Genomic DNA, 72089 nt, shown 5'->3' with positions numbered 1-72089 from the left:
CTAATACTTGTATATCTAACACCTCAACAGAGGATGAGTGTTGCAATGCCATTTGGGATAACTCAATTTTTATCGCCTCCTTCAAGTCTTGTTTATTATCTCCAAACTACGTTTGTTTTCCTCTTCTACTTCTCTCCTCCAGGCTTCCTTCAGGTTTTTGTTTTCCTCTTCTACTTCTCTCCTCTAGTCTTTCTGTAGGTTTTCGATGATGTCAACCAATTGTTGTGGGCTGATTGATGCAGAGGAAGTGTCGGAGCCACGCGAGGCCTGTCCAAAGTACTGACTGATTGTAACACAAGTCCCTGCTACACAAACACAACCCGAATGCTCTGATCGGCCAAAAGCATTATTCAATATGTCATCATGACCATGGGGAACAAAGTTTCCCAACATCGTCTATTCTTGTAAAGATTCATGTAACAAACACAACATGGATTTAGATTTCAACTTAGGTACTTATCACACAAAATAAGGCTTCAAATTCAGCCTTAACATCAACTCACAATTTTGTCATATATTTCTTGTGCTGCTGTAGACGTCATCTGCCCATATCGCTATGTGTGGGCCATCTCCTACTTAACGTGTCTTGCAATCGGGGATGAAGGGTCGACAATCATTATTGAATCCTTAGTAAACTCAGCTTGCTGTTGTCGTGTCTTTCTTTTCTCATCCATGAGTTTTTTCCGAGATAGTAAGTGGGGGCAGTCATTGCATTTTTTAATTACCTAATCCTTTTTTCATATTCACTGTGATAAATTATAAATAATTTCCACAAATTAATTAAGTTAAGAAACATATTTGAAATCAAATTGAAAGAAAAAAGGTTGTTACATCAAACCTGCCAATTAGGGGTTTGGCGGCATTTTGCAAATTCCTTCCTAGTTTCTGCATCCAGACCATACTTAATAGAAGGATCATGTTTATGTTGACCCTCATTGTTAGCATATACATATTAAGTGGTGAGGGAAGATTTAAATTGCATCCATCTAGTGGCAACCGTTGATATCACCTTCTTGTTGGCATTTGAACCTTCAGGGATATCAAATTTTCCCTACAATCATAAATTTTTATATAACAGTTAGTCAATGACGAACTTTTCAACTTAATTAAACAAAATGAAATACAAATGGTTAGTTATATCATTTAGAGATTCTGGGACAACTTTCCAGTTGGAATGGATCATTGGAATTTTTTCTTGTGCTATGACCCCCAGATAACTATGGAACTTTCCTTTATGGAGGCTTGATCCTTTCCCAGTGATAGGATTGACGTTAACCGTTGGCTATGGCTGATCCAAGCTTCTAATAGTTAACCTTCTCAGTCAGGTGGATTGTCTACTCCTCCTAGACGTAACCTTAGTGGTGTTGCCATCAGTATGCGCAAATAAAACAAATTCAGTAAAGATAAAGCAATTAAAATAACATATAAGTATGGAATTGTAAATATCCACATTAAAAAAATGTATTACAATTAGTTTAATATGATATACATTACTTTGGTATACTACAGTTACATGGGAATATTCCCAAAAATGAACATGATTAGCACATTAATTTTTTTTCTAAACTAGTTGATGAAAGTTCTATTGTGCTCTTGCAACACCCTCATCATGTTCATTTTTGGGTGAGTAACTATGACATTTTGTTTGTGAGCATCTATGTGTGAAATAACCTTTGGTGTGTTGTTTAATAGATACAAATGCGCTTGTGAGATCTCCTAGCAATCCATTGTTACAACATTGAATCCTCGTGTACCCCTACCCTCCCGTGTGCAGTCATGACAACTATGAGGAAGGCCAACAAGTGTAGCGATTTCTATATACTCTGAACAAAACTCAATAGCTTCTTCAAAAACATACCTTTCAATAATGCTTGCTTTTGATTGGTATTAATTCTCTGTATAACCTTTCAACACTTTCATCTAGCACTCAACCGGATACATCCACTGTAAAAAAAAAGGTCCACACAACCTATTTTCCCGCACAAGATGAACAATTAAGTGAATCATTACATAAAAAATGAAGGCGGAAAATACATCTCCAATTGACAAAGGATAATGGAAATCTCAAACTCTAAATCATCCAACTGTAGAGGGTTAATGACTTTGCTACAGATAACATTAAAGAAAAAACACAAGCGAGTAATGACAACCCTCACTTTGTCAGGCAAGATACTATGAATGGCTATAGGCAAGAGTTGTTGCATTAACACATGTCAATCATGAGACTTCAACCCAACCAAATTTAAATTATTCACAGATACAAGGCTCTTGATACAAGGCTCTTGATATTTGAAAAGTATCTTTGTGGGACTTTTACATTTTTTAGACAATGACAAAAACTTTTTTCTCTTTTGTTGACATTGTGTGACATGTTGGGGGAACATACGTTCACATACCTTCAGATATTGGAGGCAACTACTCTCATATACCCATGCCAACCAAATCTTGATGACATTTCAAACCATCTTTTATCTTGCCTTTAATGTTAAGAAGGGTTCTAATTAAACTATCACAGACATTTTTCTCGACATGCATTACATCTATACAATATCGTACATGTAGATCACACCAGTAAAGAAAATCAAAGAATATTGACCTTTTCTTCCAAATGTTCTTCTCAGACGTATCCTTCTTTTGTGTCTTTCCAAAAATAGTTATGATGTCGTTGACCCGATTCACAACTTCGTGTCCAGCTAAGGGTTTCGGGGCACCTTCAATCTCTTGGCTTTCATTAAATGTTTTCTTCAATCACCGATACGGGTGATAAGGTTTCATAAATCTTTGATGCCTTGTATATATTGTCTTCTTTCCATGTTTTAATTGGATGTAACTTGTGTCTTTCTCACAGATAGGACATGTGTGGTGTCCTTTGACACTATATCCACTCAAATTCTCATGAGCTGGAAAGTCATTAATGGTGCAAAAAATCATTGCATGCAACCTGAAAGTTTGCTAAAGATTCCCATCATACACATATACCCTGTCAACCCATAATTTTCTCAAGTCTTCAATCAAGGGTGATGTAGTTCCATGTGGAGCTTGTAGGCCTTGGATCTTCTTCATCAATGGAGTTCTTTGCTTCTTGAAGTTTGATGGTAGCGGAATGGAGAAGGAGAAAGATTATTGGAGATGCCACTTCAAGGAGAAGATGAGTCTAGAAGAAGCTCACCACCATAGGAAGCCATGGATAAGAGCTTGAAGGTAAGAGAAGATGAATGGAGGGACAAGGAGAGGGAGAGAAGGAGCACAAATTTTTGTGCCTCAAAAGAGGTCTGAACTTTGAAGTTTAATTCTCAAATGATCAAAGTTGAAAAAATGCACACACATGACTTCTATTTATAGCCAAAGTGCCACACAAAATTGGAGGGAAATTTGAATTTCTATTCAAATTTCACTTGAATTTGAAATTGAATTTGTGGAACCAAACTTTGGAGCCAAAATTTCACTAATAATGATTAGTGAATTTTAGCTATGCTTTAGCCCACTTATCCAAGATCAAGTGCAAGATTTTCCACTAAGTGTGCTTAGGTGTCATGAGGCATGTAAAGCATGAAGGACATGTACAAAGTGCGAGTATATGATGTGGCAAAGGGGTGTAGCAAGCAAATTCTCAACTCCCCCTCTAAAATTTAATTGGATTGGGCTTCTCCCAATTCAATTAAATTTATTTACCAACACACACATCAAATATTCGCTCAATGCATGTGAAATTACAAAACTACCCCTAATACAAAAACTAGACTAGGTGCCTTAAAATACAAGGGCTAAAAAATCCTACATTTTAAGGGTACCCTACCTACATTATGGAGCCCTAAATACAAGGATAAAAAATAATGAAACCTTAATCTAATATGTACAAAGATAAGTGGGTTCATGCTTAGCCCATGGACTCGAAATCTACCCAAAGGCTCATGAGAACCCTAGGGCCTTCTCTTGCATCTCTGGCCTAATCTACTTGGAGTCTTCTATCCAATGCCCTTGCAGGGTAGGATTGCATCAAAGGGAGTAAGATCCACATCAATATCATTTCATGGCTGTCTTGGACACACTATCATCATAGACAACATTATGTATTTTTGCTTCATGCACAACCAAGGAGGAAGGTTGTAAATCATTAGCAAAATAAGCCATGAACTGTGTTTGGTGCTCAAGTTACCAAAAGGATTCATTCCATCTGAAGCAAGACCAAGCCTTAGGTTTCTTGGATCCTCTCCAAAATGTGTATACAAGTTATCAATTGTCTTCCATTGGGGAGAATCAGCGGAATGTTAGAGCAATCCTTTATTTTTTTTGCCATCTGCATGTCATGTAAGGTTTTTTGCATCTTCTCCGTTAGCAAACAATCACTTAAACCTTGGTATTATTGGAAGATGCTAGCACACCTTTGTTGGATGATTGTTATTTGTTGCTGCATCATCACTACATTCTTCATCCTTCAATTTGTAACGTGATACCCCATATGTTGGGCACTTGCGCATTTCGGCAAATTGATTTTTGTACAAAATACAATCATTACGGGGCATGCATGTATTTTTTGGTACTCCATACCAACAAGACATAATATCTTCTTCACCCCGTAGTGATTCTTGGGTAATATGTTATCTTCAAGAAGCATATTCTTCAATAAGACAAGCAATTCAGTGAAGCTTTTGTCACTCCAGCCAAATCCTGCCTTCAAGTTCACCAAAGCTAGCACCATTGATAACCATGTGAAGGTTGTGCATCTCGAATAGAATGGCTTCATAGAATCACTTTGTATTTTTTCATAATAAGGTGCATGAGCTTTCCAAAAACCCTCTTGCCCAAGACCGTGTATCATGTCTTCTATACGAACTCTGATTTGTACATCAACCGGCTTAGTGTGAGGGACTGTTTACATGTCTGGAAATTGACCATGCCATATCCATTTTGTATAATTCGGAATGATCCTGTTTCATATAAGATGAGATCTTATGTCATTCACTAATTGTTGCCTCCCATTCCCACATTTAACGCATGGACAAAAATATTTGCCACCTATTACAAGTGCATTTTGTTGTGCAAATTTAAAGAATTCTTTAACCCCGTTCTCATACTCCTCATTTATGTGTGATGCTTTCATCCAACTTTGATCTATGTTTCGTGTTTTGTAATACTAACTAGGTTACTCCATATGCATGAAAACCTCACTTTTTCATAAAATAGTGTAGCCCTATCCCTTTCAGGAAGACATTTTTAATACTTGATTCATACATACCAGTTAAGTACGTTATGTTAAATTTGATGAAATTTCGACAGCATTATGCATTGGTCTCCAAGTACATGACATGAAAGCGGGGAGATATACTCACCACCATCAAGTATGCACTCGGAGAGCAAAGCAATATGCACTAAACCGGAATTACATCAAATTTAACGCAATGTACGTAACTTATAAGTATGAATTTAGTATTAAAAACAAGTCTTCCCAAATTGTCCAAACAAACAATTCAAGATTCAATACAACGATTATTCCAAATTGTACATATTAATCATTGCATTGAATCTCAAATAGGAAACTATGGTTCACTCACTATGCACATAACTTTAAAATTAAAGAATACTCATATTTTGAAACAAACATGTGTTGCAGACATAAGTGTGACAATGACATACATACCTCGAAAGATGCTTACAAATGACAATAATGAGTGTAGTGTTGGCAATCGTATATACGAGTTTCTCTTGACTAAAGCAACAACAACATAAAAGCATGACTTAACTTCCTATGCCATTCAAATACTTGAACCTACAATCAAAACCAATTGTTAAACATTGAAAATTTAAAAAATATTGGCATAATAAGATTAAGTACAATAAAAAATGTAGTGAATTTGAGTTTTCATACAACATTACTATCAATGTATGATCTGAATTAATTGATTTCTATATAAAATGTAATCAACTTATTTATTTAATTACCCAATGAGGTTCTGTTTAAATTCTACCCTATTCAGCCATCTAAATTTCATAAAAAATAGACCAAATTAATTTTGAATATTATTTTCAAAGTAAATATTTTCTTATTGTCTTCTATTTAATAGTGCTAGCTTAAAAGTATAGATTAATATCTTACATTAGCGTTGTATGTGATCCTAAGACATTACAAAAATTTAATCATAATGTAAAAAATTATAATTCTTTTTGTCAAACGTGCATCTTTATTTTGATTCTTTTGTCCCTTGTAGTCCTTTCTCTCGATCCTTTTCTCCTTTCAATGTATGTCGTAAAAAGGGAGCCACTTCAATAGTGAAAGTGTTATTGGTGCGTGCCCTTTCTTAACTGACAACAATTAGTAAAGTAGATCTTATTACTAATTTGTCTTGTGACAGACCCACTGGTATTTTAATTGCTAACAAATTAAATCAACATTTTCATGGTTTCTTTGGATGGAGAAGGCATGACACATATAAAGGGATAACTTTAGCATTACTGCAAAGTGCAAATTAACTTCTCCTTCCATCACAGGTAAACACGGGCTGTTGTAAGATGTTGGCCATGGTAGTCGTTGTCCGTAGCACACAAACCAAAACTTGTGCAGTGACCATGTCCTTGAATTTGAGCCTATTTTGAGGTGGGAGAACCCAAGTATCTGTCATAACCGATTATGGTGACCAAATCCTTCAACATGTCACTTCATTGTTTGTTTCATAAATTCACTCAAGCCTGAACACTTACTTTAAAAAATGAGCCAACCAATGCCATTATGTTAGTAACATACTACAGAGTTTATCTGCCCTTATTTTTGTATATTAAATCTAATGATAGGAAGCTACTAATACACCAAAACCTCTTTTCTTGTGTGAAATAATGCACCATATTGCAAATATTTTAATTATGTCGATTCATTCTACATAATTAGTAACCCTTCACTCAAGGCTTTATCCCATGGATCTAATTCTTGTTGGATGCTAGACATGGTATTTGCATATGCAAGTATTTGATTCTCCTCTTTCAAATGTTTTCATGTCACTGAACAAGTACTATTTGTGTCAAGATAACCTAGATTGGGGAAAACCAACTCAATGTTTGACATGACTTGCTATGAAGATCATCACTCAATGTTTTCTCGTCACTCTGTCTAGCCTATGCATTTGCCTCATTGTCTACATTGATGATATTGTCATCACCAGCGATGATTAAGCTAAGATCCACAATCAGTTTTAGAAGAAAGACCTATGTTTGCTCAAATATCCCTTAGGCATTGAGGTTGTTTGATCGATATCTGGCATTGTTGTTTCCCAATGAAAGTATGCTTTGGACATCCTAATTGAGACAAGTTTTCTTGATTGTCACTCTAAGAACACTCCAATGGATTCTACTACCAAGCTTCTTCCAGGTTAAGGAGAGCCAGTAAAAGACACAAGTGTGGAAACATCAAAATTTGCTTTAAGTGTCCAAAGGAAGTCAAAGAAGAGCTTCTGAATCTTGCTTTAGAGAAATATAAGAGAGAAAATTTTGAGATTCCAAATGTGGCCTATGATCTCTCATCTGATGATGAAATTCAAATTCCTATAGCAGCTAGCAATGTTAAAGGCAAAAAGAATGTTGCTAAAAAAGGGCCCATTGATATGTTTTGTAGAAATCCACCATCTGCAATATCGAAGAGACAGAAGGACAAACTAAGGCAAGCTAACATTAAAGAGTTATGTGACAAAAATCTAAAGGCATATGTTCATCAGTACATTGCTCGTTTTTGGTATCAAGCTGACTTATTGTTTAACCTTGTTAAGCTGAATAGCTTTCAGGATATGATTAATGCCATTGCAGCCTACGACCTAAATTTACCAGCTCCTAGTTATCATGATATTATAGTTCCACTGCTCAACAGGGAGATGGAACTAACTGAAAATTTGTTGAAGGATCATAAGTCGCAGTAGGGCAAACAAGGTTATTCTATTATGTCAGATGCATGGAGTGATAAAAAAAACCAAAGCATTATTAATATTATAGTGAATTCTCCTACAAGGAAAATGTTTCCGAAGTCCATTGATGGCTCTAAATTTGTGAAGATAGGTGAAAAGTTGTCTGAGTTGCTTTATTCCCTTTTAGAGGAGATTGGAGAACACGATGTTGTTCAGGTTATCACTCCAAAATAAGGAATGGAGGCAAGGAAGCACCAACTCCACCAAGTCTTCCCTTGTCTCCAAAACACAATTTCAAGAAACCTCAAAGCTTAAGCTTCAAGATTATAAAGAACATGGCAAGATAGTCCTCTCTGAAACGTCATGAAAATGTTGAAGTCATACCTGAACTAGCTAGTAGTTATAATATCCTGTATGTCACAGAACCTGCCTCAGAAAATTCATCTGAGGACCCTATTGTGGCTCATGGTTAAAGTAAGTTGTCTTCACCCTCATCTTCATCATCAGGGGACAAAAGCTTCAAGCATACCAATGAGAAAATTGGCAAGTTTGAAGTGTCTGCATCTTCAAGAAAGGGCCTTGGATTTGTGGCTGGGAACAAAGGGAAGGTAAATACGCGTAGTATTTCATGACTCGCTATCATGATATGTTTCCAGTTCCAACTCTTCCCTTTGGAGAAAAAATAATGCTGCTTCTAAGTCCAAAAAAAGGGGGCATGATCATGAAGGTGAGAATGTGAAGATGCGGTACAAAATCAGGCCAAAAGTGAGCACCAAAGTTGGTGCAATAGATAAATCTGTTCTTGCAGCTCGGAAATTGAATTTCAGTAAAGGAAGGGGAAATGTGATTGAACTTCAGCCTCGTAGCAACATCATTTTTATAATAATGTCATTGAAGAGACTGCAAGTATGCTTGCTAAGCTAAGGAAGAGCAAGTTCAATGCTCTAATTGGTGCATTTCAAACAGTGATATCTAAAAAATACATTGGTGCATTCCACCTAAACCATTTTTGTCTTCTCCATCAACCACACCGGTCCATTTATGATGTGAGAAATTGTAGTTTGCAACTAGTGAGAATACTAAAAAATATATGATGTTGTGACTGAATGGTATTTAGCTTAAAATTCTAAAAACATCACTCACCTCTTAATTTGCTTGCTTCCAAAATAGTTGTTCAAAGTCTTCATAGTTTATTTTGAAGTCAACAAGATTGCAACTCTTTCAGATTCTTTGAAGTATATTAGAAAGGTAATTTATGTAAGGAATTAATATAATTCAGATTTTTAATTACGAATAATTAACAAAGAAAATGTCACCACTTACAATTTCCTTTGTTGCTAATATATATGCCAATTTTTAATTACGAAGACAAAAGGGGAATAACAGATATACAGAATTTCATTTATAACCATGTCATGCGCCTCAATAATACTTTCCTTTGTAATTTAATGCTTTTCTTATTTGGATGAAATTAATTACTCATTTCACTAAAGTGACTACTGTCGCAACCTACCTTAATACAGGACTGATCGAGGCCGTACCCGAATCAAATAAACATGAAAATGCAGTAACTAGGAAGTGATCCTAGGTCGTTTCCCAACGAGCAGTGACAAACCAAATGTTCATAATATACTTGCAGTAACAGTAACGATTGGGGGGGGGGGGTTTGTTTGTTTTGTGATTAAAGAGCAGAACAAGTAAACTGGAATACGAAACTACTAATATTAAAAATGGGTTGTTTCCTCTGATTCAGAAGCCATTCTCTTATCCTGGGTTATGGAGAATTCGTCCCTAACAGTCAACCACTTAATCCAACCCTATTTCAATTTACTAAGCGAAAATCAACTTAGGGTTTTCAATACGTGATTAAGCACCACATACACCAGTTAGCCCTTCGTCCATTAAGCATGAACGCAAGTTAGGCTCAGAGGCAATAAATCGAACACGAAGCATGCACTGATTAATATTCACGAATTTGGGATACTAATGAAGGGAGAACTATCAGGAAACCACATTACAAGCGAAACCTCAAAGAGAGTTGGGCTTCGTCCTCAAAAGGAAACAACACCAGAAAATCTAGCTTTCCATGGATTCAAACAGAAAACACAAATGAAACATGAAGCAGAAACGTAAATGAACAGAAATGTAAATGGAACAGAAACGTAAATGAGAGTAGAAGAAGAAGCAAGAACGAAATAGTAATTAGAAGTAGAAAACGTAAAATTGCATTACGTGAACAGTAGCATCAAAGCATAAAAACGAAAACCCTAAAACAAAAGCTTTGAATAATGAATAGCATAACAGAATAGCCTTGCACGAATCCCAAGGCTGCTATTTAAAAAGAGTCACTCAAAGTCATTGGGCCCTATTACAATACTCTGGCCCAAAACGAAATAAACATTGAACAACATAAAATAAAATTGCGAAATTTCCTAATTAACTAAGGTAAGCGCTGCTTAATTTGCCCTCTTCAAGTCCATAACCAAAATCCGGATTAAGCCCAATGTTTCATTAATTCCTGAAATTAGATTAAAAACATCAAATTAGCTAAATGAGCCCAAATAATAAAACTGCCTGATTAATTGACAATTAAGACCAATCAGTAATTAAAATGGTGCAAAAAGGGTTTAGAAAATAGAAGAAAATGATGGCACATCAAAACCCCCCATACTTAGCCTTTTGCACTCCTGGGCAAAATGAAACAAAGAACAAAATCCAAGGATATCAAAGGGAGACAAACAAAAACATTCACATATTTCTCAATGAACATCAAGGAATGAAAGGAATGGGTAACATCTAACATAAGGAGATCCAAAAAGTTAAGACATTCATGAAAATCATCCAAGCAACCCAATCATGGCAAAATAGTTAATCAGCTCAAGAATGAAAAGTGATAAAGCCTCACAAGATATACACTCTATCTCTCAAGTGTCTAGGCTACTATTTACCCTCAAAGCACCCATGAAAGCAAACACCACATAAACTTGGCAAGATTCTAAAATTGACAATCAACCCATAAACATAAGCACATGAGGATCAAAAGGTCTTTTAAGGTTGTAATGGGGCCAAGGACAAGGTATGGAAAAATATGGAATAAGTGGCTAAATCCCAAAGGGATAGAGGAGCAATGGGGAATAAGTGCATATTAAGAAAAAATAAGAAAATAAAAAGAAGTAAAGATAAAATTTAAACATAAAGAGTAGAACCAAGAGTTTTATCATTCTTGTGCCATTTAAGATCTTATTCACTCAAATTTATTACTTTTCTTTTTCTTTTCTTTTTTTTCTTTTTTTTTCAAATTTTTTTTTTGTTTTTTTTTAACTCTATAGCCTTTGAGAAACAACATTTCATTCAGCATGTCCAACATTTAACCAATATACAATGTACATCAAGTATGGCCCAAAATACATCATGAAGCATAGCCAACAAAACAAGTTATCCAATGAAACAAAAACCCCCCACACTTATTCCCAAAACAATTCCAAAGCTCCAAAATTCCTTAAGGATATGGTGATATCATGGTTTTTCATTTAAGGCTTGTAGTGAGATTCAAAACAAGGAAAGGGAAACAAGGCTCAAAAGGGCTATCAAAGGAATTAATTCAAGGTAAGTCCATTTGGCTAGAAGCTTATAAGAACAAAATTGCCTCAATCATTTCCAAATATGCATGTGAATTAGGAAGCATCAACAAGAATCAAGCCAAGGCTATTGTGCAAGCAATCAATGGGGCAAAACACACCAAATGATTATGATGATGGATGGCTCAAATTCTCACAAAGGTAAACTCATCACTTTCAAATTGAGCTTTCAAAACTATCATGACATGTAGAGGAGAATCAAGGATTTCAAGTCACAAAATGTCAAGAACTTTTATTTTCAAAACAATTACCCATTTCTTGAACATATCCTATAATTCAAAGAAAAACATGCAAAGTCGTACATGCACACAAAATTGACCCAAAATATTAAACTAAAAATCCGACGAAACTAACAACATTAACAAATAAACACAACTAACAAATTAACAAAACCAACAAAACTAGCAAAACCAAAGAACACTCCCCCCCCCCATACTTAAACAACACATGGTCCTCAATGTAGCACAATTAAAAGATTAAAAACAATTAAATCCTCAAAGAGAATCGGACAAGTGTAATAAAAGCAAAGAAGGAGATAGGAAAAGAAAAACTCCCTAAGTCATGGTGGAGGAAGAGTAGGGTGGAGTAAGGAAGTCTCTTCCACCACTACGTCCACTAAAGAAGGGTTCATGAGGAATGGCTTAAGTCGATGTCCATTGACCTTGAAGCTCTTGTTTGTGGAGTCGCTTTTGATCTCAACTGTACCATAAGGAAAAACATTAGTAACAACAAAAGGACCAATCCACTTAGACCTCAACTTACCACTCATGAGTCCAAGCTTAGAATTATACAATAACACTTTTTGCCCAACCATGAAGTCCTTTTTAACTATCATGCTATCATGGAACTTCTTGGTCTTTTCTTTGTAGAACTTGGCATTCTCGTAGGCTTCTAGGCGGATTTCATCTAACTCACTCAGTTGCAACTTTCTTTCCTCACCAGCTTGATCCATAGAGAAGTTGCAAGTCTTCACTGCCCAGTAAGCTTTGTGCTCAATTTCCACTGGAAGATGACATGCCTTTCCAAAGACAACCCGATAAGGAGACATTCCTATGGGTGCTTTGTAGGCAGTCCGATGTGCCCAGAGAGCATCATCAAGCCTGGCACTCCAATCTTTCCTGCTTGGCTGCACAATCTTCTCTAAAATTCGCTTGATTTCCCGGTTAGAAATTTCTGCCTGTCCATTGGTCTGGGGGTGGTATGGTGTAGATACCCTGTGTACCACCCCGTACTTTTTAAGCAGGGCATGCATTGTCCTGTTGCAAAAATGGGTTCCTTGATCACTAACAATTGCTTTAGGTACTCCAAACCTGCAAAACAGATTAGACCTGACAAAGTCTGCAACAACTTTAGCATCATTAGTTCTAGTGGGCTTGGCTTCCACCCATTTTGAAACATAGTCAACTGCAAGGAGAATGTAAACATAACCAAAAGAGACAGGAAAAGGACCCATGAAATCTATACCCCAGACATCAAACACCTCACAGAATAGCATAGGTTGCTGAGGCATTTGTTGTCGCCATGTAAGTGTATTTCCTGCTCTCTGACACTGCTCACAAGTGCTGCAGATCTTCCACGCATCTTTAAAGATGGTGGGCCAATAAAAATCACAATCAAGCACTTTGCGAGCTGTCCTTTGAACACCCAGATGACCTCCCGGTGCGGAAGAATGACAGAACTGCAAGACTGAGTCAGTCTCATGATCTGGAATGCACCGTCTAATGACCTGATCACTGCACAATTTCCACAAGTAGGGGTCATCCCAAATAAAATGTTTAGCATCACTTTTAATTTTATCTTTTTGGGCCTTAGATGCTAAGGGAGGAAAAATAGAAGCAACTAAATAATTGACAATATTAGCAAACCAGGGAGTAGAAAGAGAGTCAGAAATACTATACAGTATATACAAATGATCATCCGGGAAATCATCCCGAATAGGTGAATTTGCATCAGATACACGTTCGATCCGACTCAAATGATCAACAACTAGATTTTGTGCTCCGCTCCTATCACGGATCTCCAAGTCAAACTCTTGGAGCCAGAGCATCCATCGGATCAACCTAGGCTTAGAATCAGCCTTCTTCAACAAGTACTTTAGAGCTGCATGGTCAGTATAAACAATAATGCGGGTACCAAGCAAATAAGATCGAAATTTTTCAAGAGCAAAAACTATGGCTAGAAGCTCTTTCTCAGTAGTAGTATAATTCGCTTGGGCAGCATCTAAAGTCCTAGAAGCATAATATATCACCCTGGGCAATTTATCAATTTTCTGAGCAAGGACAGCCCCCAATGCATAATTTGATGCATCACACATAAGCTCAAAAGGGGCTGTCCAATCGGGTGCCTGGATGATGGGGGTGGTAGTCAGCGCTCTTTTGAGGCAATCAAAAGCCTCTTTGCATCTGTCATTAAAGTCAAACTCCATCTCCTTTTGCAACAAGTTGGACAGTGGAAGGGCTACTTTGCTAAAATCCCTTATAAAGCGCCTGTAGAATCCTGCATGACCAAGAAAAGATCGCACCTCTCGCACACAAGAGGGGTAAGGCAATTGTGAAATAACATAAATTTTTGCAGGATCTACTTCAATACCCTTATTGGAAATAATGTGGCCTAAAACTATACCTTGCTCAACCATAAAATGACATTTTTCAAAATTTAGAACAAGGTTAGTTTCAATGCATCTATTCAAAACTTTTTCCAAACTATTCAAACAACCATCAAAAGAGGATCCATATACAGTGAAATCATCCATAAACACCTCTATGCAAATTTCTAAAAAATCACTGAAAATACTAATCATGCACCACTGGAAGGTACCAGGGGCATTGCACAGGCCGAAAGGCATCCTTCTATAAGCAAAAGTGCCGAAGGGGCAGGTGAATGTGGTCTTTTCCTGATCCTCAAGAGCAATAGTAATTTGCATATAACAAGAAAAACCATCAAGGAAACAGTAGTGGGATTTACCTGCCAGGCGTTCAAGCATCTGGTCAATGAATGACAGGGGAAAATGGTCCTTTTTGGTAACCTGGTTCAACCTCCTATAGTCAATGCAGACTCTCCAACTATTCTGCACCCGAGTAGAAATTAGCTCCTCCTTCTCATTTTTGATCACTGTGAGGCCGGTTTTCTTCGGGACTACCTGGACGGGACTCACCCATTGGCTGTCGGAGATAGGATAAATGATCCCAGCTTGCAAAAGCTTGGTTATCTCCTTCTTCACTACATCAAGAATTACCGGGTTGAGTCTTCTCTGTGGCTGTCTTACTGGTTTAGCTCCATCCTCTAAATTTATTTGATGCATACATGTGGATGGGCTAATACCAGGAATGTCCGCCAAGGTCCAGCCTATAGCCTTCTTATGCTTCTTGAGAACTGACAACAACTTCTCCTCTTGCTCATCAGCAAGGGAGGAAGATATAATCACTGGAAAACTCTTGCTATCATCCAAGTAAGCATATTTTAAATTTGATGGCAGAGGCTTCAATTCTGGTGTGGTCGGCTGGACAATGGTAGAAGGAGATGGTTTCTCAGCCTTTACCTCATAAAGAAAGTCAGAGGTATGTGTACTTCTTGAAACATGGTTAGTCCTATCTGACTTTATAAAATCAATCTCAAGAGGTAAAACACCACCACCAGGCATGCAATCAATATCACTCTCAGATTCACTCTCAGCATCAAATTCAGACATATGATCAAGTACAATTTCAGACTCAATGCATGAACAGTGAGAGGCATGCAGATTAGAATAAAGATCAGTCATGTATTCATCAACAACATGATCAATTATTTCAGCACGAAATACAGAAAGATCTTCAGATGGGTATTTCATAGCATCCAGAATATTAAAATGAACAGTTATATCACCAAACTCCATGGACAGTGTGCCTGCATAAACATCTATCTTAGTTCTAGCAGTTTTCATAAAGGGTCTGTCTAGAATGATGGGAACTGATCCTTGAGAAAATCCATCTTCCATATTCAAAATATAAAAATCAACAGGAAAAATCAGTTCACCAACTCTAACTAAGACATCTTCTATGAAACCAACAGGGTAGGCAACACTTCTATTAGCTAAATGAATTACCACATCAGTTGACTGCAAGGGGCCTAGAGATAGAGAATTAAAAATAGACAGAGGCATAACACTAACAGAAGCTCCTAAATCTAGCATGGCATTGTCAAACTTACTATTCCCTATAATACAAGGTATGCTGAATGTACCTGGATCTTTGCATTTTTCAGGAATTTGAGGGACAGATTTACCAATCAATGCGGAGACATTTCTGCCCATGCTAATCTGTTCACTTCCTTTAAGCTTCCGCTTATTAGTGCACAACTCCTTCAAGAATTTGGCATATCTTGGAATTTGCTTTATTGCATCCAACAGAGGTATGTTTACCTCTACTTTTCTAAACGTTTCCAAGATCTCTTTCTCTGCCTCTTCCATTTTTTTGTTGGAAACTGCTCTTGGAGGGAATGGAAGAGGGGGAATGTGCTGCTTCTGCAAATCAGAATTACCTGTGGAAGAAGATTCACCTGCACAGAAATTGTTAGGTAAATTTTTGTCATCACCTTTTTCTGGAGTAGAGTGAAGTGTGGCAGGTTCATTTGCAGATGAGGAAGGTGCTACGGGTTGAGGTCCTTGACACTGCTTTCCCGACCTCAATGAAATGGCACTGACATTTTTGGGATTTTGGACAGCTTGAGAAGGTAGCTTGTCAGAATTCTGGGACTGTTGTTGATTCAATTGTGTAGCTAATTGTCCCATCTGATTAGTCAAGCTCTGGGGTTGTTGCTGTTGTTGGATTGGTGGAGGAATATATGGTCTGCTTGGGCCAGCAGCATTTTGGAAGGAAGGAGCAGGCTGCTGTTGTTGTTGCTGAGGGCTGGACCATCTGAGGTTAGGGTGATTCCTCCATCCAGGGTTGTATATGTTGTTGGAGAGGTCATAATTGTTCGGCTGTGGTTGATTTTGCTGCTGAGGAGCACAAACCACAAACCCTTGTGACAGGAACAAATTTCTGATTCAAGGCCAGCTGGGTTACCAAGTTAACCAATGCATCCAGTTTGCCTTCAAGCTTCTTAGTTTCAGATGATGCAGATGGGTTTGTAGCTACCTCATGCACTCCTCTAATGACTATGGCATCATTTCTAGCGCTAAACTGCTGGGAGTTGGAAGCCATCTTCTCAATTAAATTTCTGGCTTCAGCAGGAGTCATGTCTCCAAGGGCTCCACCACTGACAGCATCTATCATACTTCTCTCCATATTACTGAGTCCTTCATAAAAATATTGGAGAAGAAGCTGCTCTGAAATCTGATGGTGGGGGCAACTGGCACATAATTTCTTAAATCTCTCCCAGTACTCATACAGGCTCTCTCCACTAAGTTGTCTAATACCTGAGATATCCTTCCTGATGGCTGTGGTCCTGGAAGCAGGGAAAATTTTTTCTAAGAATACTCTCTTAAGGTCATCCCAGCTCGTGATGAACCTTGGAGCAAGGTAATACGGCCAGTCCTTTGCCACTCCCTCTAATGAATGAGGAAAAGCCTTCAGAAATATGTGATCCTCTTGGACATCTGGGGGTTTCATGGTGGAGCATACAATATGAAATTCCTTCAAATGTTTGTGCGGGTCTTCACCTGCAAGGCCATGAAACTTTGGAAGCAAATGAATCAGTCCAGTTTTAAGAACATATGGGACATCCTCATCAGGGTATTAGATGCACAAGCTTTCGTAGGTGAAATCAGGTGCAGCCATTTCCCTTAGAGTCCTCTCACGGGGTGGAGGTTGTGCCATGTTCTCAGAATGTGCAAAATCAGAATGCTCAGAATCAGAATGCTCAAAATTATAATGCTCCAAATCAGGATGTTCAAAATCACCAATAACAAAATGCACAGATTCACCAGTAATGGAATGCTCAGGATGATCAAAAGGTATAAGATGATGCCTAACTAATCTATGAAATGTACTATCTATCTCAGGGTCAAAGGGTTGTAAGTCAGATGGATTGCCTCTAGTCATACACTACATTCAGCATGCACACAACTAGTTGCCTTGTCATGTAAATAAAGGTGTAGGTTTGAACTACAGCTACCCTCAAATGATATCCAAATGACTTGAAATTTTGTGAGCAACCTTATAAAATGATGAGAAGATAGCACAAAAAATTTCAGACAAAAATTCAAAGTCTAACTATGAAAGCTAAAATTGGTAGGTTAAGAAAAATAAGTGAATAAAACTTGAAAAATAAAAAACTTTTGACAGAATCGCTTTTTTTGGACGATGGAGACCTCAGCCGGCCTATGGCAGGCAGCCACAGCATAGGAAATTTTTTTCTACCCCAAATGCATATATAATAATTGCGATTCTGATAACCGGACCAAAAGTTATGGCCGTTTGAAGTTTTGACAAACACAAAATTTGCTACTTTTTTGGAACTTTCAAATCTGACCAAACTAAAGGCTCTAGCTATTTTTCCCACAAAATATGGATTAAAAGAAGTTACCACAAAAAAAATTCAGCCAAAAATAACAACCCTAGCTACTAAAACAAAAAATCACAAATAATTCAGCATGGGTGGTCGCTAAAATCCGTCGCTAAGGGATTTCTACTACTACTTTGTTTTGCCGCAAGCAGAAATGGTCACTAAGTCCGTCGCAAAACACTATTCACAGCAAAACACCCAAAACTGAAACAGGGGAAGCGCTCAATAGGAAAACTGAAACAGAACACACACTAAACAAAATATCAAGATACTAAACGACACTAACACACATACTAACACAATACTAACAATTAAACATAAAACACGAAAGAATTAAACACACAACGCTAGCTATTATGAACCTTTGGACACTGCTTCCCGGCAACGGCGCCAAATTTGATCGAGGCCGTACCCGAATCAAATAAACATGAAAATGCAGTAACTAGGAAGTGATCCTAGGTTGTTTCCCAACGAGCAGTGACAAACCAAATGTTCATAATATACTTGCAGTAACAGTAACGATTGGGGGGGTTTGTTTGTTTTGTGATTAAAGAGCAGAACAAGTAAACTGGAATACGAAACTACTAATATTAAAAATGGGTTGTTTCCTCTGATTCAGAAGCCATTCTCTTATCCTGGGTTATGGAGAATTCGTCCCTAACAGTCAACCACTTAATCCAACCCTATTTCAATTTACTAAGTGAAAATCAACTTAGGGTTTTCAATACGTGATTAGGCACCGCATACACCAGTTAGCCCTTCGTCCATTAAGCATGAACGCAAGTTAGGCTCAGAGGCAATAAATCGAACACGAAGCGTGCACTGATTAATATTCACGAATTTGGGATACTGGTGAAGGGAGAACTGCCAGGAAACCACATTACAAGCGAAACCTCAAAGAAAGTTGGGCTTCGTCCTCAAAAGGAAACAACACCAGAAAATCTAGCTTTCCATGGATTCAAACAGAAAACGCAAATGAAACATGAAGCAAAAACGTAAATGAACAAAAACGTAAATGAACAGAAATGTAAATGGAACAGAAACGTAAATGAGAGTAGAAGAAGAAGCAAGAACGAAATTGTAATTAGAAGCAGAAAACGTAAAATTGCATTACGTGAACAGTAGCATCAAAGCAGAAAAACGAAAACCCTAAAACAAAAGCTCTGAATAATGAATAGCATAACAGAATAGCCTTGCACGAATCCCAAGGCTGCTATTTAAAAAGAGTCACTCAAAGTCACTGGCCCCTATTACAATACTCTGGCCCAAAACGAAATAAACACTGAACAACATAAAATAAAATTGCAAAATTTCCTAATTAACTAAGGTAAGCGCTTCTTAATTTGCCCTCTTCAAGTCCATAACCAAAATCCGGATTAAGCCCAATGCTTCATTAATTCCTGAAATTAGATTAAAAACATCAAATTAGCTAAATGAGCCCAAATAATAAAACTGCCTGATTAATTGACAATTAAGACCAATCAGTAATTAAAATGGTGCAAAAAGGGTTTAGAAAATAGAAGAAAATGATGGCACATCAAGGACGGTGGAAGAAAATAAAGAAAAAAAGCATGAAAGAAAGGCATCTTCTAAGTGGAAAACGTATCGGAGTCGCCACCAACGTTTATTCAAGGAAAATGTTAGAAAAACCAAAAGAGGTCTGCGAATTTTGAAAAGAAGGGTTCGGGAGTTATTTACACATAGGGAAGGTATTTTGAGCCCATGCGCCTGTCACAAGGGACGATAGCCTTTAATCGAGTGTAGGAAATGATCCATGGTTCGATTCGCCAGCGCCTCAACTTATCTTTTTTCTTCTTCTCTTTCTCCTTTCTGCATTTTTCCTTTCTTTTTTCAGTTTTTAGAACCCCTCAACCTTTCCCATGCATGGCTATTTATAGGTAAAGGCCATTTGGTACAAGGGAAGCTGGCTTGGGCAAGCTGGAGCTCACCCAAGCAAGTGGCTTGCTTAGGGCTGAAGAAATTTCATGGCCTAGGCGAGTCAGATGCTAGTCTAGGTGAGTTTAGGTCTTGAAAATTCTTGGAAATGACCATTTTCCCCCTTTCCTTATGGCTTTTTGTTTCTGAATTTGACAATCAACCATTAAACCCTAAGCGACCCCTTGTCCTTGCGCTGCAACTGGTGCCAAACACCGAAATTCGATTAGCAATGATCAAAACATCATATCTGAATGATAAAAGTATTATACCCGAATGAAATTAGGGTCTGACAGTTACCCCTCTTTACTCATCTTTTATTAAAAATAAAAGATAAGTAAAGATAATGTCACTAATTTCATTCAAACGATCTGGCTATTCAAAACCAGACTCCAGGGAAAACAAAATAAGTGAAATCGAAAAAACAAAAAGGACCTCCAAGTCCTGTAACACCAAACAGAGGACCTTGAAGTCCTATAAAACATAAAATGGAGGACACTGAAGTCCTATAGGGCATAAAAGCAGAGGACGTTGACAATAAAGTCTTGTAAAGCATAAAAACAAAAGACATTGAAGTCTTGTAAAGCATAAAAAATAGAAGACATTGAAGTCTTGCAAAGCATAAAAATAGAAGACATTGAAGTCTTGAAAGCATAAAAAAAAGATATTAAAGTCTTTGAAAGCATAAAAATAGAGACTAAGGACGTTGAGTCCTATGAAAACATAAAGATGATGACATTGAGTCCTATGAAAGATAAAGACAGAGGATGTTTGAGTCCTTGAAAGATAAAAGCAGAAGACATTGAAGTCTTTGAAAATTGTAAAAACATAAGACATTGAAGCCTTGTAAATCATAAAGCATAAGACATTGAAGTCTTTACAAAGCTTAAAGACAAAAGACATTGAGGCCTTTATTTCACCACTTGGAAGAAAAGAATATAAATGACAATCGTACGAGAACAAAGCAAATATGCTTCAATAGATATGAACATGCTTGGTAAAGAACCAAACCCCAAAACCGATCAGCACAACATTTTTCTAAAAAAACAACAATGAGGAATGAAAGCACAAGGATAGAATTCTCATAACCAAGAATGAGATTAAGATCATTTCACATTTTATTTCTAAAGAACATCAAAAGAAACACTGGATTCAATCAAATAGAGGAAAACCTCTCAAAGGTGTATAAAACTTCACACAAGCAAGTGTTTCATCTCAATTCCAAATATGTCATAAATTAATTTTGCAAGTCATTTCCCAGCAAATCAAGGATAATGCGCATAATCATTATGGATCATTAGGTCTTTTTTAAGGTCGAACCTGTAGGAAATTTTGGCTTTCTGTGCTTTGGGTTTTTTTTGGGGGTACTCAAACATATCTTGAGAATAGGAGAGTAGACATAAAGATCTAGCTAGTAACTTAAATGAGTGATCGCCTCCTATCCTTTCTTGTTTTGACCAAGTCATCATTTTTTTTTCTTTCTTTTCTGATAAATATTTAATTTCCTTCAATAACCACAACTAGCCACTAAATGATAGAAATCTCCAACAAAAACATCCATGCTCTCCTATCTTAAGGTAAGGTAGGAAACTTTCATCTTAGGTTAGTGTTTCAATAAAATATCAAGTGTCTACCTCAAAGGGGCTTGCAAATGACAAAAATAATGTACATTGAGATAACTATTTGGCCAATGGCTAAAAAATGTAAAGAAAGAAAGAATGCCCAGATCACCTCCATGAATCATATGTTATGACAATTAGAAATTCATGCAAAACCAATTATAGAACATATGCATGAGGACACTCATTATAAAATTTGTGGTCACACAAAGTCACTAAAGCTTAGGGCCTGTTTCCATATTCAGATTAAATCAGCATTTTGATGCAAGTCCATGCAAAAACATCTGAGTCCATTTGGTATTTGGGAAAGTCCTTCATTATTTTTATCCTTAATATTTTTTTCAAAAACCCTTTTTTCGTGTTTTGATCTACAAAATTTTCAAAGGGTACTGGTTGTTGATTCTTTCAAAAACATGTTAGGTTCAAGAAATGAAATGGTTTGAGTCCCAGAAACAGTTATAATCTATGATTACACCATCAGAACATCAAAGTTTGCAAATTAATCAAAAATAACCTTGCGTAAGCTTTTTTTTTCTAGAACAATCACCACAATAAATAATGTAACAAAGTACTAAAAGCAAATAAATAAGATAAAGACAAGTTCACAAATTTAAAAGATCATGGTCGGGGAGCTCAACCTCCTCCAATAAAGTAATCAAGCAAATCTACCATTTCTCCATCATCCTCAGCTCCACCTTCGTCTCCTTGGGTAGCTCCTTGAGCATCTACAGGTCCTACCTCATCCTGAAAATTAGGCCTGTCTCTAGGCCATGCAACAATGGCTCTAAAATGCCTGGGAGTAGGCCAAGGGTAAGGGTTAGGATCCTAGCAATGTTGGTGCAGTGTATAATGGTAGAAGATGTCATTTAGCTGCATCTGGCCTCTATGATTTGTTGCCCGCTGATCAGCCAAATGTCGCATGTATGTGTGCATTTGGAGTTCCATCCTTTGCATGTGGGCTGAGATGGACTCCAAGGATGGTGGTTGATGTGGAGGTGGCGGTGGTGTGTCTGCTGATCTTGCCATGATTGTTGTACCTACCTTGGCATGTAATATTTTTCAATAAATGACCTGTTAATGGGAGGTCAGATGAGCTTCGTCGGCATGACCGGTACTCCATAGAATTGGCACAGACCTATAATCAATGTAGGAAATCCTGGTGCTCTGTGGGACTTTTCTGAGTGCACTGAGTTTGTAGGAGGTGCAATGCCTACAAACTGATGGATGACATCTGAGATGAGTTATGTCACATGAACATTGATTTGCGTCATAATGTTGTAGACCAGTTGACATTTTCATAGTGTGAGATCAAAGTTGTGGTCACTCAGATGGATGTTACTGAGTAGAAAAGTCATCCAAATTTGAGTCAGAGTAGTCATGCTAGTGTGCATGATTCGCACCCGCTTCCCTGCTACGCTTCGTACAAAATTGTGTCCGGGGGAGCAAAGTAGCTGACCTATGGTCTCTTCATCAAAACCTACAAATTGGCTTCTTCTCTCAGTGTATTCGCATCACTGTTCCTCTTCTAAGATCAATGGATGCCCTAAGAATTGGTTGATAGCATCTGTGTCATAGGGAATCCATTGGCCCCACACTCTAGAACGCTTATCCATGACTCTTTCTTTAGTAGGCTAGGCATTTGCATAAAACTCCATGACTACTTTAGGATCATATTTAGTCATGGGCTCTTCCGGTTGTGTCCAATGCCTCTTAGCAATTTCTGCCTGAAATTCCTTATACTCACCCTCATCTAGCTGGACCCGTCTTTCTTTGAGAAAAGACCAATCTTTAATCACTTCAAAGCGGCACTGATGCTCCTCACTTTGAAAGCGGTGTCCATCAAAATCGATTTCTATAGGTGGACTGTACTAGATCCTTCTCCTGTAGTTGTTTTCCTAGCTCTTTTAGAAGAAAGTTTCTTCGAGGCCATCGACGACTGTGACAAAGACAAATTGAACTAGAATCTTAGCATAATTTTATTTTTCAAAGAATAGCTAGCCATTGAATTTTTTTCTTTCTCTTTTTAATTTATATATATATATATATATATATATATATATATATAATATTTAATTTATTTTTTAGAAATCAAGAAGCTAATATGTTAACAAGTTCACTCCATAACAACCTTAAAACACAAATCCAAAACAACATTAAGCACATATTTAATCCACCTAAGTGCTCCAATTTTAACAAGAAAAAGATGGTGATTCAAACCTATCAAGTTTACTTTCCCATTAACAACTCAAATAATTTTATCAATTCAATTCACAGCCCTATGTAAATTATCAATTTGAGTTGATATCATACCTAATTAAATGGCTAAATTCAAAACTTAAAAGAGAACATAGTCTAACCATTGTGGCATTTCATCAAACACTTGGTGTGCATGTGTTGCCACATGCAAAATGGGGGATAAAGAGCAAGCATGACATGCAAATTCGTAAAAAGATCATGGATAGGCCTAGAGCCATCTAGCACAACCACCAATTTGAGTGTTTTGATCATTCGTTCATATACAAATCATCTTACAAACCATTGGAAAGAAAGCAACAACCAAAACGCCAAATATTACAAGAAAAATGTAAAATTAGATGGAGGTGTGATACTTACTTGAATGGGATCGAGTGGTGTGTGCAAAATGAAGAATTTTGATGAAAATAAAGTAGCTTGGGCGAGCTTTGGGAGAAAGGGAAGAGGCTTTCTGAAGGAAGAAGAGGAAGTGTGATATGAAGGTGATGGTGAAATCTGATTTCATCCTCCTTTTTTTAATTTAATTAATTTTTTTAAAAAAGGGGTTATAATCCCGTAATAATTAAGTATAAATCCTAAAAAAAATCAACAAAGATAGCTTTAAAAAAAGGAAATTAAACATCACAAACTCGTAATAGGGAGTATAAGACATAAAATTTTAAAAAGCAAAGTTCAGAAATACTAGGTTGCCTCCCAAGAGCACTTCTTTAACGTCTTTAGTCGAACGCTATGGTTGTGGCTGAGGCTTCACCACCTCATCCTCCATAATTCCTTTTCTTTGATTACGAACAAATCCGATCATGGACTCAACATATGTTGGCATATGCTCTAATGCCTTGAAAAAAAGAATGTTAACATGCAAGTGTTTAAAATATCTATGAAATGCTCACACTGCTTTTCCTATCTGCCCCTAGGTTTACTCAAGGCTCATGCGTGGTGCCTATCATAACCCAAATGACTCTTCATTTTTTTGCAAAACTTTTAGAGATGATAAGATGCAATCACATGCATGTTTGTATTGAATATTCATTTAACACAACAATTAACCAAGTGTTTTGTTCATACCTAGCGAAAAATAAAATAAAAAAATGCAAAAGACACACATAAGAGGGAGAGATACAAAACATCAATCCATATTTAATAACGTTGCAATTATTGTTTGCAATGATAGCCTAAGACATGAAGATCCTAATGAGTCCTCGAAGAGACCCAAACAACGAGCCTTCAAAGTGCCCCAAGTATCATGCATAGTATCACTTGACAACATCAGAATTCACAAGCGAAGGTAGCTCTTCATCATCCATGTTCATGAGTAACACTGCTCCACCCAAGAAAGCCTTCTTTACCATAAAAGGTCCTTCATAGTTCGGGGCCCATTTCCCTTGATGATCTTTCTTAACATGTGATACTTTCTTTAAAACAAGATCCCCCTTGCTGAACTCACGCAGGCACACCCTTTTGTTGAATGCACTTTTCATTCTGCTCTAATATAGTCGCCCATGACTCATGGAAGCTAATCTCTTTCCCTCAATAAGATTTAACTGGTCTAAATGTGCATGAGCCCATTTTGCTTCTTCCAATCTTGACTCTGCTAGAATTCTCAAAGAAGGAATCTCCACCTCAAAAGGGAGCACAACTTCCATCCCATACACCAAAGAGAATGGGGTTGCCCCAGTAGAAGTGTGTATAGAAGTTCAATAACCATGCAATACGAATGGTAGCATTTCATGCCAATCTTTGTATGACAATATCATCTTCTAAATGATCTTCTTGATATTTTTATTGGCAGCCTCAACTACCCCATTCATCTTGGGCCGATAAGGTGTCGAATTATGGTGTTGGATCTTGAAATCCTCACACATCTCCTTCATCATTTTGTTGTTCAAATTGGTGGCATTATTGTTGAATATCTTTCTGGGTAACTTATATCTACAAATTATATCTTTCTTGATGAATCTAACCACTACATTCCTAGTCATGTTAGCATATGAGGCCGCTTCCACCCATTTGGTGAAGTAATCAATGGCGACTAAGATGAAACAATGCCCATTCAAAGCCTTAGGTTTGATAGCCCCAATCACGTTTATGCCCCACATCAAGAATGACCATGGTGCTGACAACATATTCAATGGTATGGGTGGAGCAATAACATTATCTGCAAAGGTTTGGCACTTATGGCATTTCCTCACGTGAACACAACAATCATTCTCCATGGTGATCCAGTAATACCCAGCCCTCAAAATCTTTCGAGATATGGCATGTCCATTGGCATAGGTGCCAAAGGATCCTTCATGCACCTCCATTAGTATATGTTCAGCCTCATTTGCATTCACACACCGGAGCAAAACCATATCATGGTTTCTTTTGTATAGGACATCCCCACTCAGAAGGAAACTGACCACCAACCTCCGTAATGTCCTTTTGTCATTGTCAGAGACCTCGGGTGGGTAATCCTTGTCCTTGATGTATCATTTGATATCGAAATACCAAGGTTTACCATCCTTCTCTTCTTCTATCAAGAAACAATGTGCAAGCTTAATGTGACATTTGATGTCTATGCACGACAAATCCTCGTGAAGGCTTATTTTGAACATGAACAATAGAGTGGCAAGAGCATCAACCATTTGGTTTTTCTCTCTGGGAATGTGATGAAATGATATATCATCAAAGATTTCCATCAATTCCTTTATGTAAGCCTGATAAGATATCAACTTATGGCTCTGGTTTCCCATTCGCCTCTCAACTGATGAATTACCAACACTGAATCCCCGTACACTTTGAGCAACTTAACCCTAAAGTCGATTGTTGCTCGAATTCCTAGGGCGCATGTTTCATATTCTTCCATATTGTTTGTATAATCGAAACATAATTTAGTCATGAAAGGCAGACATTATTTATCTAGGGAAACCAACACTGCCCCCAATTCCATGACCTAATGCATTAGACGCACCATCAAACCACACAATCCACTTCTATTTGTCTTCATCCTCAACCTCTTCCTCAAACATGGCCATGATGTGCTCGTCAAGGAATTCTAGATGCATTTGCAGATAATCATTTATGGGTTGTTGAGCTAGATAATCTGCCAAGGCGCTCCCTTTTACTGCTTTTTGAGTGACATAAACAAGATCGAATTTTGACAACAAAGCCTGCAATAAGGCCATTCTCCCAGTAAGACCGGGCTTCTCAAAAATGTACTTGACTGAATCCATTTTGGAAACCAACCAAGTAGTATAACTCAACATATACTGCCCCAAACGGTGAGCCGCACATGCCAAGGCACAACATGCCCTTTCTAGTAACATGTAGTTCATCTCGCATGCTGTGAATTTCTTGCTCAAGTAATAAATGGCTCATTCTTTTTTTTCCATATTCATCATGTTGCCCCAGCACACACCCCATCAACTCATCTAACACTGTCATGTACAAAATAATAGGTCTTCCAGGAACTAGTGGTACGAGCACAGGAGGACTCATCAAACACCGTTCAATTCTCTCAAATGCTACCTGACAATCATCGTCCCACTTAACAGACTGATTCTTCAACAGCAAACTGAAAAGAGGCTCACAAGTGGCAGTTAACTGTGATATGAATCTAGCGATGTAATTAACCTCCCAAGAACCCCCAGACTTGTTTCTCTATAGATGGCTTGGGCATCTTGAGGATTGCTTTTACCTTGTCCAGATCCACCTCTATTCCTCTCTGGCTCATAACAAAACGTAGCAATTTTCCAGATTTTACCCTAAACGTGCACTTCGCAGGATTCAATCTTAACTTGTATTTACGTAGTCACTCGAACAACTTTCACAAATTGACTAAATGCTTCTCCTCCATTCTTCATTTTGCAATCATGTCATCTATCTAGACTTTGATATCCTTATGCATCATGTCATGGAATAATGCCACCATGGCCCACTGGTATGTTGCCCCAACATTTTTTAGCCCAAAAGGCATCACCTTATAACAGAAGGTTCCCTATAAAGTAATGAAAGTCGTCTTCTCCATGTCCTCTGGCGCCATCTTTATCTGATTATACCCTGAAAACCCATCCATGAAAGAAAATAGGGAAAAACGGGCTATATTATCCATTAGAACATCAATGTGTGGCAAAGAAAAATTATCCTTTGGACTAGCTCCATTTAGATCTTGATAGTCCACGCACATTCACACTTTTCCATCCTTTTTGGGGACTGACACAATGTTGGCAACCCACTCTGGGTACCGGGTGACGACCAAAAAACCTGCATCAAACTATTTTTTCACCTATTCTTTTATCTTTAGGGACATCTCAGGCTTCATTCTCCTCAATTTTTGTTTCACCGACCAGCATTCAGGATTCAACGGTAGCCTGTGTTGCACAATTTCTGAGCTTAAACCAGGCATATCCTGATAAGACCAAGCGAAGATGTCTTGGTAGTCTCGCAACAGAGCCACTAACTCTTCTCGGATGTTAGTGGACACACAAGTGCCAATTTTGACCTTCTTTTTCTCTTTATTAGTGCCCAAGTTAACAACCTTTTTCTCCTCTTGATGCGGCTTTATCTCTCTTTCTTCCTGTTCCACTATTCTCCTCAAATTAGGAGGGAATCCCCAATCCTCATCTTCCTCCTCCTCGGTTTGATTGACAAGCTGCTCAAAATCAACATCTAGGGCCTCAACATCACTACCTTCACAGGACTCATTATCCGATCTACAACAAATATGCAGAGAGATGAAATGTACAAAGGTGAAAAAGGGAATATATCAATAAAATGTAGTATATTAATGATCACCAGAATATTAAAGAAAAGTGCGCCCAACAAAAAGGTAACTCCTAAAGCCCCAGGCACGATAATAGGATCGAAACTATTTGATTACATCAAATTCAAAACAGAAATCTTCAGTTGCTCAATGCTTTGCCAATTTCCCAAGTTAAAGTCTAGACGGCATGGCCACACCCAGTTTGGCAGATCATCACCAACCTTCTCTTTTAGCATGGCAACTTGGCCCACACACATCCATCCCGCACTCCGGAAGCTCTTGCTAATGTGGCAGATAGGGACTCTCTCTACCCGTGGCTCATGCCCTTAACGAAGAGCTAAGTTCTTTTCTTTTCTCTCCAGAGCCATTGTTCTCTTGTTAGTATTGGTGGGCTTGTAACCCAAACCGAACCTTCCTCAATTTTTGGCAACTTCCAGCAAAGTCACCATGCCGTCACCATTTCGGCCCAACCCCATCTCGGGCTTATATCCATCCCTCAACTTGATTCGAGCCACCATTATGGAGGCATTAGACACTCTCGATTGTATTGGGAAGGACTCCACATAGGTATTGTCCACAACCTCCAATGCTTGGAAAGTAGCCTTAAGAGATTCCTCTGCCGCCTCAACATAGGGAGTAGTAGACAGGCAACTAACCAATATACCCTCTTCTCTAGAGACTATGATGAGCTGACCCCCTACCACAAACTTTAATTTATGGTGCAGAGTTGATGGGTCCACCCTAGCGGAATGGATCCAGGGTCGGCCTAATAAGCAACTGTAGGTAGGATCATCATCTATCATGGTTATCATCTCTCTCTCCATCATCGGGGGTGCTACTTGAGCTATCAGATCTCTCCATCTCTAAGCGTATTCTTTGAAAGATTCATCATCTCTCTTGCACATATTCTGTAGTTGCATTCTATTGGGAGCCATATTAGAGTTATACTGATATCGCTTAATGAAGGCAGTCATTAGGTCCTTCTAGGAACAAACCTGGGAATGTTCCAGATTGGTATACCAGGTAATAGCTTCCCTAGCAAGACTTTCCTAGAAGAAATGCATCAACAACTTTTCATCTTTCGCATATGCCCCCATCTTCCTACAATACATTTTCAAGTGATTCTTTGGGCAAGTGGTTCCCTTGTACTTATCAAAATTTGGCACCTTGAACTTTGGAGGAATAACCACGTCAAGTACCAAGCATAACTCTGCCATGTCATCAAAGGCGTAATTTCCTTCTCCTTCAATGGCCCTCAACCTTTCCTTTATGTGATCAAATTTTTCCTTATCAATTATAGCAGGAGGCCTTCCTCTCCTTGCAAAATGTAAGGGTTGAGGTAGTGATTGATACTGAGACCCCCTAGAGCATTCAATATGGGGACACCAGAAAATGTCTTTCCTTCAGTGGTATATCTGGGGTGGGGGCCAAAATCGGCTAGAGTGTGGTCTTGGGGAGCTTCATATGTTTCCCCCATGGATTGAGAGATATAGGCATGATCAGGTTGGGGCTGTTGATTCTCATTGAGTATGGGTGCAAAATTGTTGATATTCTCACCAAGAGCGTATACAACGGTGGGTGGTGTATAATTGGGAGGCAAACCATATGGCGGAAGGGAATGCTTGCTCTAAACCTGAACATAATGGAGCCCACTTGCATTTTTTGCTGCCTCACCTCCTTGACCTATTACATCTGAGACTGGATGACTCACTCGATTGAAACCGAACATGTGAATCAGGTCCATCTCAGTAGCAGTACTCACAACAACAGTTGTAGCAGTGTTAACCTCCATCATCTTCCTCATGCTCATCATTGCTTCCATCATCGTTATCATCTGCTCCTTCATGGCCTTCATGTCAGCCTTCATCTGTTCATGTACTTCTTCTATCTCACTCATTATTCTAGCTTTCGTACGGGTATGGTATGGATGTCGTAAAACGCGTTCTTTCTCTTTGATTACAATGATTACGATCTGATTTCAAGGAAAGAATGCAATAAGCAAAGCAATGACCATAAGCATGAATGCATGAAAATGATAGGTCGACACAATTTTTTTGGCACAAATTTCACACAAACCATTCAAAAAGAAACATGAGGTCAAACCAAGCTCATTTTTTTTAACAAAACTGGGTTCAAATACATTGTGACAAGGTACAATTAAAAACAAATAGCAGGTGCATCAATGGTTCCTAATTATGTGGGTCATTAGCTCGACCATGTGTTGGCAATAGTCGAAAAGACTAAGAACTTCATCGAGGGCAGAGGATGCGTCAGCCACCATCTTGGCTCTGGCTAGCAGCCTTGGAAGCTCTTGACTTCCATTTAGATTGAGAGAAAATTTTTCCATCCACTTCATGCCTTCTTCATGTAATAACTATATCACATCTTCCCTTACCTCCCTTTCAACTTGCAAGGCTGACACCTTTGCCTGTTCATCCTTCAGCACCTGCCCCCAACCAACAGCTAGGTTCACCTTCTCTTTATATTGATCAATGATTATCAACATGTTCTTTTCCTTCTTGCTCAACTGCTCTTTCAAACTTCCCTTTGACTCATGACCATTCTTAACTCATCTTTTAACATTACATTCTCCATCCTTGATTTGTCTCTCTCGGCCTTTCTAAGTTTGAGCTCATTACTTTTGCCTAACAAAGCCCCTCAAAACTTGTTTCTACTCCACTCTTCCTTTCTGGCTTTCTTTGTTTCCTGCTCTAACGCTTCAACCACGTACATGTTGATATCTTTCAGCCTATCACATTCTTTCCTAACTCTAGTGACTACCACCTTTAGCTTCTCCTTCACTACTTTTGTCTTTTCCAACTCAACCTTTAAGACTTGCACCTTTTCACTTTCCTCGGGCACTACTATCTCTTCCCTATCCAGACCCTTTAGCTTTTTGAGCCAAGCTATCCCTTGCACTCTAGATTTCAGCTATTGGTGATAGTCGCCTATGACACTGTTGCTTCTTCCTTTAAGCTCCTTATCTTTTCTTCCCACTTTATTCCATGTCTCATGGATCTTTAGAAGTATCTTAGTATTAGCTTCGTTGAATCCTCGTGCGATGAAAGGAATGATGGTTTCCTCTGATGGCACACCTCTCATAAGATACCCTAACTATCTTATGGCCAACACAGGGTTATAATTAATGCAACCCTTCATCCCCATCAAAGGGACATTTAGAAATCCTTCACATGAGCATAATACTTCTGTCCCTCTTTCTTTCCACTGTGGGAACCAACTAATGGACGCTCCCGTCATGCCTGCCAAGAGCTCTTCCCAATTTGCTTTATCTTTTCTCGAACACATGCAATGACCTTATAGAGGACAGACAGATCTACTTCCATGATTAAAGACGTGGGATACCAACCACACATAAAGAGCATGCGTACAACAGACAATTCTCGCACCACTTTTCTCACATCTTAAGTCGAATGCATCATACGCATCTGCTAAAACAACAATGATCGGGCTTTCCTTACTGTGGTGATAAGCAAGAAAGGCATCAATCGCTACTAGATCTACAAGTCCGTCTACATTCACAAATAGTACCGCCCCAAACACTAGTAGTGCTAATACATCCATGAATGATACCCACTCTCCTTCGATTTCCAAGGTTTTTGCCTTCTCCTCTAAGCACTTCCTCAGTATTCCTGCTACTCTATTCCTACTTTGCTTCACTCAATTTAACTCTCATTTCGAGATCTTGACTACTCCCGCTACTCTCGCCATAGAAGGGCAGTACCCAGAAAAGAGGTATGGCTTCCTTCCTCTTATCGGGCATCCTAAGATCCCCTCAAACTCCTCTATGGTTGGTGCTAACTTAAAGTCCCTAAAAGTGAAGCATCTGAGCAATTGGCCATAGTATTGGGTAAGCAATGCAATGGCTTCAACTGACACTTCTATCATTACCAAATCCCAGATCTTTCCATATACCTTGCAAAAAGATTGATATTGAACCTGATCCATCTGCTGCCCCAACTTTCGCAAGTTGGCTACTTCTAGATTTTTTACCTTGATATGATAAAACCTTTTCTTAAAAGACTGCGCTTGGTTCGACCCCATATTTGCAAGAATAGAAATTTGATTACCAATACTTCAACACCTTATCATAGAAGAGATATGATGAATGATCAGGGCATAGTTATGGTATGCATGACAAACGTATTTATCAAACTGACACAAGACACCCGAAAGATCACCCTTTTCTTATTAACAATGCAATGGGTACCATGTTCATGTGACTTTCAATCGTCCTCGGGAGAAAGAATTATATAACCCCAACATGGTTTGTTTATAGTTATTACCATGGTACCAAACACATGCAACTAAGAACGCAGTGTAAACTTTCACGCTTCATTGTGACTTTGGCGACGAAGAAAAGAATGCGAGGCATAAGCAACTATATGGCAGGAGTATGCATGAGTGAACATAACATGTGACTAATAACAACAGAAGGTATGTGATTGGCAGAACAAAAACATGCTAAATGAATATGTATGACAATGCAATGACTTATGCAAATGCAATGGGTGAATATGATAAATTGTAAATGCAAGAATGATATCCATTATGTCGCTATGAAGAGATGCATGATGCAATCAAGGAAACAAAAAATGGTGAGTTTGCTCTGTGTCCCTAATTCAGGAACCTAATGGAAAGGATCCAAAAGTTCACTATCTAGTGACAACTCCTAAGGGTAGTTTCATGTAACCTTATCAGCCTCTAGAGATATCATCCTCTTAGGTAACAACATTGTGACGATAGGGACTACCAGCGACAATGCATCACCAAAAGAGGAAAACTCTAGATGAGGCTTCACTGTTATCAAGTGAGTCGGAGACCCAACATAACCAAAGATACACACCAAAAGAGGAAAACTCTAGATGAGGCTTCACTGTTATCAAGTGAGTCGGAGACCCAACATACTTATATGTTTCTAAATCGACAAGGGCGTTTCCCTTACTCCTACGTATCCCCATGTACAATGAGGAAATCAAACCTACATAGTTCTTTAATAAGAATGTTTATGTTTTTTTTTTTGAAAGATTCATTTTAAATGCAAACAAAAAGTCATTAAGGCGTTGGGCCTTGAAACGATCTCAAGTGATATTTGACAAAAAGAAGTTTGGTTGTGAATTGATTTTTTCATTTGGTTTTGTTTATTACCTTCATGTCTTACTAAAAAAACCCAATTTCATGACACTAGTGACCGATTATAACTAAGCCTTACGAATAAAATGAAATTACCAATGATAAGTGGAGAAGATAAATGCACACATAATATCACAAAGGACCTATAAGGGTACATAGATTACATCAAAATCTTAAGAAAAACGAATCGACTATTGCACAGGGTACAAGGCTAGCAAGAGAAATGATGTAGGAAACGATCCACGGTTTGATTCGGCAACACCTCAGTTTTTCTTTTTTCTTCTTCTCTTTCTCTTTTCTGTGTTTTTCCTCTCTTTCTTCGGTTTTTAGAACCCCTCAACCTTTCCTCTGCATGGCTATTTATAGGAAAAGACCATTTGGTGCAAGGAAAGCTAGCTCAAACGATGGTTGCTTAAAGCTGAAGGTATTAGCTCGCCCAGGCAAGTGGCATGCTTAGGGCTAAAGAAATTTCATGGCCCAGGCGAGCCAGATGCTAGCCTGGGCAAGTTTAGGTCTAGAAAATTCTAGGAAATGACCATTTTCCCCCTTTCCTTGTGGCTTTTTGTTTCTGGATTTGACAATCAACCATCAAACCCTGAGCGACCCATTGGCCTTGTGCTGCAACTGGTGCCAAACATCGAAACTCGATTAGCAATGATCAAAACATCATATCTGAATGATAAAAGTATTATACCCAGATGAAATTAGGGTCTAACAACTACTATTCCTCACCAAACAGACTGAAAATTTGAAAAAGCTAATGGAAAAACACTCCTTAAAAGATAAACAAAAACTTTAATTTTTTCCCCTTTCAAAATAGTTATAAGTAGACCTAGTCAAGTCAAACATAATACATTTGAAGAGAATAGAGAAACCAAGTCCATAGAAGTCTTATCTTAGCAAACAAGAAAAGAACAAGTAACGGACAAATGAAGACTATCGAAGGATGGCATTGAAATTGCTTATACGATGAATAACAACAAGCATGTGGTAGTAAAAGTAGCATTGTGATGGACCCTAATATTGACCTTATGTTAAGGGAAAACCTTAGAGGTTTTCAGCAACCCTAATATTGTTATGTTTCCATTTAAGGTATAACCAAGTCCATCATTATATATTGTTTTACATACTTAGTTTTTTCCTTGGTCATCATTGCATTGGTTTAAAAGTAAAGCCACACCAAGGAGATGGTCTTCTATTTTATTCATTGCTCACTAATGGTATACAATTGATCCGGTTAGTATCATTTGTTCTCGTGATTTTTAACTTCTCTTGTTGTCGTGTGGGTAAGACTAGATTAACAACCACAAAGGACAAAATGTAAGACTACAAAATCTTATCCCTCAATATGGATATGGATTCTAATATCAAAACATGTTGATGAGTGGTTGACCAACCAAACATAAATGGGTGCAGTAACTTCAGAACATCTCAAATATTGAAATGTGTGGTCCACATTTTTTTCGATCTTTTTACTACTGACTTATCCCCGTATATACCATATCTGGAGGGGGAAATATTTCAACTAACCAAATTCCTTTTAGAATAACTACACTTGATATGTCAAATTAATTTGAAGATATGAAGAAATGAAGAAAAACATATGAACTTAACAATTCAACTAATATATAAGCTATAAACTTTGGGTAAGTAAAAAATGTTCTATTTGGTAGGGTGAAAATTGTTGAGAACAACAACCAAATAGGATAAACTCATGCACAAAACGACATTCATTATAGCCTCAACACAAAAGCAATAAGCTAGCAACTCAAGGTATACAGAAGAAGAACCAAATAAGTGAGGCGTACACAAATCAAGGTACTTACTTGTATGGTAATGGCTTATTTATGATGGCAATGTGACACACGTTCCACGACAGCTGAGTAGACGAATGGAGTCAGCCAACCACCACAGGTGATAACACGAGTTGAATGAGGGAGGCCACGAATTACAGTCACTCAAGAGTGGACGACAAAGAGAGGATGGCGGAGGGCATGACGGAGTTGATGAAGGGCACGATAGAGCTGAGGGACGAATTAGGTAGATATGTGCTTCAAAGGGGACACGGTAGCAAAGGAAGTAATTAGAGGGAATTAAAATGACAACAGTTATCACGGAAAACCGTCGTCATTTTTTTCTCCCTAATTACAAAATTGTCACCACGTTATATTTTAAGACTGTTCGGTATAACCATCTTAATGTGCGTCATAAAAAACAAATTTCACTCCCTCAATTACAACATTACCACCGTGTCACATTCTAAGACGGTTCCACATAATCGTCTTAGAATGTGCATCGTAAATAAGCTATTTTATAGCAGTACACAACCTATACTTGCATGTTAGATACCATTTTCTATAGTCAAGCCAAGGCTAAATACTAGACAATTAGTTATCTACTGAACTAGAAAAATATTGATGAAGTCACGTGCAAAAAGATGTTATTAGAGTAATTTTGAAGATTTTTTTTGTCTCTTTGATTATAGAACGGAACCAACTATTAGTACTTATTATACTTGGTGAGGTCAAATGTAAAATTTGCACTTAATGGTGCTATTATTTATTTTTTATGTATTTTGCTCTAAGTTTATTATATTGCAAATAATATAGTGTGAAATATTTGAAACATTTGTCAACTTTTTAGCAAAATGAAAATACAAACTTTTTGTTTTGACTGATTGTCTCTATGCTTTTCATGGAAGTTTATACAATTTGGTTGGTTTAATAATGGAAATAATTGACATGAACACAACAATTTGGTTGGCTTTAATAAGCAACATGTGTTTAGTCAAAATAAATTCAACCTTAGATGAAATATGTTCAACGTAATCCAATTTCATTTCACTAAATATATAAATTATGATGCAATCCTACCCCGCAAAGGCATTGGATAGAAGACTCCAAGAAGATTGGGCTAGAGATGCAAGAGAAGGCCCCAGGGTTCTCATGAGCCTTAGGGTAGATTTCGGACCCATGGGCTAAGTATGAGCTCACTTATCTTAGTACATATTAGATTAAGGTTTCATTATTTTGGGGCCTTGTATTTAGGGCTCCATAATGTAGGTAAGGTACCCTAGAAATGTAGGATTTTTCAGCCCATGTATTTTAGGGCACCTAGACTAGTTTTTGTATTAGGGGTAGTTTAGTAATTTCACATGCACTAAGTGAATATTTGATGTGTGTAGTTGGAAATAAATTTAATTGAATTGGTTGAAGCCCAATCCAATTAAATTTTAGAGGGGGAGGTGAGCATTTGCTTACTACACCCCATTGCCACATCATATAGTCACACTTTGTGCATGTCCTTCATGTTTTACATGCCTCATGACACTTAAGCACACTTAGTGGAGAATCTTGGAATTGATCTTCGATTAGTGGGCTGAACCATAACTAAAATTCACTAATCATAATTAGTGAAATTTTGGCTCCACAAATTCAATTTCAAATTCAAGTGAAATTTGAAATTAAATTCAAATTTCCCTCCAATTTTGTGTGACACTTAGGCTATAAATAGAGGTCATGTGTGTGCATTTTTTTAACTTTGATCATTTGAATATTAACTTCAAATTTTAAAGCTCTTTTAGAGCACAAAATTTCGTGCTCTTCTCTCCCTTTCCCTTCATTCATCTGCTTCTTCCTCCAAGTTCTTATCCATGGCCTCCTATGGTGGTGAGCTTCTTCTAGACTCATCTTCTCTTTGAAGTGGCGTCTCCTCTCTCTCTTCCTTCTCCATTTCGCTGTCATTCATCTTCCAAGAAGCAAAGGAATCCATTGATGAAGAAGATCCTAGGCCTACAAGCTCCAATGGAGCTTACATCAAATTACATAAGTGAACATCCAAAATTATACTTAACCACTTGGTACCTAGTATTATATTACTTTTAACATATATTAAATATTTTCAACCATATCATGACCCTAAACCACATTACTTCAAGAAAAGTAACACCAATAATATCAACATTAGTAATATAACACCAACCATTCAATGCCATACTTTTTTTTTAAAAAAAATTATTCTAAAAAAAGTGATTTTTTAGAATGCATATAAGACTTGGTTCTTGAAAAAATAGCATAAAACTATTTAAAAAACAAGACAAACACATCAAAAAAGAAAAAAAATACTTATTTTTATTTTAAAAAAGTGCTTTTTTTAAAAGGCTTAAACAACACAAGCCCATAATGTCTTATACTCTTAATTTCAACACATTTTTCAATCTTTCTCCAAAACTCATTACAATTTGTAATTGTTAAAGCTTGCTGAACTATCTTCAACCGAATTAAAGTGATTACAATTGAGTGATCATAAAAAAAATAATTAACATGAATACAATCATTTCACTCAAGCAACAACAAAAATCCTTACTTTTGAACATAATCTCGGGCAAAGCAAATGAGTAAAAGTGTTTCCCTGAATTATTAGTACTTATGGTTTCATTAGTTATGATATTGGGAAACATGAATTGGGTAAATTGATTTTTTTATGTATTCAATTAGTATTAGAAAATGACTTAACATAATAGGTCGTTCCACTAATGGGTGACACTCAACATAGGTAGAGTAGTCACACAAAACTTATTAATAATAAAAATGTAAGAAAAGCGTGTATTTTTTTATAAGAAATTACTTTCAATTTTTTTTTGCAAATTTTATCAAGATTATTTATTAATAATTCTTTTTATTGTATACTGTTGATATTGATTTTGATTAATTATAAGAAATGACATACAATTTTTTTTTAAATTTTAAGATTATATATATATATATATATATATATATATATAAGGTTGTCAAACTCAAGAGTTTATATAAATTCGTGAGAGTTTCATAGACTCGACTCATAAACTCGTAAGAGTCCACTTCATATAAAAATAATTATAAAATATCTATAAATAACATACAAATTAAATATTTCACAATATAATAAAGCAAAATATTAAATCATAAATTTCACAAAACTTACATAACCAAGTCTAGTAATGCATCATTGCTAGATAATAACTTGCAGATGTTATGGTAGCGGTAGATCATTCTCATTGAGGGTTTAATGTTATTAGAGGACAAATGTTTGATGTTATTAAATGTGATAATTGTTTTATTCGGGAACAACACACTAAACGAAGGTATGTTGTGTTAGACAAGTGGCCTCAGATATCCTAAGAAGGGGGGGTTGAATTAAGATATCTCAAACTTTTCCTAATTAAAAATTCTATTTTGATTTTAACTAAAATCCCAAGATTCCTTTCAAAATGAAATCCTAAATAATTATGCAAATTAATCTTACTGAAAAGAAGCAATAAGCAATAAACAATAAAAGAGTTTAAGGGAAGAAAGATTGCAAACTCAGATTTATACTGGTTCAGCCACACCATTGTGCCTACGTCCAGTCCCCAAGCAACCCGCTTGAGAGTTCCACTATCTTGCAAAAACCCCTTACAAGTTCTGAACCACACAAGGACAGCCCTTCCTTTGTGTTCAGATTGCTTTACAACAAGAGACCCTCGGTCTCTTAATCCCTTTTTAGAAATAAGATGAAAAGAAGAAGAAATATCTCTTGAAAGAGATAGATTGATCAATTGAGCACTCAAATAATTCCTTATTGAATTGCAAGTGTATTGGCCAAGGAGTTTTTAAGAGGATAAGATGATTTTGCTTTTGAGAGGATAAGACCTTTTTGTTCTAAAAAACTCTTAGCAAATTCGTGTTCCAAGTCACATATAAATAGACCTATGATGGCCATTCAAAAACCTTTTGGACAGATGTGACTCTTGGAAATTATTTTCTGAAATTCTCCTCTGGTAATCGATTACAAGACTTGTGTAATTGATTATAGGCTTTAAAATTTGAATTAAAACGTTCAATAACTACTGTAATCGATTACCATCCATGTGTAATCGATTACACAGTGTAAAATTTAAATACAAATTTTTAATGGTTGTTATAAATCATTTTGGCCACTGGTAATCGATTACATCCTCTAGTAATCGATTACCAGAGAGTAAATCTCATGAAAAAAACATTTTAGCTTAAATCCATTGGCCAAACCTCTTGATGTTTCAACTTGGAATTCCTTTCCTAAATCACTAGAGATCTTCTAGATGATGTATCTTGTATTTCTTGGATTTTTGTCTTGAATTAAACTTCAGAAATGCATGATCGCATGATCATATGGCATCATCAAAACATCAAAGTCAAAGTCTTTGCTTTTGCTTCTACAATCTCCCCCTTTTTGATGATGACAATTTAATTCCTGAAATCAAGATACAAGACAAAGTATATGCAAGATATAGCGTTACATTCACTCATTCATGTCATACTCCCCCTATGTTATGGAATTAATGATCTCTTGATCTCTTGATTTCTAAGCTTCTAAACCACCATGTTTCTCTCCCCATTTGGCAACATCAAAAAGCCAAAGTACATGGTAAACAACACAAGGCGGAAGAATAATAATCAAATATAACTAAAGTTCACATAATCATTCATAAGTCAAAAACAAAAATAATCCAGTCATAAAATACTAAGTGCTAAATACCGAAATATAACTAAAGTTCAGAAAATGATAACTTAAAAAAGGCATAGCCAAATACACGGCTTAAAATAAAAGATACTAAAAATCTAAAACTAGGAAGGTGGTGGAAGGTCAAAGCATCGACGAAGATAACTCACATCCTCTTCAAGCTGGGTGATGCGGGTATCCATTCCTTCAAAGTGACCATCTAAGGAAACAAAGCGTTCGCCAACATAGGTGCGAAGGCCCCGTAATTCTGAAAGAACTTCATTCATAAGGGCTGAGGAATCATCTTGTTGAGGAGGAGGAGAGGGAGTACGCTCGTCTTGTGGAGGTAACACGTCCTTCTTCAGCCATTGTCCATCATGATCCTTATGGTAACCAAATGAAGTTACTGCACCATCACCAATGGCAAAAGATCACTTGACTTGAACAAAAGGTTCATCATCAAGAGGAATTTGAAAATGACGGAGAAAAAAGGTGACCAATTGAGGATACGGAAGAGGTGCATTGGCCCGTAATGCCTTATGCATTCGGTACCTAACCAAGTGAGCCCAGTCGATCTGACGACCGGTAAGGAAAACCTACATCAAAATAAAGTCCTCCTTAGAGGCTTGAGCCAGATTAGAAGAACGGGGAAGCAAAATTCTAATGATAATATAGTGCATGATGCGACAATCAAAGGTTAATGAACCGGCCAACAATCTGCCAGTCATATCAGCCTGGTCATTACAGACCATACGCCGAGCATCATGACTAGAATAGTCAAACTTTCAGTCATCGACAATGGTGCCCTCAAAAGGTGCACCTTGACTGGGTAATTTAGTTAATGAAAAGAACAGAGATTGATCAATGATCATAGAAATACCATGCACCTCAGAGCGAATAATACCATCCTGAATTTTTAAATTATTGTAAAAGACTCTAGCTAGTTTAGGATAATAAGGCAATTTTAAGGACATAAAATCAACTAATCCAGAGTTTTGAAACACTTGATAACAGTCAAATGTCTCATCATTAAAGAAAGCTATGTCTAGGTACTTAGGGTCTAAGATGATCCTAGAAGAAAATTGAGAATTGTACTGTAGGCGTTGATCATCTGAAGAAAATAGAGTAGATGATCATGGAGATGATAAGGAAGGATGAATTGGTGTTGTAGGTGCTTTAGATGGTCCGTGGTGGCGATGGCTAGCAACAGCGGTGGTGGAGGACGTTCCCTTTCGCTTCTTCGACGATTCTGTCATTTGATGAAGCTTTAATGAATTTTAATCGGTGGAATCGAAAGAGGAGTGAAAATGATGAAGATTGGGCTTTGTGGGACGTGATTTGGTTAAGAATTGAGGGAGTTATGAAGATTTGAAGATTAGGGAGAAAGAGGCACGTCGAGGGAAGTGTGGCTGCACAACGCTACTGGTTTTCGTGAGTATTTATAGAAGATGGCATTATGTAATCGATTACAAGGTTTGGTAATTGATTATAGGAGCATTTAGCCTTCTGGTAATCGATTACAGGATGCTGTAATCGATTACAAGCTATCTGTTCTTGTGTAATCGATTACACGTAATGGTAATCGATTACCAGAACATTATCTAGGTTGCTTCCTCAAGGAATAGCTATGTCTATGCAAGAAAAACATCTATCTATGTCAATTATCAATACTAATATTCATCTAATTCAATCAAGCAAGCATCAATCACACAATAACACCAATTAAACACAATCAAAATCTTAGAATCAAATACAATCAATCAATCATCAAACATTAATATTTCATTAAACCAGTCAATCCTTATTTATCCAAATCACTAATATCTAAAAGGCCTAATTCCCTTCTAATTGAAAAGAATGTTTCCTTGGGGAAAGGTTTTGTGAAGATATCAGCAAGTTGATTCTTTGTATCAACAAATTCTAGCATACAATCTCCCTTTAGAATATGATCTCTTAGAAAATGATGCCTAATTTCAATATGCTTGGTTCTAGAGTGTTGCCTAATAGGTATATGGTCAAGAAAGATTCCATAATCAGAGAGTTGTTGCTTCATCCATAAAATTTGTGCACAACAACTGCCGACAGAAATATATTCCGCTTCTGCAGTGGATAAAGCAACATTGTTTTGTTTCTTACTATGCCAAGAGACTAGAGCAAATCCAAGGAATTGACAAGTTCCACTTGTGCTCTTTCTATCTATTTTAGAACCGGCAAAGTCTGAATCAGAGTATCCTATTAAGGTGCATGTGGAGTTCCTAGGATACCATAAACCTATATTCATAGTACCTAATAAATATCTTATGATTCTTTTAACGACACTAAGATGTGATTGTTTGGGATTTGATTGAAATCTAGCACACATACTCACACTAAACATTATATCAGGTCTGCTAGCAGATAAATAAAGAAAGGATCCGATCGTACCTCGATATTGCTTAACATCTATTGACTGACTGGTTTCATCTTTATCTAAATAACAAGCAGTGCTCATTGGTGTAGCCATGTGCTTAGCATTTTCCATGTCGAATCTGTGAATTAACTCTTTGCAGTACTTGGATTGATTGACAAAAATTCCATCCTTGGTTTGTTTAATTTGTAATCCAAGAAAGAAATTAAGTTCTCCCATCATTGACATTTCAAACTCACTTTGCATGTCATGAGAGAATTCCTTGCACAATAATTCATTAGTAGATCCAAAAATAATATCATCAACATAAATTTGAACCAATAAAATATCATGTGATTTTCTCTTTATGAAAAGAGTAGTATCTACTTTTCCTCTAGAGAAGTCTTTTTCTAAAAGGAACTTACTCAGACACTCATACCAAGCCCTAGGGGCTTGCTTTAAGCCATATAAAGCCTTTTTTAATTTAAACACATGATTAGGCTTGTCTGAGTTTTAAAATCTAGGGGGTTGATCAACATATACTTCCTCTTGAATAAAGCCATTTAAGAATGCACTTTTTACATCCATTTGATAAAGCTTAAAATTCATTATGGATGCATAAGCTAATAGCATTCTGATGGTTTTTAATCTAGCAACTGGAGCATATGTCTCCTCATAATCTATTCCTTCTTCTTGAGTATATCCTTTGGCGACTAATCTAGCCTTATTCCTTATAACTATGCCATTTTCATCTAATTTATTTCTAAACGCCCATTTTGTCCCAATGATTGGGTAGTTTTCAGGTTTCTCAACTAACTCCCAAACATTATTTCTTTCAAATTGGTTTAGTTCTTCCTACATAGCTATTATCCAATTTTCATCTATTATAGCTTCATTTAAATTTTTAGGTTCAATCATAGATACAAAAGTCATGTTATTGCATATATCTTTGAGAGTGTCTAGTTGTTACCCCTTTTGAGATGTCACTAAGAATGTTGTCAAGAGGATGATCTCTTGAAGCTTTCCACTCTCTTGGAAGATCATTATTTGCTTTGACTTCTACTGGAAGATCTTCATTGCTTCCTTCTCCTTTTCATTTAGAATTTTGTCCATAAATGTGCATTTGTTCTAAAGATTCTACATTATCATCTAAAATATCCTTTCTTGGAGAAATAGCATTAGACTCATCAAAGAAACATGAATTGATTCTTCAATTGTCATTGTTCTCTTATTATATATTCTATAGGCCTTACTATTCAAAGAATATCCAAGGAAAATTCCTTCATCTGACTTAGCATCAAACTTTCCTAAGTTTTATTTTCCATTGTTTAATACAAAACATTTACAACCAAAAACATGAAGATGTGATATGTTTGGTTTTCTACCATTGAATAGTTCATATGGGGTTTTCTTTAAAATGAGTCTTATTAAAGCCCTATTCATGATATAACATGCAGTATTAACGGCTTCAGCCCAAAAATATTTTGGAAGAGGAGTATCATTTAATAAGGTTCTAGCAATTTCTTCCAAAGACCTATTTTTCCTTTCAACAAATCCATTTTGTTGAGGGGTTCTAGGTGTAGAAAAGTTATGTTCAGTGCCATGTTTTTCACAAAATAAATCAAATTCTTTATTTTCAAACTCACCCCCTTGATCACTTTTAATAGATATAATTTTGAGATTTTTCTTATTTTGAATAACTTTTGCAAGTTTCTTAAATGCTTGAAATGCATCATTCTTATGAGTGATAAATAGTGTCCAAGTATATCTAGAATAATCATCAACAATGGCAAGTGCATAATAGCTTCCACCAAAACACATAATTCTAAAGGGACCAAACAAATCCATATGTAACAATTGTAATGGTTGAGTAGTAGAAACAATGTTTTTGGATTTGAAAGAAACTCTAGTTTGTTTTCCCTTTTGACATGCATCACACAGTCTATCTTTTTCAAATTTCAATTTAGACAAACCAACAACTAAATCTTTTGAAATTAATTTATTTAAGTGTTTCATGTTTATGTGAGCAATGTGTTTATGCCATAGCCATGGATCATCATCTTTGCTAAGAAAACATTTATTATCATCTAGTTTTTGGCTTAAGCCTATCATATAAACATTGTTGACTCTATACCCTATATGCTTTATATTAGTATCATGTTTATGTTCAATGAGACATTTTTGAGAATCAAATGATACTAGATAGCCTTTATCACATAATTGACTAACACTAAGCAAGTTAAGGCCTTCAACAAGTAGAACATTTTCAATGGAGTTTGAAGAATTCGTACCTATTTTTCCAACTCCAAGAATTCTACCTTTGTTGTTGTCATCATAAGTTACATGCCCACTTTTCTTGGGAGAGATATGTGTGAACTTTGATGAATCTCCTGTCATATGTTTTGAACAACCGCTATCTATGTACCATTTCTTCTTCAAGGATACCTACATGATCAAGTTTGTGACTTAGGTACCCAAACTTTATTGGGTCCTTGTGTGTTAGTGTTAACTAAAGATCCTTTTGGAACCCATATCATTTTGATATTGTTGCAATTTTTCTTAAAATAACATGTAGATGTGCCATGCCCTTTTCTTCCACAATAAAAACATGTAATGAAAGGAGAATTATATTTTTGTGAGGAAGAAAAGAAACTTTTGTAAAACTTTTGTTGTTTTTCTGGTTTGTATCCAATTTCTGCTTTATCAAGAATACATCTTTGATTTCCTAATATGACATCTAGGTTATTCTTGCCAATAGAAAATTTTGCAAGTGAGTTTTTCAAATTTTTAATTTCTTCTACATATTTGCTACAACATTTACATGAATTTACTTTTTCATTAGTCATAGTAGAAACATGAAATTTATCACTAGATTTAGAGATTGAAACTTTAATTTTAAGAAGATATATTTCTTTGTTTAATTTTGAAATTTCTTTCTCTAAATCTGAAATTGTTTTCTTAGATGAAGAAACAAGTTTTGCTAGTTTAATTGATTCACTATGTAATTCAGCAAATGCATCTTGTAACTCATCAAAAGAAATAGATTTGTTAGAAGATGTTACCTCTTCATCGCTTTCATAGTTTTTGCCCATTAGACATAGATTAATCATTTCTTTTTCAGAATCATCCGACGATTCTAAGTCATTATCATCCCATGTGATGTAGGCCTTCTTTGCCTTCTTTTCTCCAATAGTCTTCTTTTCAGACTTCTCTATTTTTTTCTTAAAGATTGGACAATCAGCCCTCAGATGTCTGGGTTGATTGCACTCAAAGAATTTTGGGATTTGAAATGACTCTTTAGTCCTTCTTTTAGGTTTGATGTTTTGTCTTCTTTGATTTCCTCTCATTCTAATAAATTTGTTGAATCTTTTGACAAAGAGGCTAAGATCTTCATCTAAGTCAATTGAATCTTCTAAGTCACTTTCCTCTTGGATTGAAGATGAGGCTTTAAGAGCAATTCCCTTCTTCTTCTTATCATTTTCTTCATGTTGATTTTGTCTTTGCAACTCCATCTCATGTTCCTGTAATTTTCCAAATAGTGTAGCAAGAGACATAATAGACAAATCTCTAGATTATGTGATGGCTGTTACCTTTGGTTGCCACTCTCTACTTAGACATCTTAACACTTTATTTATGAGATCCTCGTTTGGAAAAATTCTACCTAATGATGCAAGATGATTAACTATATGTGTGAATCTTTTCTGCATATCTTGTATACTTTCATTTGTCTTCATCCTAAATAATTCATACTCATGAGTTAAAGTATTTATCCTAGATCGTTTGACATCAGTTGTTCCCTCATGTGTAACTTGTAGAGTGTCCCACATATCCTTAGCACTCTTACAATTTGAAACCCTAAAATATTCATCCATTCCTAGGGTAGAAGTAATGATCTTTTTAGCCTTTAAATTGTACTGCACTAATCTTTTTTCATCTTCAGTCCACTCTTCTCTAGGTTTCTCTATTGTTGCATTTCCAGCCACCATGGTGGGTACATAAGGTCCAACTTCTATGGCTTCCCAGATGTTTAATAATGTTCTTTAAACATGCAAGACAAAATTGATCGCAACAAAATAAATGAGATAAGGGAAGAGAGAATGCAAACACAGTTTTATACCGGTTCGGCAAAGTCCGTGCCTACGTCCAGTACTCAAGCAACCCACTTGAGATTTTCCTTTCTCTTTGTAAATTCTTTTACAACTTCTGAACCACACAGGGACAACTCATCCCTTGTATTCATGAATTCTTACAACTTAAGAGACCCTCGGTCCCTTAATCGAACTCTTCGTATAAGAAGAAAGAAGAGGAATTCTCTCTTGAAGAGAAGGATATTACAATTGAAGTCCATGGATGAACTTTTAATGGATTTGCAAGTGTTTGTCCAAGAGTTTCTTTTGAGAGAGCACTTGACAATGAAGTTCTCTTGAAATCTCTCTCATTCATTTTATGTCCCAAGCCACCTATTTATAGGCCTTTGATGACCATTCAAAAATCTCTTGAACAGATGTGACTCTCAGTAGTTATTTTCTAAAGAGTTGTGACTCTTGGGAGTTATTTTCTGAATTTTTGAATTCTTGACTTGGATCAAACTTGAGAAGCGCTTATCTTTGACATCATCAAAATCATGTATACATACATTCACATTCTCCCCCTTTTTGATGATGATAATCAAGTGATTTCCTTTTGACATCATCAAAACAATGCATAATCCATATTTTCCCCCTTTTTGATGATGACGCTCATTATCCAAGGCTTGATCTTTTTGACATCATCAAAATCTTAATGATTTACATTCTCTCCCTTTTTGATGATGACAACCAACTGTAGGTTAAAAGCAACAATAACAAAAAAATATCCATTTGTATATAGTTTTACTCCCCCTTTGTTTTGCAATGATTGCTTATATGAGACAGTTGAAGATTTCATATATAAAAAGCTATCTCATAAAGATTTCATATATCTTTTATCTATCTCTCCCCCTTTGTCAACATCAAAAACAAATTATGAATAGAGAGGAGAAAAATGTTACCACTTGTTGCAATTTATGAGAATCAAATGATACCAAAAGGCATTAAAACAATCATTCAATATTAACCAAGCAAAAACAAGTACAATAACACATCAATCAAACACAATCGAATACAATCAATCATCAAAAATTTCAAATCAAATTAATTAAATTAACAATCAACTAACTATGCACAATAATTTCTATTAAAAAATTTCAAATTTCAAATTTCAAATTACAAATTACAAATTTCAAATTTCAAATTTCAATTTTCAAATTTCAAATTTTAAATTTTAAATTTCAAATTCCAACTTCCAACTTCAACTTCCAATAACTTCCCCTTCCAACGTCCAACTTCCAACTTCCATTTTCAACTTTCAACTTCCAATAACTTCTATTTCCAACTTCCAACTTCCATTTTCAACTTTCAACTTCCAATAACTTCCATTTCCAACTTCAACTTCCAGTAACTTTCACTTCCAAATTTTAATTTCAAATTTCAAATTTTAATTTCAAATTTCAAATTTCAATTTTCAAATTTCAATTTCAAAATTTCCTTTTCTAAATTTGAAATAGTTTTCTTAAAATATGAAACTAATTTGAAAATTTTAATTCATTCTTTAAAGACAATCAAAAACTCAATCAGGAACAACCATCAAAGACAATTAATCAAATATAAAATATAATCAATCAATCAAACTAACAAACATTGAATATCAATCAAGCAAAGACAAACACATCAATCAAAAAACACAATCAATCAATCATCAAACACAATCAATTAAATTCAATCACAATCATCAACAACAATCTAAACTCAAGTAGAAAACAAACATCAAAAGTAACCAATCAAAGACAAGTGACCTGTTGGTATCATTTGATATCACTTGTTGGACTTGTTGATCAAGTGGCCTTTGTTGTCTCCATAAATCACATATTCACTTTTCTTGAGATTCACTTTTCTTGGGGAGAAATGTGGTCTTTGTTTGTTGTCTTCATAAATCACATATCCACTTATCTTGGGGAGAAATATGAATAAACTTTGATGCATGTCATGTGTTTGGAGAAATTGCTATCAATGTATCTACTTTGCTCTTCTCCATTTTCATAGTCTTTCATCATAATACCCAGACTTATGATTTTATTCTCTGAATCACTTGAAGAATTTATGACATTATCTTCCCAAGTGATGTATCCTTTCTTTTCTTTCTTCTCTTTAAAATTTCTCTTATCAGATTTTTCATTCTTCTGTTGAAGACAGGACAATTGAATCTCATGTGCCCAGATTGATCGCATTCAACATTTTGGGGCTAAGGAAGAATCTTCTTCTTTCTTCTTTCATCATCATTCCATTCTTCTCTAATTTTTTTTATATAGTTGCATTTCTCTCTACCATTGTAGGAATAAAGAATCAAATTCAATGACTTCTCATATCTTTAAATCTATGGCTTCTATAAAGATCTGCATTCGGGTTTTCCAATAATGATAACCCTCACCATTGAACATCAGAGGCCTATTAATAGAATTTCCCTCAGGAAATAGAAAGTTAGATGAGGCCATATCTATTCTTGAAGTTTTTAAACTTTATACCAGAATCCTGCTCTGATACCACTTGTTGGACCAGAGGCCTCAATAACTTAAGAGGGATAGGCTCAGAATGCAGAAGAAACAACAATCAATTTAATAATGTTCTTTAAACATGCAAGAAAAATTGATTGCAACAAAATAAATGAGATAAGGGAAGAGAGAATGCAAACATAGTTTTATACTGGTTCGACAAAGTCCGTACCTACGTCCAGTACTCAAGCAACCCACTTGATATTTTCCTTTCTCTTTGTAAATTCCTTTACAACTTCTGAACCACACAGGGACAACACATCCCTTGTGTTCGGGAATTCTTACAACTTAAGAGATCCTTGATTCCTTAATCAATCTCTTTGTATAATAAGAAAGAAGAGGAATTCTCTCTTGAAGAGAAAGATATTACAATTGAAGTCCATGGATGAACTTTTAATGGATTTGCAAGTGTTTGTCCAAGAGTTTCTTTTGAGAGAGCATTTGACAATGAAGTTCTCTTGGAATCTCTCTCATTCATTTTATGTCCCAAGCCACCTATTTATAGGCCTTTGATGATCATTCAAAAATCTCTTGAACAGATGTGACTCTCAGGAGTTATTTTCTGAAGAGTTGTGACTCTTGGGAGTTATATTCTGAATTTTTGAATTCTTGACTTGGATCAAACTTGAGAAGTGCTTATCTTTGGCATCATCAAAATCATATATACATACATTCACATGTTAAACACTTAACAGACATAAAACAACCCAAAATGACTTACATTTTGATTTTTTTTAACTTGTCAACTTGTTAACTCGGGGGTGTAAATCATGCAGGTTTTGATGATGTCAAAAAGAATTTGCTTTTTAATTAGTGTCATCATCAAAAAGGGGGAGAACATGAATGTATGTATACATGATTTTGATTATGTCAAAGAAGAATCAAACAAGGTTGCTTCAAAGGATAAGCAATGTTTCAAGATTAATACAAGATTGCTTCAACAAACAAAGCCTTGTTTCAAGATTCACTAAAGATCAAGTCTTGTCTCAAAACAAAGTGTTTCCAAGACATGCAATGCTCTGGTAATTGATTACCAGACAGTGTAATCGATTACCAAAAGACAAGTTTGAAAAATAGTTGTTTAAAAGAGTTTTGAATTTGAAATTTGAACCTGTAATCGATTACCAGCAACGAAACTCTTGAAATTTAAATTCAAAAGTCATGACCTTTCAAAATATAATTGTGTAATCGATTACCAGAAACCTGTAATCGATTGCCAGTGAAGAAATTCAGAAAAAGATTTTTGAAAAGACACATTTTGAAGAGGCACGAAGGACCTATATATATATGTGTGTGTCTGACTTCAAAAAGCAAGGGAGAGATATTCCAAGAGAACTTCATTGTCAAATGCTCTCTCAACAACTCTTGGGCAAACACTTGCAAATCTATTAAGAGTTCATCCAGGAACTTCAATTGTAATATCATTTTCTTAAAGAAAGAATTCTTCGTCTTCTTATTCAAAGAGATTGATTAAAGGACTGAGGGTCTCTTAAGTTGTAAGGATTCCTGAACACAAGGGAATGATTGTCCCTGTGTGGTTCAGACTTTGTAAAAGGAGTTTTACGAAGATAGTGGAAAATCTCAAGTGGGTTGCTTGAGGACTGGACGTAGGCACAAGAAGTGGCCGAACCAGTATAAATCGAGTTTGTATTTCTCTCTTCTTTTATCTCATTTATTATTGTAATTAATTTTGTCTTGTATGTTTAAAGAACATTATTAAATTGATTGTTGTTTTTTCTTCTGCATTCTGAGTCTATCATTTAGAAGGGGGTTAAAAGTTTGTTAGTGAAAATTAATTCACCCCTTCTTAAGATAAATGAGATCATTTGTCTAACAGGGAGTAAACTCAAGAGTCTACCAAGTTTACTTACAGTTTATAGAGTCTATCTAGAAACTATTAAAAAAAGAATCACACGAGTAAACTCGCATAGAATAAGCGCCCTCATAAACTTGTAACTTGTAAGAGTTAGCGAGATAACTTGTCATATATATATATATATATATATATATATATTCATACTAGTTGATAAAAGAAACAATCATGCATATGCTTATAATTGCACCTAGAGAAACTAATAATAAGTAAGAGTATAACTCCATTAGACAAGAATGATTGTTTTCATGCTTTGACCCGTGTAGCTACATAAATGTTATATTTATCCTAGTATAAATAGTTATTGAAATTTAATTTAAAGAAGTAGATATAATGATGATAGTTTGACAAAATTGAAAGAGAAAATAATCTTTCTATTAGTTGAAAAAATAACGTGTTAAATGAAAAAAAAAGTAGAAGAATATAAAAATTTCTAATCAAGAGAGAATAAAAAAGTTATATTTGCATATTTATTTATCTATATATCTAAGTCTATATTATATCTACATACAATAAAAATCTTGCAAAAAGAAAAAATAAAATTTACCCGTGAACAAACTTTACCATCGATTCATTCCCTCTAAATCCAACGGCTGCAAGAGTCAGTGCTTCACCAGCATTGCAGGGTCCACCCCATCATAGAAGGTGGAAATGCAGGTACAGTCAACTGTTACATACACTCCCAGGAACGGGAATAAAAACGAAGAAGAGCGAGTCACTGTTCCGTGTTCCCACTGAGTCGGTATCAACGAGTGACCGAGTCGAAAAGCGAGTCACCACTCCCCGCGCTGCATGGACCCTCTCGAAGCTTTGGTCGCCCAAATCCAAGGGCTATCGAGCTCTCCCGGCGACCTCACTCGCCTCCACACTGTTCTAAAGCAAGCCGATGACTCGCTTCGATCCGAGTCAACTCGCCTCGCTCCGATTCTCACACAGCTCGACCCCTCCATTCACTCCCTCGGGTTTCTCTACATCCTGTATGTGTAATTCGCGAAATTGTAATGATAATAATAATAATAATAATAATAATAATAATAATAATAATAATAATAATAATAAGAGCTATTTGTCGATGCTCAAAACCCTAGTTGTTGAACCCTAGAATATTATTTATTTATTTTTTTGTTGCGAGATTTTTTATTTTTGTTCTTTTGTGATTGCAGAGAAGCTTCCATGACCGGTCCGGTTACCAAAACGCAGGCTGAGGTCGTCGTTCCGATCGTTACTAGGTTTATCGGCGCTTGCAGCACGGAGCAGATTCGTTTGGCGCCTGATAAATGTATGAGAATATGAGATTTGAATATTCTGTTTTGCTTAATTCATTGCTTATAGACAAGGCTTTTAAATTGTGGTCACTTTCATGGTCGAATTGACATTGTGGGAAATTGAGGCTGCAATTGCAGTCACTATGAGCCCAAAAACCTTGATGTTGCTGCCTAAATTGCAGTAGTGGACAGCCTTTTAAAATCTGGTTGCTTATAAATGAGTTAAATACATAATAAATTGTGTGTTGAAATTATTTTGATTGGCTGTGAGATACTCGTTGTATGGTTAATTGTTGCTATATAAGAAAAGGAGAGATGTTAATGTTGGTTGAGAAAGAGGGAATTTTTTTTAGTGAATTGTGATTGTTCAATTAGAGGGAGAAGAAAGGAGACGGTTGAAGGCTGAGGAAATTTTAATTTGGTGTTGATGCTTCTTGGTTTTAGTTTGTTTAACCTTTTTTTTTTTTTTTTTGGAATTTTGTAGTTTTGTCTGTGTGTAGGAGGTGGAAGGATCAAAGGGAGAAAGGATTTTAATTTGGTGTTGATCTTGTTTCTCAGTTTTCATTACGTAGTTTTTTTTTTTTTTTTGGAATTTTGTAGTTTTTCTGTGTGTAGGATGTTAAGGATCAAAGGCAGCAGCAGGGATTTTAATTTGGTGTTGATTTTATTTCTCAGTATTCGATTAAGTAATTGTGTTTTTAATTTTTTTTGAATTTTGTAGTTTTATCTGTCTGTAAGAGGTTGAAGGATCAAGTGATGCTGTTGGAAGCTCCAATACGGGGCGTGGCTCCCTTGTTCAATGCTCTTCGGAAACTTCAGGCCTCCGCAGAACACTTGACTCCGCTACACTCAGAGTTTCTTCTTCTGTGCTTGTTAGCAAAGTGCTACAAAACTGGTCTATCCATATTGGATGATGATGTTTTTGAAGTAGACCAACCGCGAGACCTTTTTCTCTACTGTTATTATGGGTGAGCTGCTTTCTTCCTTTCTTTCCTTAAGAGTTTGTCCATATTTTAGTATTGCCTATTAGTTGATGGAATGTACTGCAATTTTTTCAGCATTGATAGTATTTTATTGGATTTTTTCTTATTTATATTATATGTGCTGTAGGTAGTGTTTTGTGTTATTTACAGTAGTGTTGTGCTTGCCATTTCACTTAGGTGTTTGGGAGGTGGGAGGGGAAGAAAGAAAATGAAAGGGGAGGGAAATGGATAGAAATTTAATCAATGAGTTTCCTTGATTTTGTTTGTATGGTTAAAGTCCTCCAAATTGGTGGAATTTTATCGCAACAGTATTGTTAAACATCGGCCATGGCAGAATGGCCTGGCAAATATTTTGCCAACCGCCATAGGGGAGGCTCAATATGGCAGATTTGCTTTAAATTTTAAATCTTCCCCTCCTAAATCTGTGCTATGATTCATTAAAAGAGAATGCAGAATTTAATGAGGAAACAAGTAGCAGACACAGATGAATAAATGTAGCAAAGCTGAAATAATACTTTATATCAAGAGTCTACAACTTCCCAAGTCCATGTCTTCTCTGAGGGAGATAACCCTGTTTCCCTATACCGCACCGCATATGGAAAAAATGTTAGATAAATCCACTCTAACCCTTACTCCGTTGTATATTTCCCTATAATAACAGAATCATAATAACCTCATGCTTCCCGTCACTTCATTCCCAAATTACCCTCCTCTTCTAATTAACTAACCACTCCACTCATCTCTCCTCTCTGTGTGTAAACTCTCAAAATCCTGGGTTTTTGTCCTTGCTCAGTACCAGCATCTCATTTCCTTAATCCTGGGCCTCATCAATCTCATCCAAAAATTGCTTTACAAAATTGCCTCTTTAATGTTTCAATTTATGATTATTTCTGCTTATACGATACCCAACAAACCTTGGGGAGTGAATCACACCACAAAAAGCTACCCATTGTGGTGGGGAGATGCTCAATGTCATATAAATCCCATGTCAAAATTCTATATTTCTTATGAAGGACTCAACTCCCATACCTTGCAACTTGGGGTCCTAATATTCCACTTGCTCCACAGCCCATGTCCACACATGTTGGCTGTGCAGGAGCACTTATGACTACCACTAGTGAACAATGCAATGTTGGTGTCACCACCTACACCGGTTGTTTTCGGCTAAGAGACATGGAGGTAGGTTCTAATACTGAATTGTTAGGTATCTTGAAAGTGATCTGTAATAGCACTGTAATAACTATTAAACATGAAGACTTCAAGTGCTCCTAGGGACCTTCTTCCTCCTTCTCAAAAGCCTCACTCCCTTTTTTGCCCACCCCTTCTCTGTTGCCTTTGCTTCCTCTTGTACCCTCCCTTCAACGGAATCATCCTTCGGCTCTACCTATCTTGACAAAGTGTCCAATCTGTTATGCTCCTATCTATGAACACACATCTTGTGCATCTAACATTATTCCTTTTAGAATACCTTTCTTATGCTTTATTATTCTCATCAATGTTGTTAAATAGCATTATTGCGCTATTGCATTGTGGAATTCCTTGGATGTGCTATTGTGACTCCAGCCGCAATTGTGGCCGCTATGGATGTCGTGGTTGCGGCATGTGTCTTGCATTCCTCTTATCATCTCTGGAGAGCTATGAAGCACAAATTTCGACACTGACACCAGAACGACACTGACACCAACACCGCGACATGGCTAAATTCTAAAACATAAGACACGGGGACACAACATATGTGTGTGTGTGTGTATATATATATATATAATAAGCATAAAAAAATTATATTAAGTAGCACTATTATAATTGAAAAGAAAATTTCACAAGACAAAAACTTTGTCTCTTTAAAAAATAATCTAAAGAAACGTGCTAATATCTTTAATAAAGAGTCTCACCTTAAAAAAGTACCAAGATAAATCATCATAATTGAAAAGATAAATAAGAAACTGTTAATCCTAATCTATCTAAGTTCTTTCTTTTCCTTCTTGATCATCATCATTAAAAAACACACTCAAGAAGGAAGAGGAAGAACTTAGATAGATTAAGATTAACAATTTTTTATTTATCTTTTCAATTATGATGATTTATCTTGGTACTTTTTTAGGTGAAACTCTTTATTAAATATATTAGCAAGTTTGTTTTTAGATTATTTTTTAAAGAGACAAAGTTTTTGCCTTGTGAAATTTTCTTTTGAATGATAATGGTGCTACTTAATATGATTTTTTGATGCTTATTATGTGTGTGTGTGTGTGTTGTGTCCCTATGTCTTATGTTTTAGAATTTAGCCGTGTCCTGTGCTTCATAGGTTGTCAGCATTTAATGATTTTAGATTGTGCTTCTGGTCATGTTCTATTGGTGAAGAATTTTAATTGTGTCTGACTTTTAACCTTCTAACAGAGGTATGATATGCATTGGACAGAAGCGCTTTCAGAAGGCATTGGACCTTCTGCATAATGTAAGTAATCTACATACAATTATACTTGTATTGATCATGGTTTGTTCATATCTGCGTTTTGGTTCAGCATTTGTAATAGCTTATTGGTTATATATTCCAGGTTGTAACTGCTCCCATGTCTACCATAAATGCTATAGCTGTTGAAGCTTACAAAAAGTATATATTGGTTTCTCTCATTCGTCATGGACAGGTGAGCCTCTTAATAAACTTGACATGGCTTAATGAAGGTGTTAAATCAAAATTTTGCTTTTATATAATATTTATGAATTTTTTTATCCCAAAAATAAATAAAAAAGTGAAAAATAGTGTCTTGTTTATTTAGAGATTGCGGCTTTTATGTTTCTAATGCACCGTATATTGTCAATAGACAAACCCTTTATCTATAGGATTTTGCTCATTTTGACCAATTTAACTTTAACCTTTATTTTATGAAGTGCTATATTTGTAGTTTATCAGCTGACCTTGCCGTGTGTTTGGTGCCAGTTCTCTACCAGTCTTCCTAAGTATTCTTCTTCAACTGCTCAAAGGAACCTAAAGAACTTTTGTCAGGTATGACTTTAATTCAGCTGAGGTTAGAAAAGACAGGGGGAAGCCTTTGACCTTTTTCGAAAAAAATATTTTTGTTGATTCTCTTTTGTTTGCAAGATATTGATAGGAAATAGGAATAAATCCTATCTAAAGTGAGAGTGTTCGCATAATGAAAATTAGAAGACATACTATATCGTAGTTGAGAGAAATAGGAAGAGATACAAATATAATGTGCTGAAATAGTTAGAGAAACACTTGCTCCCTGTTAAGGAAGAATTTCCCTAAGCCCCAAGCTGAAAGGTGGAAAATGTATGCATGACCCCTCCTTACTTTTAATATCTCTATTTAACAGAATACACAGACCTGTTCCCTCTCTCAAGTTTCATCTAACTAACTCCTGCTCCCCACACCCCTTCTGTATCCCCTTCTGACGTGAACCTTACGGGGCAGAACGTTTGATACAGAAATGTTGACGGAGAGAGACGCCACTTCCAGAGATGGAAGATAAGTCACGGTGACGCCACAAGGAATCAACCTTGATAAGTCAGAATTTGGTTCAACAGGAACCCTGAGATAAGCTTTCTCACGTATTTGAAAAGAATGTCAAAAGTCCCTTTCATTCATTTTGACGAAAATATATATAGTTCACCAAACCCTAAAAATGAAATAAATTGGTGCAGCTGAAAAGGCATAGGTTTCAGCCACAACCACCAATTTTATTTATTTAATTGCAAAAATTAAATAATAAAATAAAAATAAAAATTATGGAAAACATGTGTCTTCAATCATCATCAATGACAGCTATACAAATGACCAGCCTTGTCTCTATGACGTGTTGGGCCTGTTTAAGTCTGCCTCTGGTCATGGGTTCTTCAAGTGCTTCATGGTCCTTGCCCTTAGTTATGTCCTCATCACTGTGTTGGGCCTTTTTAAGTCTGTCTCTGGTCATGGGCCCTTCAAGTGTTTCATGGTCCTTGCCCTTAGTTGTGTCCTCATCACTCCCTCCTTCTTGAAAATGATTTGTCCTCAAATTCAAGGCTCCTTCATTTGCATCAATAAGAGATAAATCAGACACATTGAAAGTGACACTTACATTATACTCACTAGGCAAGTCAATCTTGTAGGCATTGTCATTGATCTTCTCCAACACTTGGAATGGTCTGTCTCCTCTAGGTTGAAGCTTGGACTTCCTGTGTTCTGGAAACCTCGCCTTCCTCAGGTGTACCCAAACCCAATCACTTGGTTCAAACACGACTTTCTTTCTGCTTTTGTTGGCTTGTCTTGCTTAGCTCGCATTTTTCTTTTCAATTTGAGTCTTCACTTGCTCATGCAGCTTCTTCACATACTCAGCTTTAGCCTGTGCATCCTTATGCTTAAACATAGCAATGTTAGGCATAGGCAACAAATCAAGAGGAGTCAAAGGATTAAATCCATACACTATCTCAAATGGTGAACAATTAGTTGTGCTATGGACAACCCGATTATAGGCAAACTCAACATGAGGCAAACATGCTTCCCAAGATTTAAGATTTTTCTTTAAAACAGTCCTAAGCAGTGTGCCTAAAGTCCTATTGATTACCTCAGTTTGACCATTAGTTTGTGGGTGACAAGTAGTAGAAAACAACAATTTAGTACCAATCTTACCCCACAAGGTCCTCCAAAAGTAATTAAGGAATTTTGCATCCCTATCACTGACAATGCTCCTCGGTAATCCATGAAGCCACACTATTTCTTTGAAAAACAAATCAGCCACATGACAAGCATCATCCACTTTCTTGCAAGATATAAAGTGTGCCATCTTAGAAAACCTGTCAACAACAACAAACACAAAATCCTTTCCATTCTTGGTTTTGGGCAGCCCCAAAACAAAGTCCATAGATATGTCAGTTCAAGGATATTCAGGAACAGGCAAAGGAGTATACAATCCATGAGGTTTAACCTTAGATTTAGCCTTTTTACACACAATGCAATGATCACAAAACTTATGCACATCACGCCTCATATGAGGCCAAAAGAAATGTTCTTGCAGAATTTCTAGGGTCTTTTGAACCCCAAAGTGACCCATCAAACCCCCCTCATGTGATTCGCTCACAAGCAACTCTCTAATGGAACACTTAGGCACACACAATTTATTTGCTTTAAACCAGAATCCATTATGCTTATAGTAACCATTTTCAAAAAACTTTTCACATGCAGCAAAAATTTCAGCAAAGTCCACATCATGTTCATACATATCTTTCAAAGACTCGAGACCAAACAGTTTAGTTTCAAGCATAACAAGTAAAGCATGTCTCCTAGACAGCGCATCAGCCACTACATTCCCTTTCCCCTTTTTATGTTTGATGACATATGAAAATTGCTCTAAAAACTCTACCCACTTAGCATGCCTCTTATTAAGCTTTCCTTGTCCTTTTAAGTACTTTAAGGACTCATGATCACTATGGATGACAAACTCTTTAGGTAACAGGTAATGCTGCCAAGTTTGTAAAGCTCTAACCAAAGCATACAATTCCTTATCATAAGTTGAATAGTTAAGGGCAACAGCTCCTAACTTTTCACTAAAATAAGCAATCGGATGTCCCTCTTGCAACAAAACAGCCCCAATACCCACATTTGACGCATCACACTCAATTTCAAATGATTTTGCAAAATTAGGCATAGCAAGAATGGGTGCATTAGTTAACCTATGCTTGAGGGCAGCAAAGGCCTCTTCTTGTTTCTTACCCCATTTGAAACCCACATTCTTCTTAACAACTTCAGTTAGAGGTGCAACCAATGTACTAAAATCCTTAACAAATCTCCTATAGAAACTTGCTAAATCATGAAATCCCCTCATCTCACTCACGGTCTTAGGTGTTGGCCCTTTTTGGATGGCCTTAACCTTTTCCACATCCACCCTTACTCCCTTAGCACTAACAACAAAACCCAGAAACACCACATGATCAGTACAAAAGGAGCACTTTTCTAAGTTGGCATACAATTTTTCTTTCCTAAGCACACTTAAAACAAATTACAAATGTTCAACATGCAAATCAAGACTAGTGCTATAGATAAGAATATCATCAAAGTACACCACCACAAATTTTCCAATAAACTCCCTTAAAACATGATTCATCAATCTCATGAAAATACTAGGTGCATTAGTCAAACCAAATGGCATAACCATCCACTCATACAAACCATATTTTGTTTTAAAGGTAATTTTCCATTCATCTCCCTCTCTAATCCTAATCTGATTATAGCCATTTTTCAAATCAATTTTAGAAAACACACATGCACCATACAGTTCATCAAGAAGATCATCTAACCTGGGGATTGGATGTCTATACTTGATGGTGATGTTATTTATGACTCTACAATCAGAACACATCTTCCATGAGTCGTCCCTCTTGGGTACTAGAATGATAGGTACAGCGCACAGACTCATACTATCTCTCACCCAACCCTTGCTTAATAGTTCGGACACTTGCCTTTCGATCTCCTTAGTTTCTTGTGGGTTGCTCCTATAAGCTGGCCAATTGGGCAAGGACGCTCCTGGAATGAGATCAATGTTGCTCAATTCCCCTCAATGGTGGCAAACCATCTGGTACACTTGCTGGAAACACATCATAAAAATCCTGTAGAAGAGACTCAATACCAGAAGACAATTTAAATTCATCAAATTGGTTAGCATGCAACATCTGACGTTGACAAAACAATAAATAGAGGGGTTGTCTCGTGCAAAGCACCCTCCTTACCTCCCTTCTTGTTGCTAAACAAAGCTATTTGCCCTCAAGTGTTTCACTCTTTTTGTTTTCTCTCTTTTCCCTCTCAAGTGTTTCACTCTTTTTCTTTCCCCTCTTTTCCTTCTCAAGTGCTTCACTCTTTTTCTTTTCTCTCATTTTATCTGATCCTCACAAACCTCTCTAGGAGATAATGGTTTGAGAACAATTTTTTTGTCATCTTGCTTGAAAGAGATTTTGTTGGTGAAGCCATCATGCACTGCCTTGGTATCATACTGCCACGTTCTTCCTAACAGCACATGGATCGCTTCCATTAGGACCATATCACACAACACCTTATCATTATATCTCCAAATGATGAGACACACCTCAACCTGTTGAGTCACTTTTACCTCTTCATCTTCACTAAGTCACTGAAGTTTGTATGGCCTAGGATGGGGTTTAGTTTCCAAATTCTGTTTGGTTACTAATTTGAAACTTGCAACATTGGTACAGCTTCCTCCATCAACAATTAAAGAGCACAGCTTGCCATTAATGACACACCTGGTGTGGAAAATATTTTCTCTTTGGTTGTCATCCAGTGGCTGCATTTGATTTCCGAACAGCCTTCTCACCATCAGCATATCACCTTGCATAGCTTCCTCCTCATACTCTTCTTCTTCCACTTCTTCTTCATTGATCTCAGACTCACTAGTGATTTCTTCATCAGCCTTCATGATCATGGTCCTCTTGGTTGGACATTCAGAAGCAATATGTCCTCTGCCTAAGCATTTGAAGCATTTTATGTTTCTGGTTTTGCTTCCTCCAACACTGGGCGCTGCTGACTTTCCATGTGGGGATGTTGCTGCTGAGCCGGACGAATTACCTCCCTCCTTCTTGGATCTGCTGGCCCAGTTCTGGTTGTAAGTATTGGGTGAGTTCCTTCTTGTTACACTTTTTCTTTTAATTTGTTGTTCAACTCGTAGTGCCTTATGTAGCAGTTCATCCAACTCCACATACTCCTGTAATTCAACATCTCTGATTTTAGGGTTTAGACCATTCAGAAAACAAGTCATTGTGTCTTCGGATTCCTCTTCGATGTTGGCCCTCACTAACGCCATTTCCATCTTTTTATAGTACTCTTCCACACATATCTTTTTCTCATCACCCTTTTCATCTCAGTCCATGTATCTACCTCTCGCCCTCCCTCTCAGCATTTCTCTCTGGTTTTTATACCACCAAACAAGGACGTAGTCAGAGAATTCAGCTACTGCTAGCTTGATTTTCTACTCTTCAGTGTAGTCATTGCAGGCAAGTACATGTTCAATCTTCATTTCCCAGTCCAGGCAGGCATCTGGATCACTTCTGCCTTTGAAGGAAGGAACATTGAGCTTTACTCTCTCAACCCGGTTTTGCCTCGGTCCGTCATTACCGTCATTATTACCTCTGTTTCCACCTGTAGTTCATCTAGCATTCTGATTTGCTTAGTTCTCCAATAATTCTAGTCGTTCAAAGACCTCCTGATTGTTACGATCCAGCAAACGTTGCATCTGTGCGTTCATCGCGTCCAGTAACATACGTTGAGCTCCGTCCAACTGATGATACTCATCACCACCACTACCACCTGTCCTGCTCCTGCCATGATTCAACAGAAAAATTTGCAATAAAAAAATTATTAAGGTTTCACACCTGCTCCGTCCAACTGATGATACTCATCACCACCACTACCACCTGCTCCTGCTCCTGCCATGATTCAACAGAAAAATTTGCAGTAAAAAAGTTATTAAGGTTTCAGGACCTCATCACACTCTACTCACGTGTTTAACTCTTAGATGGTAGTACACTCGTTTTTTATGCTCTCAATAGGCTTTTGTGTAATGTATTTCCTCTTGCCTTTTACCACTCGTGTTCCCTCTTAAGTTCCTGGATGGACCAAATTGGACTTACAAGAAGGTTGTTGCAACAATGATTAGAAGCACAAAGAAGTGACGCTCCAGAACTTGACACAATTAACAGAAATACACTTAACAGTAACTATCCTAAACTAAACCGCACGCAGGCTTGGGCAAAGACATAAGCAGAAGTTTAAGGACATAAACAGAACAGACAGATAGGATTGAAAACAAGGAAACTATGCAATCAACAAAGAAGAAGACACATAAATAGCAAAATTGACATACAAATTTCAAATGACCATAACTTTTGCTACAAACGGTCCGTTTGAGGCCCATTATATGTCAAAACGCTCAGAATTGAGAGGAGAATCCCTGGGCAATTGCCCGAAGGGGATTTGGCCCCACAATTTTCCCAAAAAATGCCTCTAACTGTCGTAATTTTGTGTTCAAAGATCAAACACCCAAATTTCTTCCAAACTTTTTTTTTTTTAACAGTCGTCCAGATATTAGAATTCGTTCAATAGGCAATCAGCATTAGGCAATTTGACAATTTAGCAATTCGGCAATTAGTCAATTTTTACCCAAATAGAATTCGAATAGGCTGAAACAAAAGTTATGAACAGAAGACAAAATACAATACGAAAACGATGGACAGTATGATAGATGACAGAATACAATACGACAGGCATAAATAGAATACAATATGAAAACGAAAACAATGACAGAAGACAAAACAAAAAAGAAACGAAAAAATAGAAGACAAACGAAATACGAACAGAGTAGCAACGACAAAACGAACTTGAACGATCAACGAAAACAAACGAAATTGACAATCAATGAAAACGACAACAGAACCTGTATCAAGAGCCGAAGCTTTGATACCAGATGACGTGAACCTTACGGGATAGAACGTTTGATACAGGAATGTTGACGGAGAGGGACGCCACTTCCAGAGATGGAAGATAAGTCACAGTGACACCACAAGGAATCAACCTTGATAAGTCAGAATTTGGTTCAACAGGAACCCTGAGAGAAGCTTTCTCACTTATTTGAAAAGAATGTCAAAAGTCCCTTTCATTCATTTTGACGAAAATATATATAGTTCACCAAACACTAAAAATGAAATAAATTGGTGCAGTTGAAAAGGCATAGGTTTCAGCCACAACCACCAATTTTATTTATTTAATTGCAAAAATTAAATAATAAAATAATAAAAATTATGGAAAACATGGGCCTTCAATCATCATCAATGGCAGCTATACAAATGACCAGCCTTGTCTCTATGACGTGTTGGGCCTGTTTAAGTCTGCCTCTGATTCAAGTGCTTTATGGTCCTTGCCCTTAGTTGTGTCCTCATCACTGTGTTGGACCTTTTTAAGTCTGTCTCTGGTCATGGGCCCTTCAAGTGCTTCATGGTCCTTACCCTTAGTTGTGTCCTCATCACCTTCTTAGGCCTTCAAGAATATACTTGCAGGGACATTTTAGTAATAGACCCAGCTTTGGTAGCCACTGAGCTAAATGAATCTTGGTCTGGTAGGGTAGTTGGATCCAGATTGTTATCAGTACCACCTTCCTAAGAAGCTGCCTTGTCCTCAAGGCAGAAATAAAGAAATTGACATTTGGTATTGCTATTTTGCCCCCAAGTTTCTGAGTTTGGATTTCCACTGGAAAACCATTTAGAGAATGCATCCCCTGTTTGTGTAATTCCCTAGTTGTCAAAGTTTTTTTTTTTTGCTCAGCCCCTAGTTGTCAAAGTATTTTCTGTTCTAACTGGAGTAGAGGGTTGTCTACCTCCAATCTAGAAGGACAGTGTCCAACTTGCTGTTTTAGAGGGCACTATTGCAAGACTGCTTCCAACTTACCCTACTGCTGGGCATCCAGTTCCTTGACAATCGTAGAAGAAGGGTCATTCAGCACCATTTGCAATGTACCTTCTTGTTCCCCTTCCTCACCTCTTTTGTAAGACAATGATATGATTAGTGCCACTAGCCCTGTATCCTTTTAGGTTAAATGAATCATGGTCTGCTGCTAGTTGGATCTATATTCCTATTAGATATTTTGAGCTTGCTGTTACATTATGGCATTGCAAGGAAAATAATCACATTTTGAAGTTCTTTTCCATTTAATTTATTGTAATCTGATGCTAGTTTTGTTTTTATTTTTTTTTATTGGGTTCGCTGACTTCTATTTAAGGCAATGGCAGCTGATTTAGTTTAGACTTAGTTTTCAATGTTGTACTTCATTTCTTCAACTAGATTTTTGTTTGTGATCTGAACATGTGTTCTAAATGTGAGATATAAAGATGTTTCTATGTTGGAGAGTTCTTCATTTATCTATCCTCTTTTTCTGGAGACTTGACATCTTCTGACCTTAATAGGATTTTGGAATATGTTCCAATGATTAGCCTCTACTCTACCACAATATGTTTGCTTTAGTATTTCTTCTTCTCGGTAACTGCACTGCTATTGATGGTTTCCCTGTTTTTATTCTTATTCACATATTTGCTTATTTAGAATTACTTTCTTGTACCATCAACTCAAATGGAAGCATACCCTACTATCTGCTGTTAGCAATTTTGCTTGATTTCTTTGAAGCACATTACTGAATTTCATTCAACTTGTCTTCCAAGCATATATTTTGGACTTGAGCTATGTTAAACTTAAATTTTTTCCCCATTTGAGCAGCCTTATGTCGAATTGGCAAATAGTTATGGCACTGGCAAAATTGCAGAACTAGAGGCATATGTCAAGGCAAACGCAGAAAAGTTTGAATCTGTACGCTCTTTCACATACTTGTCCTTTATTTGAAGCATCAGGCATTTTGACTTGAAGCCTGACTCTACACTGTCTAATCTCTGAATTGTTTGTCTGTGCTGTGACAGGCTGATAATTTATGTGAAAATTTCTGTTTCAGGACAACAACCTTGGACTGGTTAAGCAGGTTGTATCATCCATGTATAAGCGGAACATTCAGAGATTGACCCAGACATACTTGACCCTTTCTCTCCAAGATATAGCCAACACAGTGCAGTTAAATAGCCCCAAAGAAGCTGAAATGCATGTGCTACAAATGGTGGTTCTCTAACTGACATACTGTCATTTTCATTTAGCGTTAACATTTTACCACTAATAACATACTCCTGTACTACAGATTCAGGATGGCGAGATATACGCAACTATCAACCAGAAGGACGGAATGGTTAGATTCTTGGAGGATCCTGAACAGTATAAAACCTGTGAAATGATTGAACATATTGATTCATCAATTCAAAGGTATGCTTTAGGTATATTTTATGTTAAGCTCATATTAATTAACACAATAACTTTACTGTAGTGTCTTATAAGACAATAAATATTTTTAACCTGAAAACTTTGAAATATAAATTTTGCTGTTTTAATACTTTTAATGGTTTAATTTAATAGTGATCTGTGTCTATATGTCCTTCCTCTTGTACTGAAGCATTTTTTTTCAATTAATGTCCAGAATAATGGCTCTCTCAAGGAAACTTACTGCAACGGATGAACAAATTTCATGTGATCAGTTGTATTTGTCTAAGGTGTGTTTAACTGTTTTCATCCTGTTGTCTAAACTTCCATGCAAAATACTTTTAACTAACAAGAGTGACTGTACTCAGGCTGGAAGAGAGAGACAAAGATATGACTTTGATGATTTCGATGTTCCACAAAAGTTCAACGTTTAAGGGGCTATGAATGATGGAAGTAAATCTGGTTAGGGTCCATTACCCGATTCCTTTATCTTTTGTTATCCCTGGTTCTGAGAGGGGGAGTATTTTATTTCACTCCCAAATGGAAGAGTGCTTGTTCTGTCGTGAACTAGCTCAGAGAATGTTGAATTGTCTCTACTTTATTAACTACATAAAATCTATAGCACATTCTTTGCACATGTAATCATGTATGCTCTATTGACCAAGCATAATGCAGTAATGTTGAGGTCTCAAGGAAAATATCCTCTGTTCTCGTTATACGTTGAAACGTCGGAGTTTACTTATATTGTATGTTTGGTTTAACATGTCACCAAAGTGGATCTGCGTCACAGTATAGCTTTCACGTTTTTTTTTTTTTTTTAACTTTTTCGAAGTGAAAAATAGGTGTATGCTAGTCTTGGACGTCCAACTAGACATACTTAAATCCTGGTAGGGCGTGAATCTTGCAGCATTGGCAATTGATGGAACATTTGTGAAGGGTGGGGAGGGAGAAATTGCAATATCATCATGCGGTGTGCTAGATAACCATTGACACGCGTACGCAATAAACGTTCCAAGATTTTATTTTATTTTCGAAAATAAAGTTATCGTGTAACATTAAATATTAGTTCTCATACTTGAGGTGAATTTTCAATTCAATTCATATAAGAAAAAAAACGATTTTAGTTTAATTCTTTACACAAAAGACGTGTTTTTCTTCTTCGAATCAACACTAAACGGGCCGAAACAGAACGCAAAAGAACAAATGACTCCCCATCCCCGGGAATTGCTTGGAGCACCCAGCATTTTTGCTGGGGCACCCAGTAATTTTTAAAATTAGCAAAAATATCCTTATGGTATTTACGGTTTTTAATAGCAGGTTCAATTTTTTATTTGTACAGTATCTTTTTTTTCCGCAAAATTTCTGTCACTTAGTGTAAGTTGTTTTCGTTAAGGGCGATTTAGAAGTGTATTTGATCTCCAGTGGTGTACATGCCTTTGTGAGGAGTATGCGGTGAATTTTGGTCGGTTTTCATCGTCAGAAAAGGAGAGAAATGTAAAAAAAAAATTTACTTACGTATGGATCAGCAATCCGTATGAACCATACGAATTGGGCAATCTGTATGGCCATACGGATTGCTGATCCCTAAGTATGTAATTTTTTTTTTTGTGATATGGGCAATTTTTTTTTGTATATACGGATTTGAAAATATTTATTTTGTAATAAAAAAATCATAAATAACAAAAATTTAGCAATGACAAAACAAATCAATTAAAAAATATTTTAGTGATTAATTTTAATTCAGTAATTGCTTAAATTTAGTGATTAATTTTAATTTAGTAATTGCTTAAATTTAGCAATGATAAAACAATTTAATTCAAAATATATATATAAAGTTTTTAAAATTAGATTGCTTAAAGGACTAACCGCCTAAGATATCTTTTGTTTTTCCTTTACAAAAATTCAAAGGACTAACCGCTTGAGAATTCTGTGTCCCAACACATTGGAGGGTACATCCTTTGTGGTACAAGTAGAGGGTACATCTACTTGGGTATTGTTATACTGAGAACAAGAGATGGTACATCTCTTGTGGATCAGTTCAAGTGGAGGGTACATCCACTTGGTTTTTCAAAGAGAACAAGAGAGGGCACATCCCTTGTGGATCTTTGGCTTGTAAAGAATTTTACAAGGTTGAAAAGAAATCTCAAGAACCACAGGTTGCTTGGGGACTGGATGTAGGCACGGTTTGTGGCCGAACCAGTATAAATCTTGTGTTTGTCTTCTTCTTCCATACACTCTTTAATTTTCGCTGTGTACTTTTAATTATCGCTTTTACTTTTGGTTAAGTTTCTATTTATGTTCTTTACTTTCTTAACTTAGTAGTAAAAGCCTATTTGAATCTAGTAACATTAAGAAGGATAGATTTTTAATTAGTCAAGATATGTTCATAATTAATTCAACCCTTCCCCCTTCTTAATTATTCCGAGGCCACTTGATCCAACAAACATACCTTGCAATGTTTTTCATATCAAACTTGTCACCACACCATGCTGAATCAAAATAGCCAAACAAATTAATTTCTGACTTCTCATTTCTACTGGGAAATAGGATTCCATAATCTAGGGTCCCTTTCACATATCTCATTATTCTTTTGGCTGTTAGAAGATGAGATTCAATGGTTTCTCCATGAATCTACTTGTTAAACCAACATTATATGCAAGATTAGGCACCAGTACCTCAGTGATCCAACAATTTGTCTATAGTATGCCCAATTTATAAATTCCTCATTTCCATCTTTCTCTAGGAATATCCCAATCTCATATGGTGTAACTGCCAAGTTGCATTTGAGCATGTTGAATTTCTTTAGCAAATCAGTTGCATATTTGGTTTGATGCATCACAGTTCTTGAATTTGTTGCCTTGAACTCAATCCCTAGGAAATAGGATAGAGGGACTAAGTCTCTCATCTCAAATTGTTTCATCATCTTTTGCTTGAAATCCTTAATCTCATTTTCACTTCTTCCAGTCACTAATTAGTCATCAACATATAGGCAAACAATTAGTAAATCTATACCCGAGGTCACTTTCAGGGAAATCATATATAATCCATGTTCTGAAATGCACTTTACAAAGCCAATTTGGCTTAGGAAATTGTCAATTCTTTTTCTTAGTCTGTCTACTTTCTTCTCATGTCCTTGCAACACAAAGTCTGGTAGTTGACTCACATAAACCTCATCCTCTAGTAGTCTATTCAAGAAGGTTGAATTTACATCAAGTTGATGCATAGACCAACTTCTTAGACTTGTAATGGCCATCACTAGTCTCACTATTTACATACTTGCAACAAGTGCATACACTTTACCATAGTCAGTTCTTTCCTTTTGCAAGAATCTCCTTGCTACCAACCTAGCCTTGTACTTGATCACTTCATCACTTGGGTTCACTTTCACCTTGTACATCCACTTTAGGTCTATAGGTTTTTTTTATCAAGAGGTAAGAAAACCAATTCCCATATTTGGTTTCTTTCAATTGAGTTGATCTCCTCTTCCATAGCTTTAACCCACTTTGGTTCTTGAATTACTCACTCAAAACTGATTGTCTCAGCTTCTGCCATTAATGCATAGTGTACCAATTCTCCCTTTGAGTCAACTATAGAGTCTGGCATAATCAAATAATCATTCAGATTTTTTGGAACTTGCCTTACCCTGGTTGACCTTCTTACCTTTGTGGGAGCATTTGCATTGTTTTTCAGGTTCACCAGGATTGTTTGAATCAAATAGCACTTGAGTTGGTCCATTCTCAACTTCATGATTCCAATCCCAATGTTTTGTTTTATCAACCACAACATCCTTACTCACTGACACTTGTTTGTTCATTGGATTAAACAACTTGTAACCACCAATTGAGTGTTATCCAATAAGAACCACATGTTCACATTTGTCATCAAGCTTTCTTCTTAGTTGATCTGGCACATGTTTAAAGCAAATTGAGCCAAAGACTCTGAAGTGAGCTACATTAGGCTTAACTCTAGTCGAGGCTTCCTCAGGTGTTTTTCCTTCTAGCCTCTTGGTAGGTGATATGTTTAAAACATATACTATTGTTGTGGTTGCTTTACCCCACAAGTAGTTTGCTAACCTTTTGCTTTTAAGCATGCACCTTAACATATTCATGATAGTCCTATTTTTTTTTTTCTGCGGTTCCATTATGTTGTGGTGTGTAGGGTGGAGTTATTTCATGAATTATTCCCTCTTCCTCACACAAGCTCTGTTGATCATCACATACATATTCAACACCACCATTTGTTCTTAATATCTTTATTTGCTTCCCATTTTGTTTTCCAACTAAGCACTAAAACTTCTTAAACACTTTAGTCACATCAATTTTCCTTTTAATCAGGTAAATCCATATTTTCCTAGTTAGTTCATCAATAAAAAAGAAAAAATACTTGTTTCCACCAAGGGATTCATATTGGATTTCACCACATACATCTGAATAGACAACTTCTAGTTTATCATTAGCCTTTGTCGGAACATGTTTGTTGAAGGGGCTCCTTGATTGCTTGCATTCCAAGAACCCTTCACATACTTCACTTAGGACCTCAACATGTGGCAAACCATGGACCATGTTGTGCCTTTTCAGTAGACTCAAATTGCTGAAATTCAAATGTCTGAATCTGTGATGCCAAAGCCACTTAGGTTTGCTTGCAACTGTGGCTAGGCATTCATGCCTCATAACATCAATTCTAACCTTAAAGGTCATATTTTATAATAAATAGGCCTTGAGTAGAAGCCTCTTATTACTGTCAAACACTTTTAAGGAATTATCCTCCATTTTCAACACAAACCCCTTCTCTAACAACTGATCAAGGCCCAATAGATTACTTTTCATCCTTGGCACATACAATACATTTGAAATAATGATTGTTTACCATCCTTTCTTTTGATTAGCACTTTACCAATGCCTTCTGCCTTGAGTGTGGTGTCATCCACATATCTGAATTTGTTCTTTGTTGATTCATCAAGACTAATGAACCAGTTCCTCCTACTAGTCGTACGAGTGGAGCACCCTGTGCCAAGATACCAGGAGGCAATATTGCCTACCTCATCACTAGTTGTTACCATTAACAACACTAGATTAGAATCAAATCCATCATCATAAACCAAAATTTCCTCATTATTAGATTTCCCTTTGTCCCTTATGCTACTTTTGCATTCATATGCAAAATGGCCCCACTTGTTGCAGTTATAATACTAAATTTTCCTCATGTCAAACTTCTTCCTACCACCCTTTGATCTTGATTAGCCAGCATTTCTTCTATTGGAGGCTTTACCTTGTTCAAGATCAGATTAATTCTGATCTTGACCACTTTCCACTTCATTGTCTCTTCTCAACCTTTCCACTTTCCTTTCCCTTTCTTGTTCCAATTTCCAAAACCTTTATTTCTGAAATTATGATGAACCTGTTGAGCCTGTTCTTAAGCTTTCTTGGCATTTCTTCTTTCATTAATCCTTTGCCCATGTGCTTCAAGGGAGTTCTATAGGTCTTCCACCTTCATTGAATCAAGGTTCTTTGATTCCTCAATTGCAACAACCACACGATCAAATTGAGGAGTCAAAGAGCTCAAGACCTTGTCAACTACCTGTTGATTTGTTAGAGCTTCCTTGCAAGCCTTCATCCCATTCACTAATACCTGAATCCAATTGAAATACTTTGCAATTGACTCCTGACCATTCAATGATAGCAATTCACATTGCTTTCTAAGAGTCTAAAGCTTCACCTTCTTAGTTTTTTCAGCATCACCATATGTCTTGATCAAAATGTCCCATGCTTCTTTTGTAGTAGTGGCTTTAGCAATTTTCCCAACCACTGTGGCATCCACACATTGATGTATCAAGAATCGTGCCTTGCTATCTAGCCTCTTGAGTTCTTTATGTGTTGCTTTCTATTCTTCAGTGGCATTCCTTCCAAGTTCTTAAATCCCGACCTTAACAACCTCATCAACTTCTTGGAATCTGAATATGGCATTCATCTTCACACGCCAATCATCAAAGTTCTTCCCATCAAATACTGGTAGAACACACTACTTGAACTCGCCATGTTCCACTTTCTTCAAGTTCCACAAGATTCTCACCAAGAGAAGGATACAACTGAACCAAACCCACACTATGACAGGATTGATTACACTACAATAACAATTTTGTTGGAAAGAACTCTATCTCACTCTGTTGTCACACACACTCATGTTGGTAACACACTCACAAAAATATTGATAAGAAAGTAAAAATATTAAATTATTGAAGATGAAGGAGATAATTCACACCAAAATCCTACAAAGGGTGTCTTATATATCAAACAACAAAGACACTGATACCTCCTTTTAACTACTAACTATTTTAATTGTCAATAATATAATTTTGTTATTTGAATTACACCTAATTATTAGGTACAAGTTTTTATATATTTGAATTACACCTAACTATTTTCCTGATTTTTGTCACATTTCCAAATTACTAATTGAGAACTTGTGTTTTCTTATTGAAACGACGATGAATTATTTAAATCTATTTAAACTGAGTCCACACCACCCCACAAAAATAAAATAAAGCATTATAACCTAGAGTGAGCAAGATTATTAAGTCCTTCCTTAGTATCTTTCCCGAGGCATTCTTCGGTATTGAATCAACAAATGCTACACGCCTTATTTTCTTGTATGGTTCAACCTGCAGCCAAGAAAAAAAACCAAATAATAATATCAATATAATAGATAGCTCCGTAACGTTCAACATGCAAACAAGAAGGGAAAATGCAATATTGTGGGGTAAAATTGAAACGAGGACTATTAGCGACACATTCTAAGAAACTTCTTTTAATATGTTTTTTAGTTATTTTTTTTTTTAAATTCTACCAAAGAAAAGTTACAATTTATTAAAAATTAAAGACTGTAAAATTATGAAAAAAAAAACTCATTAAATA

At 36.5% G+C, this 72089-nt stretch overlaps 1 protein-coding gene and 1 non-coding gene across 2 annotated transcripts; both read left to right on the top strand.

Annotated features, from left to right (window-relative positions):
* Positions 1 to 16834: 16834 nt before the first annotated feature.
* On the top strand, positions 16835 to 16941 carry LOC113001773 (small nucleolar RNA R71). The gene has a single exon (XR_003267259.1). It is a non-coding gene; the product is annotated as a small nucleolar RNA R71 (small nucleolar RNA).
* A 34678-nt stretch (positions 16942 to 51619) lies between these two features.
* On the top strand, positions 51620 to 65876 carry LOC100783340 (COP9 signalosome complex subunit 3). The gene is made up of 11 exons (XM_003524576.5): positions 51620 to 52065; positions 52252 to 52367; positions 53075 to 53321; positions 55731 to 55788; positions 55889 to 55978; positions 56272 to 56337; positions 64597 to 64686; positions 64826 to 64984; positions 65063 to 65184; positions 65396 to 65468; positions 65547 to 65876. The coding sequence occupies exons 1-11, from the start codon at positions 51881 to 51883 to the stop codon at positions 65610 to 65612; spliced, it is 1272 nt and encodes a 423-aa protein (XP_003524624.1). The 5' UTR covers positions 51620 to 51880; the 3' UTR covers positions 65613 to 65876.
* The last annotated feature ends 6213 nt before the right edge of the window (positions 65877 to 72089 follow it).

This window comes from Glycine max, chromosome 5 (assembly GCF_000004515.6).
Source record: "Glycine max cultivar Williams 82 chromosome 5, Glycine_max_v4.0, whole genome shotgun sequence".
Taxonomy (NCBI): Eukaryota; Viridiplantae; Streptophyta; class Magnoliopsida; order Fabales; family Fabaceae; genus Glycine; species Glycine max.
The sequence above is the reverse complement of the archived record's forward strand: the minus strand, read 5'-3'. Positions and strand labels throughout refer to the sequence as shown.

Coding starts and splice junctions, on each gene's coding strand:
- LOC100783340 (XM_003524576.5), top strand. CDS start 51,881: ATGGACCCTCTCGAAGCTTTGGTCGCCCAAATCCAAGGGCTATCGAGC. Junction 52,066..52,251: donor CTCGGGTTTCTCTACATCCT/GTATGTGTAATT, acceptor TTGTGATTGCAG/AGAAGCTTCCATGACCGGTC. Junction 65,469..65,546: donor ATCAGTTGTATTTGTCTAAG/GTGTGTTTAACT, acceptor GACTGTACTCAG/GCTGGAAGAGAGAGACAAAG.